Source organism: Gavia stellata, chromosome 2 (assembly GCF_030936135.1).
Source record: "Gavia stellata isolate bGavSte3 chromosome 2, bGavSte3.hap2, whole genome shotgun sequence".
In the NCBI taxonomy this organism is placed as follows: Eukaryota; Metazoa; Chordata; class Aves; order Gaviiformes; family Gaviidae; genus Gavia; species Gavia stellata.
Window position 1 is genome coordinate 109,842,825 of NC_082595.1, and position 71,799 is coordinate 109,914,623.

The 71,799-nt window shown below is 45.5% G+C and overlaps 2 protein-coding genes across 2 annotated transcripts in view; both read right to left on the bottom strand.

The window, feature by feature from the left end:
* LOC104253354 (L-threonine 3-dehydrogenase, mitochondrial) overlaps nt 1-3,651 on the bottom strand; it is a 9,395-nt gene extending 5,744 nt beyond the window's left edge. Inside the window, exons 1-2 of the mRNA XM_059833341.1 lie at nt 3,614-3,651; nt 4-205 (exon numbers count right to left, since the gene is read on the bottom strand). Coding sequence (XP_059689324.1) covers nt 4-187 — 184 coding nt within the window. The 5' untranslated portion in view covers nt 188-205; nt 3,614-3,651. The remainder of the gene's footprint in view (nt 1-3; nt 206-3,613) is intronic.
* Nucleotides 3,652-28,886: 25,235 nt separating this feature from the next.
* Nucleotides 28,887-52,956, bottom strand: MTMR9 (myotubularin related protein 9). The gene is made up of 10 exons (XM_059828949.1): nt 52,756-52,956; nt 49,658-49,766; nt 48,829-48,954; nt 41,576-41,749; nt 39,345-39,562; nt 37,570-37,731; nt 34,866-35,007; nt 34,059-34,279; nt 31,334-31,485; nt 28,887-30,606 (listed from the first exon to the last, which is right to left on the bottom strand). The coding sequence occupies exons 1-10, from the start codon at nt 52,938-52,940 to the stop codon at nt 30,443-30,445; spliced, it is 1,653 nt and encodes a 550-aa protein (XP_059684932.1). The 5' UTR covers nt 52,941-52,956; the 3' UTR covers nt 28,887-30,442.
* Between the last annotated feature and the right edge of the window lie 18,843 nt (nt 52,957-71,799).

Genomic DNA, 71,799 nt, shown 5'->3' on the forward strand with positions numbered 1-71,799 from the left:
GACCTGTAATTAGCACTCGAGGATGATCAGACTCGGAAAAAGAAACGGAGTGAAAGCTAGCATCAGAGGCCACCTGGCGAGGTGAGACTCCAATACATCGAACAGGCACGATGGAAATCCCACATCCACAACCAGAGCTCTGTAGCAGCTGGCTGACAGCTCTGCTCACGTTTTTGACAATTGGCATCTTCCTCCTTCAAATATGCTGTGAGAACAAGAGAAAAGATTAGTCACCAATGACTCAGCCATATTAAACATTTTAAACACTCCCTCAGAAAACTCTGAAGGGTTTCAGAGAATGTTGATGCAATCCAAGCCCTAGCTGACGTGTCAACCGAGAGCCACGTCTACAGAAGCAGCCTGTAAAGTAACATGAATAGAGGTAATGTATTCACCAGAGTGAGCTCAAGAAAATATCCACAGCCCCAGCACAGAGTCCAGTATAATGAACAGTGAGAATATAGTTCAAGCCTTTTTAAAACAGTCACTAGAAACCATGATTTCAAGCACAAAAGACAACAAATACAGAATTCAAGTTCAGCTGCTATGATGACACAGCTTCACTGTAAGTACTTTTGAGTGAAAGCTTTGTAGACTGCCATGAATAAGCAAACCTTCTTAGTATTGCATCAGCAAGATTCAGCTAAGCCAACAGAGGCAGCAGTAAATCTCTTTAAAGTGCACTGCTTTGCTCAAACTTAATTCGCGTGATGGACAGTACCCAGGAAATGAACAAAGGAGAAGCAGTATTTACCCAGGACTCATGAAAACGTCCTAATTACTTCACAAAAAACCCCATGATTTGCTCATACTAACACTCTGCAAGAATACCCCTAAATTACCCTGAGCTTCATGCAAGTATGCTTTTCTTTCTCCCCAAATCTTTCATGCTGGGGAAGGAAATGGAGAAGAATGTACCCCAGATAAATTGCACGTGCATCCATAAATGGCCTTTTCTGAGTTCCAGTTTACTTCTTTCCAATACAATTCCTAAGGTGCAGTCACTGAAACTCTTCCTTATTCCCCTTCAAACAAAGTTTAACTCTTTTTCCCAAAGTGACAGAATGAGTAAATTCCCAGATGAAAACATCTTTAAGACTAGCTTGCTTGAGATTACCCTGTCAATTCCTCTCTCATATGTGTTCCTGTTGCATATACTATAAAAAAGACAGTCGGAGAGAAGGCCACAAACAAGAAATTACGGCAGCTAATTGCTGCAGATGAATTCCAGCGCTACCAATTCTAGTATGCATAGAAAAGCAAACAAGTAAGTAATGTGGGTGTTCCTCTCACTTACAGCAACACACAAGGCTGAGAATTTTCTGATACTTTAGAGAGTCCTGCTATTTAAATACAGAAGACTTGCTAAACTACCTACCATGCTTAATAAGATAGCCCCCCCCCGAAACCCCCAAAGTGCTTTATCAAAAAGCACATTTGCATATTTAAACTGATCAAAGGGACTTATTCTGAGATGCATTTTTTCCCCCCCTTAAACTTGTTTGCTCACTTGTTTATTGCCTTGAGAAGCACGGTCAATTAGTATCCTGATGAATTACCCAAGCCTCTGCTGCACCTCGCAGCCACAAACCCATTAGAGGGCTCAGTCTCCCTGATTATAGGCTTGATCTATTAAAGCTCTATCTCTCCAGTCACAGTGCTGCAGAAGCAATCGCTCGATCTTCTCTAGGCTTTGCACAAGTCTCTTGCAATTCCTTCTTATACACCAACCCTATACATCTACATCTAACTCCACCTACAAAACTAGAGCAAACAAGCTATTCCTTCAGCACTGAAAGTGAAGGAGCCCCATTTCCTGAGGACACAATCTCGGAAGTAACCAGTTGCCATCTAAGAGGTTATGACATCTTTCTCCTATCTTGATTCTCTAGTGTTGATTAGTACAATCCAGCTTATATTCAGCTTAGAGTGCTGATGGGGCACCAAGATGATGAAGGGACTGGAGCATCTCTCCTATGAGGAAAGACTGAGAGAGCTGGGACCATTCAGCCTGGAGAAGAGAAGGCTCCGGGGGGATCTTATTAATGGAAATAAATACCTGAAGGGAAGGTGCAAAGAGGATGGAGCCAGGCTCTTTTCAGTGGTGCCCAGCGCCAGGACCAGAGGCCATGGGCCCACGATGAAACACAAGAGGTTCCTCTGAACATCAGGAAACACTTTTTTACTGTGAGGGTGACTGAGCACTGGCACAAGTTGCCCAGAGAGGTTGTGGAGTCTCCATCCTTGGTGATCTTCAACAGCCATCTGGACACAGTTCTCAGCAACCAGCTCTGGGCGGCCCTGCTTGAGCAGGGGGTTGGCCCAGATGACCTCCAGAGGTCCCCTCCAACCACAACCATTCTCTGATGCCAAGGCACTAATGAGATTTCTCTCCCCTGCAAGCCCACCTGCACAAAACAGACGTGTTCTTGCTATTTTTGAGACTCAGTCCTTGGCAAGCTTACTTGAAATTAGCCAATAGGTGCAAAAATAGTTAGGTGTGCAGGGGAAGAAGGCAGCAGGCAGACATATCCAGACAATTCAATCTCATAAGACATGTTTCTCCCTATGAAACCAAGGTAAGAGGACTAGTGGTGTCAGCCCTTTAAGGAGCCATGATAATCCCTTCTCATTTCAGAATGGGATAATAGAAAACTCTTACAGCACTGAGAGAGACTCACTGGTCTCCGTTACAGAAAAGTTCCCCTTGAAGTACCAGAAAAGGCATTCTGAGCTCTATAAACAAAGTACAAACTAAAGTTAGTTGCTACTAAAAATGCCACTCTAGGATCAAGTTGGTTTCCCACCTACTGGACTGGTTTCTCCAAATGCACCTGGAGTGAAACCACACAGAATTAAGCCGAGAATCTACTTGCAAGTCTCGTCTGACTCAAAAGAACAGTAAACACATTTTATACCAGACACTGAAACACCCCTGGCTCACCAAGCAGCACAGCTGCATGCAAAAATCCCACCTATGATGACATGCATTTATTTCTGTTTCAAATATGAAGGGGGAAAAATAGTGTAACTAGCTATTAAATTCTAGAAGTTGCCAACAAGTGCACAGATATATAAAAAAATTAATAGCACCCCTTAAAAACACTACCCCAAAGCAATCATGAGATAAAGGTAGTCCCAACACAGAGCGATTACCTTGCAAGAGCAACTTGGACAGAAAAGGCCGTTCTGCTAGATCAGTTTCCCATTCTAAATAACTTTAAGAAGTTATTAATAGCTCTGAACATAAAAAGTATTAATTTAACTGATGTAGAAAACTTAATTTTTCGATAGGTTTCTCTTTCTTACTGTCCCAAAGAGGAATACTTCTGTACCATTAGGAACTGGATAGAAAAAAAAATTATACATATATATTTTCAACACCTCCCCCCCCCGCCCCGTATTACCTTCTGACTCAGTCACTGGTTTTACTCATTGACCCAAACAGATATTAGAAACTAGCTCTTTTGTTTCCTAGATGAAGCAAAATGAGGAAGTTTTATCCTGAAACATGAAAGTTAATTTCCCCCACCCCACTAATTTAAATTAATAACTAACGCTAATTGCAAGGATTAAGGAACACACGCTGGAATCTGCCCTCTTCTGTACTCACCTGTCCCTCAGCTGGTGCTAGAGCAGAAGCAGAGTGGAGATGGCAATTTATAGGACACTGCCTCTTTTGAAAGCCAATCAAAACCTGACAGAAAGTAGGAGTTGTCCCACACCTTAAAAAAAAAAAAAAGAAAAGAAAAAAAAAAGTATGCGCGTGAGAGCAGCAGCAGCAGCCAGGGATATCACTTTGTTCACATTTGCTTGATTTTGAAATGTCTGTAACTTGGTGATAGGCAGAGGACTCTGAAGCTGTGCAACCAGCTCCTTTAACTAACAGAACCGTACAACCCAGGGCTGTGTCTGAAGGACAGGTTTTAAAACGAATTGGTTGTAGTGCAAAGGATTAGTATAAAGGAAACACGTGTTCAAATGTAAAGCAATAATCTCCCTTGGATAGCAGGAAATTTCTGAGTTTTGTAAGAAGATTAAAGCACGGGGAGAGGGGAAATAAAGAAACAGGTTCATAAAATGACATTTAGCAAGTTAACTGCCAGCTGCTGTTCCTCTGCAAGACTTCCAAAGTGTTACATAAGCAGCAAGCACCTGTTGCTCATATAAAAGGCAAAAACATGTTTATAGAAGCTAGTAGTTTCTTATGCATTAGTTATTAATAGAACATTATGGTGATAAGAAAGATAAGAAACTCATGGGTTTGGTCTGGAAAATCCCACAACAGTAAGCTTCAAAGAAAATGGGGAAGAGGGAGGTGAGAGAGGTCAGAACCAAACCCAAAAGCTCCCACAGCATTTCTGGGGGCTGCACAGCCGCTGAGATGCCACGGGATGCTCTTCCACAGAGCTACCCAAAGAAGTCCAAAAATTGTTTCTTTCAAAGAAAGTTAAGACACTCTCTAGGGCACGGGATCTCGCAGATTCCCAACCACTAGTACTTTCAAAACGGCCAACATCCTCGGGCACATGGTCCACACCAACGCGCTTGACTCCCAGCTATCGTTCTCGACTCACGCTTGTCTTCAAAACACACAGTTTCTGCTTCAGACCTGAGGAAGGGCTTATGCGTTGGAAAGCTCCTCTACTTTTTCGAACTGTAGCAAGAAGAGCTCGAATGGAAAGATACTGCCCGCCTTGGGCGTCCAGAAGATGAAGCACATACCACCTTGCCTGTCCCACGGGAAAGCCTTACTCCCTGGTGCCCAAGTGCTGCCAACTGGAAAGTCCATTGGATCACCACATTTGGGTGGTGCAAAGCTGCAACAACTAGGGGATACTCTCAGGTCAACCAACACTTAACGCAGCATGGATAGACGGAAAGACGGAAGCCATCACACGTCCCCTGTTGGCATTTCCTCTGGTTCGGAGAGCCCCGAACGGGGGTGAGGGGACCCCGTGTCCCTCCCTGTGTCCCGTGGCATGGCGGATGTGCCAGGGCAGGGCGGAGGGGTGGCTGGGCTGTGCTGTTCTCTCTGGCAGGCAGCTGTTGGCCAACCTCAGTTAAAATAACCTTGACGCACAGGCACAACCTCCGCGGCTCGTTTTTCAGAGGTGACGCACGACCGCGGGATGCCACCGTACCCCTCGCAAAGCTCGCCAAGAAACGACGTCAGCCCGAAACACTGAGGGACCAGCTAGAAACCTGACCTCAGCAAGCAATAAAAAAAAAAAGCATATACTAGCTACTGAAGAGCGTGACGCTCTTGGAGCGGGTAAGGAACGATCAACGTTACAGCGGGCCTCCGCGGATGAAGCACAGGGGCTGGTGCGAGCCTGAAGAACACCTGTAACCCCACGCCAGGTCTCCGGTGAGATGCGAAAGGGCCAAGAAAGGGCCTGAAGACCAAAGCGCCCCTCCCCGGCCCCACACGGGCGGCGGCACCTCCCGCCGCTGCCCCAGGAGGAGCGGGAGGGGTGGCGGAGGGGCCGGCCGGCTCCCTCCCCGGGCAGGGCCCGGTCGCCACCCCCGGAGATGAGGCGATGCGGGGCGGGAAGCAGCGCCCGCAGCAGCGCCCGCCGCCCCTCAGGCGAGCGGCCGTTACGGCCGTTGGGGAGCGGCGCCCGCCCCCCTCCCCCGTCTCCTTCATTCGGCCACGGGCTGGGGAGCGGAGCGGGGAGGCCCCGCAGCCCCACGGCCCCGCGCTCACCCGCGGCCCCCGCCACGCTCCCGCCGCCGCCGCCGCCGCCGCTCCCGCCGCCGGCTCCGGCTGCCGCTCGCCCGGCGCCGCGCCCCGAGAGGCCCAGGAGCGGTGGGGGAGGCGGGGCTGAAGCCAGACGTCACCGCCTGCCGGGGAGGAGATTGGGGGGGGGGGGGGGGGGAAGTGATGTGACGTCAGAGCGGCGCCACGTAGGCGTGATGTCATGCCCTGCGAGGCGCGTCGCTTCCGGTGAGGGGGGCGGCCCTCCTGCAGGCCTGGGCCCAGCGGGGCACGACGGTCGGAGCCTCCTTGGCCTCGGTGGCACCACAGGGACACCGGGGAAGTGCAAACGCACGAGGGTCCCCCAAGACGTGAGGTCAGCAGTCCCCGGCCAAGCTACGGTATGACGTCACGGGGCTGGCCGAGGGCAGGTTTGCGAAGAGGAGTTCAGGTTGTGCACCAGCACGAAGGTCCGAGGCAAGGGGAGCCACAGCGGCCCCTCCACAAACGCCACCGCCGATAATATTTCTGACTGCAAAGCATGGTCCGTGCTGGGCCGCGAGGTAGGAACGCTGCAGAGCCTGCCTGGCTGTGAGAAGGGTAGGACCGAATCAAGATACGGTGAAGAAACTTCTCTTGGGGATTGGGTGACCTGTTGCTCAACTCCTCGGGCAGGACGAGTGCTGCTGTTGATGAACCTTCTGGGTGAGAGGAAGGACCAGCAACCTGCGTATTTTTCCAAAGAAAACCTTTCCATTAAACAAATCTTGAAAAGGGCACGGCAAAATGGTGAGTTCTGCAGGATTTGTATGCTTGGGAATAAGACTGTTCGATGATCGGCATACAGACGGAAAATTCTTCTACCTCCAAGGAGGAATTCATCCAGAGGTTCAAGAGCAGGTTCATGGCCCCAGGCCAGCTGTATGAGGTTCAACAAGGCCAAGTGCCGGGTCCTGCACTTGGGTCACAACAACCCCATGCAACGCTACAGGCTTGGGGACGAGTGGCTGGAAAGCTGCCCCGCAGAAAAGGACCTGGGGGTGTTGGTCGACAGCCGGCTGAAGATGAGCCAGCAGTGTGCCCAGGTGGCCAAGAAGGCCAACGCCATCCTGGCCTGTATCAGAAAGAGTGTGGCCAGGAGTAGGGAGGGGATCGTGCCCCTGTACTCGGCGCTGGTGAGGCCGCACCTCGAATGCTGTGTTCAGTTTTGGGCCCCTCACTACAAGAAGGACATTGAGGTGCTGGAGCGTGTCCAGAGAAGGGCGACGGAGCTGGTGAGGGGTCTGGAGCACAAGTCTGATGAGGAGCGGCTGAGGGAGCTGGGGTTGTTCAGTCTGGAGAAGAGGAGGCTGAGGGGAGACCTTATCGCTCTCTACAACTACCTGAAAGGGGGTTGCAGAGAGGTGGGTGTTGGTCTCTTCTCCCAAGTGACAAGTGACAGGACAAGAGGAAATGGCCTCAAGTTGTGCCAGGGGAAGTTCAGGCTGGGTATTAGGAAAAAGTTCTTTACTGAGAGAGTGGTGAGACACTGGATTATGCTGCCCAGGGAAGTGGTGGAGTCACCATCCCTGGAGGTGTTCAAGGAACGTGTGGACGAGGCACTGTGGGACATGGTTTAGTGGGCATGGTGGTGTTGGGTTGATGGTTGGACTTGATGATCTTACAGGTCTTTTCCAACCCTAATGATGCTGTGATTGATTTATCAGAGATAAAATGCCAGAAAGGCTTTTGAGTATTCAAAACAAAGTAAAAATCAGGAGCTCCATCATGAAGAAGCTAGAAGGGGAAAGTCCCCTAAGACCATGGTAACTATCTACTGTGCTAATTAATGACAGAACACTGATGGCAAGACTTCAGGAATAAATAATGTATTGGGCATTTGCATGGAGGAAGATGAAAAAGCAAAAGCTGGAAGGTGTTTTATCTCCCCTCTTCCCCACTGTGAACAGTTTAAGACCTGTTTATGGGCAGAAATTAGGCAAGATGGAAAGACTGTAATCTGCAAAACACTGTGAAATACAACAGACTTCAGAAAAGATAGGTAACGTTGCAAAAAGATACATTTAAATGTGAAATCCAGGTCAAAGGAGGAGGTTGGTTTGCCTTCAGAAGCACCTTCAAACACAGAAAGTTAAGTACTGCTGAGAGTGAGGGTAAACATGACTCAAGCACTAATCATTTTTAAAACAGAAACTGATAAGGTCAATACCACACAAAAAAGACTCCATTGTATGAATAATAATCAAGTGGGTCCAGCCAACAGAAAGGACCCATATTTAACAAATGTAATTACTGCAATTAGCTTTCTTATGCCTCAATGTTCTGCTTATAATAACTGGCCTTGAAAAGCAGTTTTTTTATAAAGAGGGGCTAGTTTGCAAAGCTCTGTGAGGTTCTCATCTGCTCCTTGCTGTGGTTAGGCAGGTATTGCTCGTCAGTCAGTGAACTGAACTAAACATAAAAGCAACCACGGCAAATCAAGCTAACATCATCCTAGTCCAGTTTTCTTGTCTCTAACAGCAGCTCTTTCCCCACAATACTCTCGCAGACCTCTGTGATCTGAAGGACTTTCTGAACCAGACATGGTATCTTCACATCCAGTCTATTTACAGTCAATCGTCATTAATGTTTTTCTCCTCCACAAACTCACCCATATGCTTTTCAAACTCAGGTAAGCCCGTAGTAGCCACGCTGGATAATATGCCTGCTTCAAAAGTAATTTTGTGCCCCCTAATTATATGTAGCTAAGCTGTTACATAACAATCCCCAACCTGCCTGCCAAGGGGTGAAATTCATAAGCAGGAGGGAAGGGGAAAAAAAGTCTTATAAACATCTCTGTGCCAAGCTAATCTTATCTCAAAGCCTTTATTCTTCAAGATTGCTTGGGGAGTTAATGTTGTTTATGGCTGTGGAAGATAGAAGTGTTTGGAATAAGGGAAAAAAAAAGTAGTAACATTGTTTGCTAGAGGTACAGCTCAGCAGAAGAAAGGAGGAGAAGGGTCTGGAGCTGTGGAAGCTCTCTGTATAGCTGCTGCTATACAGAGGATTGGCTCAGGAAAAGGAGGATTCGATCAACTTCTGTCTGAAAGCGGGCATTGCTGACTGCATCCCCTGTTTAGGACCTGCCATCGTCCATCAAATCAATGATCCATCAAACACAGTGTCCTGTTTGCCAGGAGCTTGTCCTCTTTGTCCTTCAGAGGACATCCTGCTGATCCGCATAGTCACAATATACCCCTGAGAGGGGGAACAACACAAAAGCTTCCCCCGCCAGCAGCTCCTTACGCTGTCGGAAGTCACCTACTCCCTCAGCCAGAAACAACAGGAGAACCTTGATTTAGGAGTGGGATTCCTGTAACAACCCCTGCTTCCTAGGCTGCAAAAACCTAGCACACCAGAATGCTGCTGAGAGTTTTAGAAAGTGTGACACGGGATCAGATTTAAGTGCGAATACTTTGCACAAAACGCTCCAGGCTCTCTAATCCCTCCTGGCTGCTCATTAAAAACTTCTGCTACATCCTGCTTTACCAGTTGTCTAGGAAATCCGGAGTGCCTGGACTGCATTGAACCATGTCATGTTCCTGGGCTTCTGCAGTTTTGGCCAAGAAAGGCCCCTCTCAAGAAGGATGTTCTGCCAGTACTCCCCAAGAAACATGCAACGTGTTACGGTATTATCACGTCGATGTGGGGAGTGTCTGCATATCAGCCCCAACAGATGGGATTGCCCTTCAGTGGGCTGTCTGCAAACAAGGACAGACTGTTCAGGACATTTGCTCTAAGTAAACCAGGCAGAGGCGAGCTGGGGAGGAGAAGTACAACAGATGGGGGCAACAAATAGCCTGTGATGGGCTGAGAAACAGAAGAGAAGGAGACTCGGCACTGAGGCATGCAAAGGAGCGCAGAGAAGCTATGAAGAGTCTGAGTGAGGGAGAGCATTGGATAAAACAGGCAGAACTAGTGTACAGAGGTCCCAGATGACTGTACGAGCTGGCTGCTATGTGCAGTCACTTCTCACTGGAGACTTAGCAGCCTTTCCAGGAGGGTTCACCATGAGCTTCACGGCTTTCCTGTTAGGCTAGCAGTCGGAGAGGCACTAGCAGGGATCCTGGTGTCTCAGGTAACACACCTCCTTTGTGCAATCCCAGGCCAGCGGGCACTCACGGGGGGCCTTCTGGGGCCCTCCCTCCCCAAGGGAGCCCTTTGCTCCAGCTACCTGTGCACCTCGCAGTTACGTGGAAAGAAGAAACACCGGTGCAAAAGTGCAAAGGAGATCAGCATTGCATGATGCAAACTGTAACCTGAGACAAGGAAGACAATCCAGACCCCTTGCACACAGATGGCTATCTATGCAGGACGGACTTGGAAGGCATCTGCCACCCCAGAACCCACTTTACAGTGATGCATTTGGGGGTAAGAAAAGGATTTGTAGAAGTTGCTTTCTCCGTTGTTGATGTGAAAGACCTACACAGGTGCTACACATGAAAATCATTTTCCCAGAAAGGAAAACAAAGAGACAGAATTTGTAAGCAAGAAGCACAGCTCCAAAACCTCAGCACAAGTAGCTTTGGAGGGCATGGGAAGGGAAGACGTAGGACTGCATTTTCTTCAGAAGGCTTGTCAGCTCACAGGACACATTCCTGTGGTTGAGATCCAAAAGCGTTGAACCTAGGTTAATAACCCATGAAGCATTCAGTCTTGTGCTTTTGTCCTGTATAGAAATTTACCAGTCGCGTTCCAAAACAGCATAAAAAAAAATGTCTCCAATGGAAAGCGCCATCCTATCCCAGCTCAATATACCTGATATCAAGTGAATTCCCCTTCTAACACTATTTTAGTTTTCACTTGTAGAATCTAACAGTATCTGAGTGTTAGCCCTACCCCAGAGTCTAACAGTGGGATCCTTGCTGGGGACATGCAGCTCCACTAACTTTATTCTGTACAAGGCCTCCTGCTTGGAAGAGCAAGTATGATGATAGGATGACTGTTCTTCCTGGAATAGCTACACCCATCTCCTGCACAAAATCAGCCAGCAGACTCTCTCTCGTGATATGCTAGAAGCTGCACAGGAGTTTGCTGAATGGCTGTCAGCTGGAGCTGTAAATGCGAGTGTGTGTACTGATAGGGTGTATCTCCAGTTTTGAAGCAAGGTGACATAACTGTCAGGCTGTGCAGATAGCACAAACACAACGATTCCTACAGTCCCTGTTCCAGCAAAGATCCTCTCAACTGAACAAAGTCCCCCCCACTATGGTTTCTCCACCGAAGACCAACCAGGTGACTCATTCTGCTGGGCTGAGTTAGGACTTTGCATATATGTGTGATGCTGGCCTTGATGGGGAAGGAGGAGCCACCTCCTTGTTTTGTTCTTTTAGGAAGCACAACCTTGCTCAGAAACACTGTAGAACCTAATGGTAAGAGTGGAAACACTAGAAACCAGTCTAATGAAGGGAGAGTAACTCTTAGCAGCTGTTCGTGCAGAAGAGCCACTGGTAGGATGCAAAGTCAGGAGAGGTAGCGGAGGAACTTTGAAATGCAAAGGTGATGATTAGCAACTGAAAGATCAGTTAGGTACTACAGCCCTCTCAGACAGCCCTCTCAACAGTCAAGAACCTGCTGATATAGCCTAGGAGAGCCAATCATATCTGTAATGAGCTGCAGTCCTGACCGGCAGTGTGGATGGTGCAGAACAGCTCTTGAGCACATGGACTGAACCAGACAAGGCTCATGGGAAGCAGAGAGAACAAGCTATAGCTTTTCAGCAGGAAACTGGATCCAGGTCACACAATGAAGATGCTAGCAGATTCTTCCACAACCAGATCACTCTCTTGGGTAAGCCTGTAGAGCCATACTGATCTATGCTCACTGAGGACAGAAGGTGTTCCACTATATTGATGAATACTGATTTGGACCCCAGTGCATGCAGCAGTTTAGGACTATAACATGTATCTTTGAGAGAAAAAACAACAGCTCAGATGTCAGGGAAAGGAAGTAACAGAGTCTCCACACAAGGAAAAAGTGGTATGTGGTACAGCTTGATTAATTTTATTTCTCCTAAGAATTTTCATGGAAAACGTGTTGCTGAGGATATCACTGCATGGGGTCAGATTGAACTGAAAGTAGTGCTGGGAGGTCAGCTCAGAGGATGCATATGAACTGGAGAACATAAGAAGACATGATCACCAGAGGACAGAGGCAGGTAGTACTGTAAGATGACTGTATGCCAGGTTGTATTCTTATGTTTTTTCTACAGGCTTTTGCCACTGCCCACTGTCAAGAGACAGGTTAATAAAGAAGTGGACTTTTGCCTTGATTTTATATGGTCTTATGTACCTCAGACCATAGCAGCCAGCCCTAATGAGTAAATTGTCAATTCTAGATACAAGTTCCTGTTGCGTCCAAATGCGTCATGGTAGCCACAAAGAGTGACCAAGGAGGGAGACTGAACTTCGCTTTGGTGACAGGTCAGCCACACAGAACGTGAAAAGAAGAAAACATCTTCTCCCTGTGGCACTGAATGGGTTTAACCCTGATGTTCGTCATCCCCAGCAGATCTGACAGAGGCTGTGCTTGTGTACAAGAAGGTCTCACATTGCGTTAGCAGGCAAGGGGAGAACCTTGTGCTGATCAAAGTCAGTTGTAATCATCACTTTGCGAGTGACTGGCATTGCTTTTGCACCCAAACCTGTGTCACACTGGATTGCCATTTCCTTGGAGGAGAATAGATGGGGAAGATTTTATTTAGAAGTCATTCTTTTTAATTAAAAGAATGAGCTTGATGCTCTTTGGCTCAATTAGAGTTGCCTTGTCTCTTTTTTTCTTTTTTTTTTTTTGTGTGAACCATGGATGCCTTGTTTTTAAGCTCATTCACTCAGCATCATTCCAGTTCTTGTGAGCTCCTGCAAAGTGAAAACACAGGTGTTAGCCCTTCAGGTAGGCTCAGAAGGATGCATGCTTCTGCTGATAGCATCTTTCAGCCTAGCTGTTCAACACTCTCTGTAATATCACAGCCTGAAAGGTAGTATTTGTGGGCAGGCTCTGGGCAGGCTGATCAGAGAAAGCAGGAGTTTCTGCAGTAGGTTTTACTCTAGCACTGGGTGCACACATGTTAGGGACTGCAGTGGCTGTAGTCACATCTCTCTGCGTAAGGGGAGCGTGTGGCATCCTGCACAGTAACGTACGAGGATAAAGCCTTCAGTGCTCCCCGGGTGCTTTTGCGTTGCTGCCTTCTTATAATCAAGATCTTTTTGCGAACACAGGGTAACAATCCTGCAAGGGCAGCTCCCCTTAGAGACAGTAATTTGTCCACCACAATGTGAGACACATGAATACTGCTAATGCACTGACGACAGATGTTTTATTTGGTTTCTTTTATATCCACGATGCTAATTTCCACCATCATGGTGAAAAGTTTTACAAGAGAGATGAGACAGTTAATGACAGCCCATAGTGACAAGAATTATCAAAAAAATGGGAAAGGAGAAGGGAACAGATGGTTCTGTGAAGAGCAGAAGTGGTTGGAGGGGACAAGGGACCAACTTATAGGAGAAAGCACCGCACAACCCCAAAAATACATTGGTTTTGAAGCCACGTACTGAAATAGCAGCAAGATTATTCATTAGGACAAACTTTTAGCTGTAAGGGAAGTCCTGGAAAAGATCACCTGGGGAGGGAGCAGAGTTTCTGTTTCTAAGAGATTTAAGAGCAGATTAGGTAAGCCCCATCAGCAAAGATGTACATTTAGTGGATCCTGTCTCAGGGCAAAGGGAGAGGCTTAACAACCTCCTCTCTTCAGATTTAAGGCCTGAATCTCTCCCCATGCTCGCTGCTTCTGCAGCTCTGAAGCTTTTGCAGTTTAGTTCTGTTTGCATACAGAGCGATCCTCCAGTTCTGGTGTCACCCATAGAATTGTTTGTGATTTATTTAATATCCAAAAAACATAAAATAATGAGGGAACAGTTATTTATGCCGAGAAAGTACCAAAAAAGGCCACTGATTCAAGTTTTGAAGGTTACACAACCCTCAAGAAGCCCTGACCTGCACTGCAACCAGCTAGTAGAGATTCCTAGATCTCAGAAAGAGATGTGTTTGTTATTTTGGGGAAGGAAACAGCTTCATTTGTTGCCTGAAGAATTTCCTACACATGCCCATTTACCCACTGTCTTGTAGCTTCACATCTAAGCAAACAAAATGGATGAAGGCTACATCTCAAATATAAGAACAATGATTTGAGATATATTTGCATGTATAAGTAACAAGCCAGGCAGGGAAAAATCAGGCCCTAAGTCATACCCTTCATGAAGACTTGCCTGTACGGAGGCCATAATGTTGCTAAGAAATCCACAGCAAGTTGACGCTTGCCCTTAAGCAGGGTTTTCACACCTCAGAGTGGATACACAGAGCTCACAAGGGGCAGGCAGGTGCTCTAATTCAAAGTGACTCTTGCTTTCCTTTTGCTGACTTGCCCAGTTTTCCGGCAGAGCTCTTGTAGCACACTGAGAACGTCATATGGGAGGCTCAGAACAGAAACAGCAAGTCCCAACCAATCTCCATGCCCTTCACAGCTTCTGTGAGGGCTGCATACATTCATCCTGTAACAAACATGACTAAGCGCAGACAAAAACAAAGGCAGAAGGGAAACATGATATACTCTCAGCAATTGTTTCTGCAGAGCTAGATCCACTCTAACAGTGCCTGGGGTGCACACAGCGTCCATTTTTCTTCCTTACTGGCCTTGACAGCGCAGGTCTCCACATAAGGATTCATTTAAGTAGGCTATGGAAACAAGATGCATGATTAGTGCAGCTAATGACAAGAACGAGTTTCCAGTCTTAAGCAGGAACAGCGTTTCAGACAGCTCTCAGGCCAGTAGAAGAGAGTTTGTTCACAGTAAGTTTTCCCTGTCCAGTAAATCATGGTCTGCTTTCCTAAAGGTCTGTATCCTTCTAAACAACACACAACCTGGTATGAAAACAAGCTCATACAGGTCTTTGAGGTGAGCAGATGTTGCAATACAGTAAGGGTTAAGGAATGTACCCTGTGAGACGTGAAAGCCAGACTATCTTACAAATCCAGACAAAGCCTCACACCAAGTTTATCACACACCACAAAGAACAATCGTCATTAATGCAATGAATGTAATTGTCCTCCTCTATCAAGGTTCATCTGCATCTGGCCTTCCAGATATTCCACTGACTAGCTGGGCTGTTCAGTGTGTACCTGAGCTAGTGAATACCTGAAAACAGAGCAAGGTTTCAAGCTCAACAGAATCACAAAGGTTGGAAAAGACCTGTAAGATCATCAAGTCCAACCATTACAAAAAAAAAACAACAAAAAACCCCCCAAAAACAAAACAAAGAACCAGAATTCCCCCCCCCCCCCCCCCCCCAAAAAAAACCCAAAACAACCCACCCACACCACACAGCACCATGCCCATCAAGCCACGTCCCACAATGCCACATCCACACGCTCCTTGAATACCTCCAGGGAGGGTGACTCCATGAGAAAGGAAAGACTAATAGAAAGGAAGCCAGGTTTATTCCCTTACTTCGTTACAGTAAGGGAGAAAAGCCTTGAGTCTTCCCTTAGAGAAGATACTCCACAGTCACAGAAATACTTTTTCCTTTCACCCATCCAACAATACTAATTCTCTGATAACTTTCCAATCTCCAAACAGTGCCCATCTGAGGCCAGCAGCATCTGCTGTACCATTCTGAGGCAACCACTGCGGTTGTTGGGATGCTCAGCTAAACAGAAGCAGGCCACTCTAGCAACATTTGTGTTTGGATGGATCCCCTGATGCTGAGGAAGAGAATGTTTGGAAGCCACAAAAGGCAAACCAGAAAGTTTTGGAAAAACATCTTTGTGCCACGGTTTTTATAACTTAGGTTCAGTGTCAATGCAGTGATGCATCTTCCTAAAAAGCTCAGAAACCAAGGAAATGGGAAGTGACCATCTGATCCAAAAGGAGTGGTCTACAATGGTCTACCTGGTGGTTTACTCTCCTTGGAGTGCTGATGGATTACAGAGTTTCTTGATAAATGCTTTTGCCCAGTAAATGCACAGCTATCAGATGAACAGGGCAATGAATACACTCCTTTATAATTACAATCTACATTTATTGAGCAGGAAAGGTTCTGCATCACTCCAGTCCATTCTCCTCACTGTCACAAACAGCCAGACAGGAGTGACAAGGGCATCCACTATCTTACAGCAGCACAGCTAGTGACGTCATTCTAGTGCAAGGATGACATCACAGGCTCCCTGTAGACATAGTCTCTCTGGACTATTTTGCTAGTCGGTGCAAAACAGCCTCTGTAATTAGCAGAAACACGCACTATTGCCCCACGGAGAAGAACCCACCTCCAGCGCTCTTGTGGTAAGAAGCAGTTGGGCTCAGCAGCGTGGCAGAAGCAAGCACTGAACACTGCGGTGGAAGAGTAAGCCATAATCACAGCTCTGACCAAGGCAGGCACTCTGGGACAAGAAGGGTGGAAGACCACCTCCATCTGCCCAAGAGATGGAAACCTGTCAAACACCAAATAGCAGCCTTGAAACACTGCATACTCAGAAAATGGTATACTGCGAAACACTCAGATGTTCACAAGTCCGACATCATTGTTTCTTCCTCCTCTCTTCCCACTGCCACAGCTGGCTAACAAGAGGCCTCAGGTAGGGCTGGCTGAGGCCAGTTACAGCCTGAGAGGACAGCCATTCATCAGGGTCATTTTCTGCAAGGGAACAAAGCAGAGGAGGAAAACCCTGTAATCAAGTTAAAGCCACTTTCCCAACTCTTATTTACTGAGTGCATTTGTTAAATAGACTTTAGAGAATAAATCATGGGTTTATGAAAAGAAGAGGTCTCAGGTTTCATCTGATAATGTAACGTAAATCTTCCCTGTCAGGGGCTCAAACTTTGTAAAATCTATGACTTGCCAGATCTGGGACTAGATGCACAACTGCTCAATATAGCCCATGTAGCTCGTTATGGTCCAGGGAACCACTGGGTTTCATTGGTCTGGAAGAGTGTAACCTCCATGAATTGACCTGAGAAAAGCCTGCTAGAAACATATCAGTGCATTTTATGAAATCTGCAAGGTCTCACAGACTTAGATCCCTCATCTCCAAAGTGCCCCGTTCAATTAACCTCAAAACTTTCACTCTAAAATAAAGCTGACTTTTGGCAAAAGACCCTAGAGGGAAACGTCAGGACAGAAAAGTTAAAATGCATTTAAAATGAAATCTAAAATGGCCATCTCTGCAAAACAGAGCCATTGCCACAGCTGCAAAATCATTTATCAAGTGCTAGGAGCATGCTTGATGCATCCAAGAACAGGCGGACACCTTTCCCACAGACTCAGCAGCCTCTCACAGCTGTTAAGATTGAGCAGAGCAGCCGGCAGCAGCGTGCAGAGTGTCAGTGAAAAATCGGCTTAAGAATTCCTTGCCTTTGCTTGAGGGTAGTAAGGCATCGCGTTACAAGCTAGGGAGGGGCAAAAGCATTTAAGAATGCCATTTCCCATACAGAATTATTAGATAATCTTTATAATCTAGCACAATGAGTCTGAAAACTTCGCTCTTGAAATTTAATAGTCCTCTTATTGAAATAAAGGCAGTTTATTCCTTCCTCTCAGTTGACGTCTCTCAGACAATGGGTGCTGTAGATCAACTTTTCAGCATCTTTCTGCATTTGCAGTGAAGTCCCTTGTAGGACAGGTGACAGGTGCAATTATATTTTATTTTCTTAATTAGTATAAATTTGTGTCATTCCTGCAGACTGAACTGTAATTGACATTTTTCCATCCCCTCCACTGGCAACAGGAGGACTGTTGGAATGGAGAAGGGAACTGCATGCTGCCTTCAGCTCTTTATTTATCCACAGCTTTTTGTTGGAGCAAGATACAAACATACATCAGCATACGCTTTAGCTAAAAACAAGAGCTTGCCAACTCAAGCAGGTTGGGAATTTTCCATCCACAGAAAGAGCAATCTCAGCAAAGAAATAAGAGAATTGTCCTTGGGGCCAAAAAGGGGATTTTGCCTAAATCACTCAATTTTCTTTTCATTCCTCTTAAAATCAAAAGTCAGCATTTTCTTGAACTAAATCCAAAGTGTTTCAAGTCATGTCAGCATTAAGTTGCATGACTTCAGGCCACTGTTTGCCTGCTGCGACTGCAGCTTTGGGTGCCATACCTTTGTAGCCTTTCCAAAATAAACAGGAGAGCCAAGTGCTTGATCACCCAGTCCCAAAGGGAACATGGATTCAAGAGGCAATTTGCAGAGGATAGCTCCACAGTGAGTATTAAACATGACAATCCAGATATAACTTCTGCCTCAAGAAGTCATTGAGCTGCTTATGACCAGAGTCTGGGAAATATCCCATTCCCTATATTCTCTTCTTAAATATCCACTGTTGATGGTTGCTGGAGACCAAGCATGGAGCTGCTTGAATCTTCTCTCTGACCAGCATGGTCAATCTTAAGTGCTTGCATTAAGCCAGCTCAGCCCTGCTTCTCATGGCAGTGTCCTGCTCTCGGGAGACATTGCTTAGGCAGGAGTCCAGAGCATGAAAATATGACATATAAAGTATCCCAGGCTCCTCTGAGCGCACAGCTCAGTGAGCTGGAACCTTTAGCTCAGCAGCCCAAAAAGGAATCCTGAAATATTAAAACACTTTTGTTAAAGGTACATAAAGGAAATACTCTGGCAAGCTTAACTAAATAAAAAAAATGTGTGTCGTACAAAAATGTGCGTATACTCTTTTTTTTTTTTTAATAGGTCTTAATTTTCAACCAGGACAAAGACCAACATTAAAGTATCAGAAACAATTTCCTGAGAGGGAAACTTTTCACAGAGCTCTGCTAGCAAAATAAAACCCTCCACTGCACACACACATCTCCCCAGCCTAGAGATCAGAGGCCGAGTCAACCACATGTGACAGCTATTAATCACATCACTTAATGCCTGGCTGGGCAGTACGTGGGCACAGCTACAGGGCATGAGCAGAAGAACCTGCACAAAACACTGCACCCTGATACGCGCTTATAGCAAAAGGAAAAAGCACTTTGGTTTCACTGTCCAGCCATTTCAAATGGAAGAATGGTTTGTCATCAAGCCTGCCAAAAAAATCCCTGGCATTTGTTGTAGACACAAGAATCAAGTCAGTTCAGGGCTGGGATAGAGCCTGATTTTTTTCTTTATTTTTTTTTTTTTCTTCCTTAAAAGGGAAGTCATAAGTGAAATTGGTTTCAGAGCATTTCAAAGTTAGGAAAGCAAACGAAGCAGGACTGGCCACTATTTCCAAGGCTTTCAGACACTAACAAATGGCCACTTTTAAAAACCTCAGCTCACAAAATGTGGACATCTTGGAAAATCATGGTGTAACAGAAGCTGCAGGGGGCAAAATCCTTTGCTTGCTGTAGAAGCTGAGTGCTTGCAGCTCCTGGCTCCCAAGTGCCTAACTGAGTTTGAAAAAACTGTTAAGTACCATTCACAAAACCAGCTGTCTCTCTTTAAAAGAGGAAAAGCTACAGTAGGAAAATAAACACAAAGAACTCTCTTGTTGGACTGCAGAGCCTCAAAAAATGCATTGAGAGCCCCTGGGGAAGCAAAGCTATGGGAATACCAGCAGTATCACTCCATCTGCTATAGATTGTGCAGTATTTTCAGCAAACTGAGTTAAACTGAAGGGTCACTGAGCTTCTGCTGTCTCAAAGGCCACCAGCAGCCAGCCAGGGCACAGTACACGGAGGAAAATCTAACAGCTATGCTTCCCTGGCATCCTGATACCATATTGCTCAGGGACTACAAGTGACAACTGATGTCTTTGTGTTAAATAACCCTTGGTGGATTTTTCTTTCCCATATTTAGCTGCTTTTTGAACCTGTATCATGTTTGGCATCTATGATGTCCCATGGCCGTGTGCTCCCCAGGTGAACCACGTGCCCTGCCAAACACCACCTCCTTTTGTTTCAAGTGCCGCCTGGTAATTTCATCTGGTGCACCTTAATTCTTGTATGAGGCAGATCAAATAGTTGTTCCTTACCTTCTCCAGGTCAATATTTCATAGACCTCCATCATATCACCACCTCAGCAATCACTTTTCCAGGCTGAGGGGTCTGCCACCAAATGAAAGAAGAGGGAAGAGCAGAGCCTCTCGCATGACTCCATGGCTGCTCTCAGGAAGGGCACCATGGATCCAGTCTTGCAGTGAGGGCAAACAGACCTCACCTAGCATGCTGCAAAGGTAAAAAGAAAAGATCCTGTTGTCTCCAGGGCCCTGATATACACATGTGGTTGAATGAAAGGGCTTTTTCTGCTCAGGAAGGATGATGCATGGAGCACCTGAAATTGGTTTTACTGTATCTACTAGCGTGACTCAATGTAAAGTTCTCTTCTAGACCAGTATCATGCCAGGATGGCAGATCCCCCAGATGGACAAAGAAGCAGGAGTGGTTTAATAATCCAGTTACCTCCTCCAGCACCAAGGCAACCACCTGGAGCATTAAACTGGCACGAACACAAGGTAGATGGAGCTTTCAGCAAGCTGGCCCTGAAACCGCCCTGTCCTCCAGGTTCAGCTGCAATCCAAGGTCTCCCTGATAGAGCCCAGCTGGATAACCCTGCTTCTGACAGCCAAGGAGGTTGCCAAATTGTGAGAAAGAGCACAGAGCCCTGCAAGATAAGAAAGGTAAAACCAAGGACAGACATAGGATTGTCGAGATGTGATTGGTAGCAGCTCAAAGGTGCAAGAGGAAAAACCTCAACATGGGAAGGCAGAAAATCCTAAAGGGGAGAAAACCCAACCCCGCATGGATGACAGCATCTCAGCAGCATGGATGATCCATTCCAGCAAGCAGCCGAGGCCAACCCTCCCACCCGACGAGTGCCCATCTGGGCAGAAAAGAGACTTCGGGTGTCTTTCTTGGCGGTCAGCACAGCCTTGTAGCTCACTAGTCCTTGCTTGGGTGTATCCTGCTCAGAGAGTCTCTGTGCATGACAAAAGGTGCCCCAAAAAGCGCTCCAGGGAGAGAGGGAGGGTTACGAACTACTGAGAAACTTGTATGTTTTATATTTTTTGTGGTATCTGGATTTTAAGGTTTTGTGGGTTTGTTTTTTGTTTTTTTGTTTTTTTTTTTTTTTTTAAATACATGTCTGAGACTGCAAACAAGAAAAGCCAGTCTGAAGTTCAGAAACATGCTAGCAGAGGAATATTGGGAATGCAAATTAGAAGAGCAAAGGGGAAGAGAGTAGGACATGTTCCAACAAGCTGCTCTGCCTCTCAAGGCTGTGACAACAGGGAAGGGAAAGTCAGATCTGGGCTGGGTGTTGAGGCAATGTTCTTGTCAGAAAGAAATCCAGGGAGCTGAAGAAAGGGAGAGGACAGTGAAAGGTTGATTTTAACTCAGTAAAGGGGACAGGTTGATCCTCATAGCACAGCACCTTTTCTTCCTCTCTCATTCAGGAGGTGCCATCCTGTAACAGCAGCAGAGTTGTAGATTTAAGGATGCTCGTAGTTTGGAGAGCAGTATACGCAGCCAAGCCTGTAAGTGGTCTGATTTTTTAGTAGTTAATCCTATTTCTTTTCTTCCCCGCTCAAATGGATCCAAACCAGCAGGAGTTTTAACGTGGTGTCACTCAGGTACAACGCAAGCCCAAGCAATGGCATTGTACAGACCATTCCCTTCTTCTAGGAGGGGCAGATCATTAAAACACAGTCAGCTGGCAAACTCCAGAGCATCTTTTGCATAGCATGTGGAGAGGCACGCCTCCGAGCTGGGACTCATCCATAGCGCTGCTAAAAGGGCCAAAGCGGGGACTAGGGTTGCTGGGAATTACTTCTGCTGTTGGGATTCTCCAGCAGCAGATGAGAACTGTCCATCCTCTTGTAAGCAGCATAGTGCCATGGAGCTGATGGCTCCAAGAGTGCTCTGGTCACTCTCCCCACTCCGCTTCATGAGGCCGCCTTCCTTCCTCCCCTTTTCCATGTAGCATCCAGAAGTGCTCGTCTTGTTCAAAGCCTTCTGCAACAGTCTCTCCTAGAGCCTCAGGCTTAATCTCCCTCCCAGCCCCAGAGTTTTCATGATCTCACCCCTGCTCTCCCTCTGCCCACTTGCTGAATTCGCACATCTTCCTCGCAACTCGCTGTGCTTGGACAGCTGAGCGAAAGGAGCTCTTCCCGGCCTTTCAGGACACTTGGAGACACAACAGAGCGCTTGCCACAGGGACATGCTATCCCTTTGGTTTGCTGCTCTGCGTGGTACCATACTCTGTGGGCACGAGCCTTGTATTTCTGTAGACCAGTTATTTTTAGTCCTGTTGACAATTGTGCAGATGTCCTGTACTGTTAGCCGTGGGCAAGAATCGAAGTATACCCTCTCTTCTCCCCTTTTAGCTCCACCTGGGCTTCACTACATGCTCGATACCTTAGACCCTTGTTAGTGCCTACAGGCTGGTTTTAATCAAAGCTGTACAATAGCCAAGCAGTCTCTGTCCCAAACAGTGAACACCCAAGAGGCACACTAGAACAGGGAATTTTGCCTGGACTCACCCAGAAAGTGCACTTCCTTGGCCAAGGCTGATGCAGACGAAGTAACTCACTTGAGATGACACCAGCGCTGTGGCAGTGGCAGGACCAGGACTTCGGTCTCCCAAACCTCAGTCCAGCGCCTAAAAAAAAATAAGAAAATAAATAAAAAAAATCAATCATCCTTCCAGTCTACATGAGGATCCAGTTACAATGACAGAGCCTTAGATGACAGCTCATTAAGCCACATGAGTTTTCACCTTACAAATCTTCCCTGTGGCTTAATTACTAAAAGCATCATTGCAATGTTTAACATCACAGATGCTGACTCAGGCTGCAGGACGTTTCCCTTTTGGCTGGGTTACTTTTCCTTACTAGTTTTTCCAATCCAATGTGCCACGTGGAATCACAAACAGCTGGACCAGCACAAGTGAGGAGAAAAAAAGAGGTGGAGAACAGCAGCGTTATAATTTAGCATTGCCAAAGCCTTCCCCATTGTGAAATGTCAGCCTTGCCAACTGCTGGCAGCGCAGCCAGGAGTCTTTATGTATTTGATGTTGTGTAAGTGTCCCTTAAGGATCTGTGGAAGAAAACCTTTTTCCCAGCAAGGCACGGCGTGGTTTGTTTTTTTTTTTAATTCCTTCCCAAGCCTAGGGAAGTGCACAAACCAGAGCCCTATACTTACCCCACTGTTGTCCAAATTGGTGTTTCCTCCCTGAAATAACTGATTAACCAAGAAATGGAGAGAATCCTCTTCACTCTAGCAGCAACATCATCAAGTCTTCAGGGAAAAGAAGTTCAGGTCAAGTGTAGGTTTCAGTCTAATGCACCAAACACTGTGTGTACTCAAAGCTCTTCCCACACTACATCTAATCCACTGGTTAACACAGGCTTCAGGACTCCACGACCATGTAAGATATGGCCATGGTAGTAGCTTAGATGCTCCAAGCACCACAAAAAATGGCAGCTGATGAGATGAAGCACTGTACAGAAAAGGCAAGCAGTTCTCTGCTCCAAAAAAAACCCTAACTCTGAAACAACCCTTATTCTTGCCAGCAAATTTTTGACAAGGTTTTTATTTCATACCATCAAGGAATTACAAGCCAAAAGGAAATGGCTAAAACAGAAAATATCCTATAGAAGTGTTACACTGTGATGCTGGGGCATCACAATAAGTTGGGGTTTTTTTTGGTGTCAGGAAAGAGACACAGGAAATTTGCTTCCTGATATCTCTCGTACCTTTGAATTAGCCACTTGCCAAAAGGCCAAGGACTTTTTTTTTCCTCCACAAAGTGATCACAGGCTACACCCTTCAACCCAGAAACCATAACCCTGTTTGGTTCCACTACCCACTGGGATGTGCCTAGCACAGCTGGTACAGTGCAAACCCTGTTCCCAACATGTGTCCCCTGGACATTTGACCATCCACCTCCTCGCAGAAGGCTCTCCTCCTTCCACACATACTCGTCATGTGAAGATTTACATCCTAGACACACATACCAAGCTCAGACTACCAGAATAATTTCAAAAAAAAGGCATCCCAAGTGTATGAAGCGCTGCCTGACAAAGTAGGTGCTAGAAACTCCTGAGGCTGAAGGTGGCTGGGGAGATAGCCTCTGGCAAGCTCTAAGATTAGGGACTGCAATTATGCCTCTTTTTAAATCAGCGTAAATGATTTGCTTTACACTTCGGCAAGTAATGAATCAGCTTTTAGCTACTCAGATTAAGTACTCAAAATTACGCTGTGTTGGGGTGCAGCAATCAACCCCCCGAACAAATACACAACGTGTTCTGTATTTTTCACCCTATAGTTCGAAGGGAATATTGCCGTTGGCACTGTCGTACAGCTATGAATCAAATTGATCCTCTACATACAATAACAGTTCCAGTAAACTGTTACAACCTAACTGTACAAGCTGTGACAAACCGATTTTAATAACTACACCCGGTGTCTTGAAGACTGACATAACATGCGTTTTACCCCAGTGAGTTAAACAGTCCATTTAATAGATGTTTTGTTCTTATGGCATCCCTCATTTGCAGAGCTACAGCCCTCCCGCACACTGCACAGCGACATTAAAGCCTTCAGCATTTACAGCTGAGTGCCTTACCTGCACAGCCGTGACCCACGATGCTTAAGACTGGCTAAAAGGTAAATAGCATTACAAAGAAGAAAGACCTTCAACTCATTTTGTGTAAACAAGCACAGAAGTACATTTTCCCTAAAAAGCAGCAGGAGCAAACGCTGAATTTATGCGACCAACCTGGTGAACTCCCGTAGGAATTCAACAGCAACTTTGTGCCTTTTTTCCCCGATTGTTTTATCCCAAGCAAAAGTTTTGCTCACTAGATTAGCAACCAAAAATTGTCCAAACCCCCCAATATTTATATGAGAAACAGGTTTTCTTCGCTTCTGTGTAGTGGCGGGGTTGTCTGCCAGTACTTGAAGATACTGAGGGAGCAGATTTTGAGCTTTAAGAGCAAACCCTCCATTAGCATGACCTGCAGCATCAGATATAGCTATCTAAAGCCACCAGCAAGACTCTTGCAACAGAACATCAAAGGATCATCATCTCCAGCCCTGAAAGACAAATGCCACAGGCTTGTCTTGACATTTACACAGCAGGAGAAACTGTGAGCAACCCAATGCAGTCCAGCATCTTTGAGTTACATTTAATGCACAATAGTAGTTCCTCCTCATTGTTTTCTTTGACTGCTTGGGGCAGGGAAAAAAGACAGCATGGAAGAGAGCCCTACAATGGCGCTAAACAAAAACACTTGGGTTTTCAAAAGAGAAATGCCAACGGCCTCAATCTGCTGAGTTTTAGCTTCCTCAGGATCTGTTGGTGCCACAGCATGTACAAGACACCGGCATTAGGGTGCTGCACAGTCACCACCAGCCAGAGGAACCCAATATTTAATGAGGTGAGCTTGTGGACATCCCATCCGCAGGGGTTAACTGGTTTCCCTGCCAGGCTCCCGCTTCTCACGCAGACTGTAGGAACATCATCGCCTTCCTATTGCCTACCCTGCAAAGCTTCATCGAAGTTGGTGAACAGGTTAGAAAGGGGCGAGATGGGACAGATCTGATGCCAGATGACTTAAGAAAGGGAGGCTTGGGAAGCCAGGCTAGAATTCAAGTGAGTCACAGACCGGGCACCAAGCAGAGCCTGTCTCTGTCTTCTCCACTCCCTCCCATCAGGCATTTCTGTGCATTGAATCAAAAAGGTGTGTTTTACACGCAGATAATACAGGCTAAAGAAATCCATCATAGCTGTCCCGAACAGCCTGTTCACACAGTACAAGCTCTTTAAAGGCGTCGTGTTTTCATGAGTGGCATCTCGATTGAATCCAACACATGGCTTTATATCCTTTAATATTCCAGAGCCTTTACGTATTCAGTTTTAAACATTCCAGAGCCTTTACGTATTCAGTTTTAAACTGTTGGATTAATGATGCCCTCTTACCCATGCTCAAATAAAACCATAAAGGAAAGTCAAGTAAAAAGAAATTTCCAACACCTGATCAAATAGTTATTTTCTCCCCTCCAAAAAGCAAGTTTACACCCCATCAGACTGCCTAGCCTGACTGATTTTTATAGCCAAAAATATTTTAAAATAGACCCATTCTGTTTCAGCTGGGACTTTTGCAAACATTTTGCACAAATAGGGACTGAATATCAATTTTCTCACATCAAAACCCTCAGCACCTTTCACTGTGTTATCATACGGGACTGCACAAGCTGCAGGGCAGCACGCACACCCGGAGTCTCCATCTGTTGAAATGCCAAAAGCCACACAAATTCTTCACCTCCCAGAGAAGTTGCAGAGACCATGAATTATGCTGCAGGAAAACAGAGAGCCCAGTGGTTCACAGCACACTGACCCACCAACCAGGAGAGATCCAGGAGTTTCCATGGGTCACAGCTTCCATTTCCCAAAAGCGTTTGTCCTCTTTTTTTTTTGTTGCTCCTTTCCCTGGCAAATACACCGAAGTACCCCACCACCCTTAAAAACACTAGGTAACCACGACCCCAGGTCTACTGATGGACTTCTTGCAAGGTTTCGCTTCAGTCCGAACCACTCTCCCTTTGAAGACATCTGCCTGCCTTCCTTTAGAGAGTTTAATGCAAGCATAAAATCTTAGCTAATGGAATTGTTTACCCGTCACCTGCAGAGCTGGTGTCAAAGGACCAAAACCATGGGAGCAGAGCTCTGCAAACCATGCACAGATTCAGGGTCTCAACTTCCTTTCCCTGCAGCACAAACCCCTCCTCTACCACCACAGCCCCTGTTCAGCTGTAAAAGAAAACACGCACGAGCCGAAAAGAACCAAAATTTCAGGCAAGAACTTACATCCAAGTCACACACACATCTCCCTGATGGAAAGTGAAGGCAGTACTAAAAGAAGATTCAGCACTGTAATTAAAGAACTTTTTAGAGTCTTCAAGGTTTTAATTTGAACAGACATTTCTACTATGTTCAACATATCTACAGCAAAAGTTTACAGCCACTTTGTATCTGTTTTTCTCCCCTCAAATGGCTAAGCAGTTGGAGCCATGATAGTTTTTCTTTTTTTTTTTTTGCAAAATATTCAACACCACAGCGGCTGGGTTTCTGTACACATACAGCATACATCTAACAATAGCACACAACTCCCAGCCCTGCTACTTAATTTCATTTTTTAAAAAAAAGACTGATGCAGCAGCCAAGTCCAATTAGCAATTCCAGATGTTTGGACAGAAGTGCACTCATCACTTAAATTTGTACTAGTTAACAGATACATAGCACACATCACACAGTGCTGCTATTCAATGTCACGCAGTTACAAAAAAAAGGGAGTGCTAGTATAGACATTTCCCCCTCATACAGGAACCTGCACACGATAGCACTTTCCAAGGCTTTAGCAAAGCAGACATTAGACACCAATATGCTGTACAGTGCAATTTAAGTTATATCATATGCAACATGGACAATAGTGCACTTAAACCAGTCGCCACATTCAAGAGTTAGATCAATACAATCAAAATAGTGAAGGTACATATTCCCTTATGAAAACTGTGCAAGTTAGTTCCTTTTCCCTTTTTATTTTTTTTTTTTGGTAAATGGCAGAGTGTCCACATTGATTGAGCCCAGAGTTTGGGTGAGGGGGCCCCTCAGTGTCCAGCTTATTACACAAATATCTATGTGCAAAAGAGCAGAAGCAGGGGTGCCAGCAAGAGTGTAAGGCAGGGTCAGACTGAAGAGCCAGAGCTGGGCACTGCCACAGCACTTACAGCTCAAGAAGATGCAGGTAACCTGCAAACAGTGACTTCATGGGGCAGAGTCCAGCAGATATCCCCCTCTAAGAGGAAACAAGCCGATCATCAATATTAAATACGTGAATAAATATGGTGGGCATGCAGGTAAGCAAAGAACTGGTGTGCTCCGCTGTGTATTACACCAGTAGCCCCCAGACCGGAGTCTGGGAAGCAGTGGGAATGAAAAGGGGAATGTGCAAGTAGCCTGACACAAGAGGTCTGTGAACTGTCTTCTCCCAGGAGGACCTGCAAGGGTCCACACATCTTGTCTCAACTCCATCACGAGCAATACCTTGCAGGACTGCTCCAGGTAACGTCTCACAAAGGTGATTACTTGCAGGTTAACTTAAGCCTCCAGCTCCTGCTGTTTGCAGCGACTACAGGGTGATGCGTGGCAGAGGAATGGGGGACGAAACCGCTGCGGCTGCTCAGAACGACACCAGCATTTTCACACGCTGGCTGCGATCCACACGACCACCAAGCCAAGGCAAGCACACAGCACTCAGGCCTGGATTCAGTCCCAATACACAAGTCGAGGATGAAATGCTGGCTCAGAGAATTTTCTGCCTTTTGTTAGCTGTCACAGCTGGTTACCCAATTTCCTCAGATGCCTGCAGTTTGCGTGAGAGACTACAGCAGCCAGGCAATTAAATCAAAAAACCCTCTTTGCTTCTCTATTATTTAGCTCAATATTTAATTACTATGTTAGGAAATTGCATAACCTTTAAGTGTGTTTTATGTATAGTCTATTACGGGGAAAATAGTGCCTTCTGAATCTTTCCCATCTGGCTAGTGCTAATGTATTTCACATGTACAGGAACAGTACAAATTCTGAATCAGACAGGGATACAACATCCAGGCAGGTGCAGATCCCACAGACATAAAACTTTAAAGGGTAAGCAATAATTTTAAGGGCTTACATTTGCAATATACCCAGAAGGTAGCTCCAGAAGCCAGCGTTTGGAGGCAGGAGGAAGGCATGGCCAACTTGTGCCTCCCCTATTACACAGTACAGGCCACCAGCCACTCTGAGAAGCATTCCCTATGTCAGACTTCATTTAGTGAACGAGACTGTCACCCTCCAAACCTAAAAAGAAATTGGTATTACAAGTAGGGGGAATAATTCTTCTGCCTTAAGTGAATAACGGATTAAAAGGGATCTTTTTATTTTTTAAGCCAGATGACTTTAGGACTAAAGTTTAGGTTAGTCAAGAAGAAAATAATTAAGGAAATAAGGACTGAAGCAGAAGGCATTAAGGTAGCACTTAATCACTATTACATAATTCTACATGGTTTCCTTGGTCGCAGAACTTTTTTTTTTAGAATATATTTAGTGGTTACATGATTCTTGCAGATTACTCTCTAGGTACTTCTACAACTAAAGTTCCTCCATTTTCACATATATCTTTATGTGAAGTGGCTTTTAAATAAAAGGCAGCTTCATTCTGAAACAGCATAAATTGTCACAGAAGCTCAACAGTTTCTAAAGAGATCAACGCTGACCTAACGCAGCTCCATTCATTTTAGCAGAAATAGGCTAACAGCAAGCGCCTTTTAAGATAATCCCAGCCACATGCACTGTTGTTAATTCAAGTCTTCTCAGTCATGTACAGCTATGAGTGGAATCAAGCTGAACAAGTGTCTAGGTGAGTTAGTATTTCAGACCCACTCTTACTGGTCTTTTTAAAGGAGACAAAATCTCTAGCAAAAACTGATTTTATAAAAAGAGCAGATTGCAGCCACAGAAACACAAAGATCAGCTACAAAATACAAAGTTACTTGGAAAAAAGCTTATCCCTAAAGTCTGTAAGCAGTTTTAGCAGCTACAAATGATCTAAACTATTAGCATTTTTGTAGTGTGACGGCTTCTTAATCTGCAGCAGCTACCTGATAAGTTAGATCACCTTAACTCCCAACTTCTGCTTTTGATGTTTCACAAAATGTATTGTAAGAGCACAAGAGGAAAAAGCACACCAGGTGGAGCAAGTGTTTTGCTGAGCTGTAGATTAAGTGCTGCTCTTGCACCCTAGCAATGCTGTGAAGCTGTTCAGGTGTACAAAACCAGTCAGCGCAGTTCGAAGTTTCAAGAGGGCAACTTGGCTCTAGTTAAAAGGACAGCTCTGAGCCACTGTTTTGCAAATGAACACCTCCGCCAACTACTTAACATTTTTGTTTTCCAGGTAGAATAAAAAAGTTCGTTATTCCTTATGAGATACTTGTTCATGAGGGACAATTCCATCTGAAGGTCATGGCTTAAACATTAGCAGCAGAATCTCTACTTCAGTTCTGTATTGCACTGAAATTTCTTGCTCTGGTTTGGTATTCGACTTACTGCTCCCAAGCCCACGCTTAACAAAAAAACAAGTGTTAGATGTGAAGGCTATGAGAGTATCATATAGACTGGTAGAACTTGTAGTTAGATATACCATTTTCTAGTTTTTCTAGGAAACTAAAGAACAACGCTGCCTGACTCACTCTTGGAGAGAAAGGTGCTTTCAGACAAGATGCCTTTTCCTATCTATACATAACTTCGTATTTTAATCCTGCCAAATGTTTAGAGTTCAACAAAATCAGAGAAAGTCCAAAATAATTTGAAACATCCTGTCTCTTGGCCCATCCTGGTCGTCCATACAGTTGGGTGGAGGTAAGGGTTCCAGCTTCTGCTGACACTATACATGATTTTGAGACAGAAAAGCTGCCAAGAGAGGACACTATGCCCAGTTGTGTATGTCTTCTGTAAACAAAACAAAAATTCCCCCCAAAAAGCAGGGAGGTACATAGTGTGAAGTGAAGGTTTCAGCAGTGGGAGGACTGAGGATCGACTGTGCCCAGAGGGCTCTGCAATATATGCGCTTTCCATGTTTAGTCTTTCACGTAAAGGGGACTGGAAAGGAAAGACCTGAGGCAAAGCCCTGCCAGCTCACAGGTTCTCCTGCATCCTATCATCTGTTTCCATCTCTGCTAGCTGCCTCCTCAATGCATTAACCTTTGCCTGAAGTTCCTTGTTGTATTTTATAATGTTGATCATTTCTTCATGGGCTTCGTCTAGGAACTTGGAAGGCCTGTTCCACCGAAGAAAGACACCTGAAAGCCCAGAGACAGCACAAGTCAGAAGGGTTTCTGTCAAGGAGGAAACGTTATTCATATTCCATCAGCTCTCAAGTAATACGCATACAGTTTACGCATTTTTTTCCCTTACCTCCCCTCTAAATAGCATTTAGAAATACTGACCCTCCTCTCCAAGTTCACTGTTCTAATTAAACAAGGTTAATACAGAAAAAATGAAGGGTTTTCATTCCTTGTTTCTCATATACTGATCAGACCAATCCATATTCAGTCTCCACCCTGCCATGACAGCCTGCTTGCATAACTGTAATTAACTCTTCTGCGTATATGGGATGGAGAAAGTTTCCACAGCAGGCAACCTGCTGTACACAGATTATCCTGGCCAGCATGGTCAGTAATGGAGAACGGGAAGACTAGGTTGACACAGAACAAAAGCCTGAGGCCTGCAGAACATGTATAGATTAGGCTGTATCACTGCAGAAATACTGTGCTAAGAAGTTAAATGGTACTAGGAAGGCTCCCGGGCAAAGAATAGCATGTCACCAAACCTTAGAAGGAGAAAGCACTATGCCTCTGGGGATGGCACATGCCAAAAATATTTTGGAACAGATTTCAAAGGGAGTGAGATTACCATCAGCTGAGACAGACTAAGGACGGAGCAGAGACAATAGCAACGAACACTTAAGCTTTACAAGTAGCCACAAAATATGTATTGCCTGTAACAGAAAAAGCAAGCCTGGCTTACCTTCCCAGAGCTGCAGGCTCTGTGGGGCAACGGAGGGCCAGATGACAAGGCTGTTGGCCTCAAAAAGAGGATTCTGGAATTTGCTCAGCTCTTCAGACCTGTTCACCCAGGACCACAGGGACATAGTCTTTTGCGGCAGCTTCAGTTTAGACCTAACAAACCCAGAGGAACAAGTTAGCTTTCACTTTTATATTGTAAAGATTCATTTTGTTTTGTCAGAACCCTGCAGACTAGAATGCCACAAGCTTTCCCATGTGCTACTAGCCCAGACAATTCAGGCTAATCTCTTTAATACCTCTCACCAACATGAGAGAGGGTGTAAACCTAAAGCAATTTACTCAACCTCAACTTGCTCAACCTGGCCGATTACAATTAGTTTTGAAGAAAAGATGGGGCATTAACATTTATAAGCTGGGTGGAAGCTAGCTGCCTTCTGTCCAGATGAATCACAGAATCATTAAGGTTGGAAAAGACCTGTAAGATCATCAAGTCCAAACATCAACTAACACTTCCATGCCCATTAAACCATGTCCCACAATGCCTCATCCACACATTCCTTGAACACCTCCAGGGATGGTGACTCCACCACCTCCCTGGGCAGCTTATTCCAATGCTTCCTCACTCTCTTAGTAAAGAAATTTTTCCTAACATCCAGTCTGAACCTCCCCTGGCACAACCTGAGGCCATTTCCTCTTGTCCTGTCACTCGTCACTTGGGAGAAGAGACCAACACCCACCTCACCACAACCCCCCTTCAGGTAGTTGTAGAGAGCGATGAGGTCTCCCCTCAGCCTCCTCTTCTCCAGACTGAACAACCCCAGTTCCCTCAGCCGCTCCTCATCAGACCTGTGCTCCAGACCCCTCACCAGCTCCGTCGCCCTTCTCTGGACACGCTCCAGCACCTCAACGTCCTTCTTGGAGTGAGGGGCCCAAAACTGAACACAGGATTTGAGGTGCGAATACTGAAGAATCAGTCACCTCCCCAAAATGGTTCGACTGCCAGGTTTTGAAAGGGATTGATCTCCTTTGTTAAGATAGAGCTGGGAGGTGTGGTAGGTCTGCATCAAGGAAGGATCGTAGCACAATTGTCAGAGTACATTAAAGTAGTGTTGTTGCTGGGCTTGTGCAATGGGCACGTCTGATTAGGTCCCTCTGGTGGTAGGAAGCATCAGAGCACAGAGAGAAAGCAGTGCTTTTCCCAGGTCAAACCCACCCCCAGGAGTTACACAGGGGTTTCTATTCCTTAGATTCTGGCAAACCTCATTCTGTTTGCACCAGCAAATTGAACCGCCACCCAGGCAGGAGATTCACCATCCCTGTGAGTGCTTCAGACAGCACAAGCTTGACATCAGACTTCAAACATTTTCTGTGCTCACAGGCTGACATGTTCAGATGCGACAGGCAGGTTATCACATGTAGCATTCAATACTCTTTCAAATTTCATCCTATTGGTTTCAAGTCTAACTTGGTTTTGCAGACGACCAGTTTACCAGCCCTGCAGAAGACAGAAGAGTCTCTTCTAAGCAAAGATTAGTTTAAGGGCAGAGAGGTTTATAGGAAGCTTTAAATTGCCTTCCTTATCTGTAACATCAGTTCTATTTTTCCCTTCTACTCATTCAGTGGCCTTCAGTTAAGCAGGAGGCCATCAGACATGGTCTTACTGGAGTCAGGAGCCCTGAGAACAGAACTGCCAAGTTCAAAACAGGAATCCAAACCTCTCTGGCAGCTGCCATCTGCCATGGGAGGCTCTAGTCCTCCAGGGCTCCACCCTGTTCACTACTCCCAGCAGCCCTACTCAGGGCATGCCTAGAGCTGCCCCACCGGTACAGCACAGCATCTAACCCAGGCTAGAATTCAGAAGCTAGGTGCTGGTCTGCTGAAGTACCTTAAACACCACAAGCTTGTAAGCAAGCTCAGCACAAGCCTATCATTACCTGACAAGGCAGACTCCAGCAGAATGCAGTCCTGGCTGCTTCCTTTCAAAGTTGCACGAGCATCCAAGAGCTCATAGCATTTGCTCAAAACCTCAGCCAGTGCAGATTGCCGATTCACATTTCTCCAAGTCACAGGTTACGGCTGGAGGGATTTTTGGTCCTTCTGTTGAAGTTGTACTGCTGCATGGCCCAAAAGACCTCAAACTGATCATGACTGTCGTAACCAAACAAGCTAAACTTTTGCCAAGGTGTAACTGTGAGGCAGATCCTTCTGAAAGAACCTCTTCCCTGTTTTCCAATTCCAGCAGTTAGGGGATGATGCAAAAACCAAAGCCTTCCTTTCCTGGGGGCGTCAGGACGACCAGGCTAGAGCCATGTTCCTCCCTGGCAGCTTTGGCCTCTGACTGCTTTGACCTTCTCCTCCAGGCCTGTTTGTTCTGTTTGTTCTTTTATGGAAAGAATTTTGAGTAAGAGACTATATCAACTGGTGATGGGTGGAGATTTTTCAAGGCCACACAGGGAAACAGAGAAGACAGTCTAAGGTATTAGCTTGGACTTGGAGAAGACTAATTCAACTTCCTGAACAAGCTGCAAATCGCTTTAGTCAATGTCCCACTTGTAAGAGGAACAAGCTCCCTAACATTGCAGCAGACTACATAACTGCAACAAGAGCAGCTCACCTGTGCTAGGGGAGACCACACAAGCACCCTCACCCTTTTTCAAACGAAGAGACTTTTTTTGGTCAGATACAGCCCGATATTTAAAGGGTTCAAAGCAAGCATCCTCACCAACCTTTCATTTTCGTTGTTTCCCAGGAAAGTCCCAAACTGTGAAGCATAAGCATGTTCAAAGAGCATAATGAGGAACTGTTCGTTGAATTCAAAAGAGCAAGGGAACTGACGAAGGATTTGCCACACACAGTCCAAAAAGAGGAGAAACACTGGGGCCTCCCATTTCTGCTTGCTATTTGAATAGGCTGATTGGGCACAGCGCTGCTGAAAAGGGTGACCAGCCTATACATAAGAATCAGAGACAGCATCACACACAAAGTAACAGGATGTGAGTACATGTAGCAAAAATACTTCAGAGCTAGTTCTGTCCATGCAGCTGTGCTATTACTACTCTCTTCTACAACCGTAATTTTGTCAAGCATCTAGTAACAAATTGCTAGTAGCCATGACCAACTTTGCTGCCTTTTTCAGGCAATGTAAAGAGCCCTGTATTTGATCAGGGATTTTTACCAAGAACAAACTGGTGTAGGCGCACCGAAGGACCAGGCTGAGGATATTAGCTACAAGAGTACAAAGACTGGAACTAAGATTTTGTCTTTTAGTCTGAACAGTGTTCTCTAAAATGATGTTCACCCTGAGCACACAAAACAGGCAGTTCCCCAAAACCAAAAAACAATCATGAGAGGCAGAGGCCCCATGGAGCGCCAGAGGTACAAATGACTCAGTTAATGATGTTGCTCTTAGGACAAAAGCCATTCACACTAAGCAGGGCTGCAACAAGGCCCAACCTGTTTGCTGCCTCTCAGGCTATTTCTCAATACAACTGTCACTGGAATAGATTGCCGTTTTGTCGATAGGCATTTCTTACCTGCAGCCACTCCCTCGCAACAAGAGATTCAAAGCCACGTATGGTCCTGCACCTTGGATCCAAGATAATCTGTGCCAGAGAAGTTACCTGGAGTGTTGAATCAGTTCCTTCAGTCCCATGGACTAACACTGATGCACCTTCCCTGTGAAAGAAAAGGGTAGAGAGGAGTAAGAGTGTGAACGAGCAGAACACATTCCAAGGTTGTATGCATCCCAATGGATGCCAATGCATTCCATGGACGCTAGTCTTGCTTCCCTGACAACGCTGAGGTTTTGCTGGCTCTTTACCCCTTCTTCCCTCCCATAAGTTTACTCCCCACCCCTCATGGAAGCATACCACCTTCTCCACCTGGATCCTCACAAACACTAACTAGAGCTCTGCATCACTTAAAGCTTAGTTTCTTGCTAAGTATTCTGGAAATCCAGAGCCTTTGCCATGTGGACCAAAGACGTGCAGCGAAATCTCTTTTACGGTTCTCACTATTTTGAATTGGTGTCCCTTTGAGTTATACCATGGAAATGCATCTCAAAATTTGCCTGTGTCATTTATTATTTTGCTAAGTACTCTGAAATCTTCCCATAAGCACCGCAATGAAGATATCATCCCCCCAGATGCTCTGCAAAACAATACTATGAGATTGTTGCTTAAACCTGGGCTTAATTGTATTTGGGTCTCAATTGGGATTTACCATGAGAAAAGTGAGCCAATAAGCCAATTCAGGAGAAAGAAAGAAACAACAGAGCCTGGCCTCCATAAAGGCAGAAGAGTTAGTGTGCTGAGCAAGGAAGCTTGTCAAACAGCCAAGCACAAAGGCTTCTCACTCACCAGCCAGCACAAGTGAATCAGCAGAACAATGTGAGGAGCTGAGGGAACTTGGGAGTCTGGGGCAAGAAGGTTTTGCACATTGCTAGGGGCCCATGTGCTGTCACTCCCCACACTCCAGTGGGGACTGTCCAGGACAGCGGATTCCCTCCCCTCTTCCTCCATCCTAGGCTGTGTTTGGATACAAGATTGGAATCTCATCCACGTGCTCTTGAGGGAAGGACTCCATGGTATTAAGTGGCATTTATTCCCCTTACTCTTCCCAAACCTTGACCCAATGTTTCACTTCTGCCACCACCCTTACACCCAGAAATGAAATTAACTGCAGGTTGTATTTCTTTCTGTGCTGAGACCCAACCTAAGCAGCAAAGCATGGGTAAGAAAGATCAATCTACCAAGCAAGTAACCTTGCGCACATTACTTGCTTTTTGAAGTGGAAAGTATAAAAGTCTATACCTTGAACATTGCAACATCTTTGTCTATAGTCCCGTGTCTAAACAAACCCAGTGCCTCTACAATATAGATAATCTTCAGATACTTTCACTCCTCCTCCCCCAGGCAGCAGCAGGTAAAGAGGCTGCTTAACAGCCAAGCACCATTACAAACGCTAACTGCAAGCCTATGCGCTCCTCAAAAGTGGGGCACACCAGGATAACGCTATTTTCCCCTTTCACTTTCCAGGCCACAGACCTTTAAGATGCTACAAGATCTGTCCCAGCCATTCCCTCCCCGCAGCCAATATAACTGAGCCATCCATGTCAGCTCAGCTATGATCTCCAGGCTCTGAATGAGGCAGGCTGGCCACTGATGCTGAGCTGGCCTGCCGTAGCTCCAGGTAAACAGAAAAAGCAAAGCTGAGGTTAAAAATGATGAAATTGTCCACTGTCCCAACAAGCCAGAAGAGTTTCGTCATCGATCTTTCTCATTATACACATACGGGAAAGAATTACAGATAAAACTATTGATCAAGAGCAATCCTTTTCTGGCACAGTCACTAACTAAACAGGCACCGACGGTGCCTTTAAAAAGCACAGCAGCTCGTATTTTAATGCAGTAATGCTGTTTTACCAATGAGACTGCATTTCAGCCTACTTCTGTATCTGTATAACACGTTCCCAAGCTGGTATGAAAAGTTAAGTTTTCCCTGAGTTTTGAGAATGGCTTTCCCCTCTCAGAGCCACAAAGAAATCACATTTAGACCCCTGCATTAGGTCTTACAAACCCTGGCACCTGACAGCTAGCTTTTGCTCTCCAGCCTGAGGTCTAAAGACATTTTGAGGACAAGTTAGCCAAGTCAGCAGTATTTATTAAAGAAATGTCAGGTTAAAAGAGGTGACAAGCACTTATAAGGGATGAACAGGATTGCATAGATAGGACTATGGAGATAAAAATTTCAAGAGCAAAAAGCACTGGACCAATTCCTGGGAAGAACAAGGAAATGTTGTTCTTTTAATTTCTAGAAGTGAGGTGGGGTATTGGAAACTTTCAGGTAAAAAAAAATATATTTTTTTTTTTTAAAGACTGTGTTCTCACTTTACTAGGCTACTAAACAACATTTCAGATGGGCACATTCTAACCTAGTTTAGTTAGCTTTAGTGAAGGTTTAGATTAGTTGCATGGAGCATAGGAATATAACTTAAACTAGATGATCTAATACCTATTCTTAGTCAAGATTTCCTCCCTCAGGCTTGTACTTCTAAAAATGCAAGCATGATTTACTGGAGAAACATTCCTTAACCATGATGAAACAGTATCTTGCATGGGTACAAGCAAGTCAGTTCACAGTGGCCAGTTGCTAATACTTAAAGTAGAAATAGAGGTATTTAACAAGCAATCTGTAGCCAGTAAATAAGAAACTCAAGGCTTTCAGAAAAAGATTTACCTATCAATACACTGAGCAGCTAGACAAGCTGCAGTTAGTATCTCCTTGATGTGTGTCAGCCAGTTGGAAGCTTCCAGTTTACTGAGCCAGCGGTCCATATTGTGTGACTGGTCATTACAAGCTTCCACAAGTTTGATGAGGCTTTCCTGCAGAATATTAAACCTTTGGGAAAAGCAAAACATTATTGAAAACATAAGCAGTAACATAACAACCAGGACAAGATGCTTACAGAAATATACTGATCTCAAAATAAAGCACTATGATTTATATGCAGTTACTTCAAAAAGCGTGACCCTATCGAAGTCATTTTTGCTGAATGAGGAGACCTGTTTTCACTGGGAATCCCGAGGCATTGCTAATTGCCGGTAGGATACCACTCTTTGGACTTAAGTAGTCTCTCCCCTTTCAAAACAAATTGCTTTGTAAGGCATTACAACAGTACGGCCTTTTCCTTATCCTACCTGAACTCTGTGTGTGTTCAGCTGTATCTTACATTTTCCATGTAAAACATGTTTCAGTAGTCTCACTCCCATTACAGAGTACAAGTGTGGCTGCAACCTGGCATGGACATTAGCAAGTGTCAGCCAAGCTCCAAGTGCTGCACCTTTGTTCTCTGTACCACACCAGAAGTTTTGGGGGAGTTTTAACCTGTAGAGCTATAACAGTAACCTGAAAGCCATCCACCACAAGGACACAAGCCCACTGTAACAGAATATTTTAAATTAGACTCAACTTCTTGGTGTAGAGCCACACTAAGATTAGTTTGGCTAATTTCTTAAGAACGTAAGAAAAAGTGGGGGGGAAGGGAACACACTTTGTATCGCTTCTGCAGTTGTTGCAGTATGTCCTCAAGTCCTGCAAAGCTGGTATTCAGCATGCAGCTGGTATAATCAGATACTTCTCTGGTCTTGTTTCACACTATGCCTTCCAGGGGCACTAAACTACTGATGGATCAAACACCACTTAACACCGATTCCAGCGTACGCTCAGGTCTAATAGAGGATGCAGCTAGCAGACTAGATCTCAGAAAAGCAGACAAAGCCAAATAATAATAGCATGAGATATTTAGTCTTTATGTGTTGTGGTTTATTCATTCATACACCTGCAAAATAATCAACATCGTATTTAAGTCCACAAAATTTTTACAAGCAAAACCAAATAGTTCAAAGCAGCGGACAAGAAATTCCTGACATGAGCTCAAGAGCTGGCCTGTACAGTGATGAGGGGAGCAACTGCTTTCCAACAGTAACATTGCTGCATGCCCATGTAGAAGGGTTCCACAAAACTAAGGCTTAAGAGGCAATATTGGACCAAAAAAATCTAACTTAGTAACTTGTCTCCAAATGACCAAACAATATTAGATGTCCAAAGTACCAGGTAAGAGGAATGTGACTGCCACAGAACAAATCCTCACCTGCAGAGATTTTTTGGCAAGGGACTTGCTCACTCCTGTGCACTACTATAAAGAGGAATGCAGGAAGGCTGGAGTGCAGCTATAGATGGTCAGAGAAAGAGATGGCACAGGGAGATTGCCTGATGTCTGAAACCTGCAGCAGGTTGTTCAGAACAAGGAACCAAACACAGCTTTCCAAAGCCAAATAACTTTGCCATCCACATAACCTCATTTTGCTAAAAAGGAGCGTGACCCTGTTGACAGGAAGCAGGAGACACAGCCATTTCTTACAGAAGCAAATTCCTTTATGGAGCTAGCGTGGCTCTGCCAGTACAACCCTACAAAGCCGAGCACAGAGGAAGGACCACGTGATTTCACCCACCTCTCAATACATTTATGAATCCTTCTCCATTGGGGATAGTGCGCTTCTTGTTCAAAGCCCCCTCCTTTGGCCCTGGCCTGCTGGGCAATGTTCAAGGACCTCGTATCAATGATGTAGCCACGCTTGCCAGGCCGTAGCGTGGCGTTAATAAGCTTCTCATCTTCTTTACACCGTCTCCCATTCGTACCTGTAAGAGGCTGGCTACTTCGCATCATGACCTGCGGGGAAAAATAAAAATGAATTAGGCACTGGAAATGGAGAAACTTAAGATTGAAAGCCACCGATCACTTGAGCTCCAAGACAAAAATTGGAAGTTTAAACTCACCATGCAAAGGACAACCTCCACTAGAGGATTTCTTAGGGGTCTGTAAATACAGACTGCAAACTGATGCATGAGGTCACTGGGTCTCAACACCAGGCATTGAGAACGGCTCTCTAGAGAAGTGTGCTGCTGAAATTCGCACAGGATACTCTTTATTTTCCATAAAAACCTCAGGTCATTGTAAAAATGCTTACAGGAGTAAGATAATTGCATCTTAAAAAGCTTCCTCTATCAGCTCAGGGGTAAAATTCAAGTGGGGCCCTCCTGGATCTCCAGCTCTTCTCTGTGGAGTTGCACCAGCAAATGCAGCTCTCACCCCACCGCACCTCCTACTTCCATCTGCTTCAAGTTTGATCCACCACATCTGCTCAGAGACAGACAAACATCCTCATCTGCATAGCCTGATGCACAGAAATGTCTCTAGTTCTTCCCACAGCTGCTGTTCTCCCTCACCCCGCGCCCTTCACAGTTTTTTTAAATGCAATCCCTTGCAGGGACTGAATTTATTTAAAAAACAAACTAGAAATCCTTGAATTGAGCAATCATTTGGCAGGCCATTTTCTAAATTACAGACGTCTTCTTAGAGGCTTTATCCCTTTAATTATTCCTGCAGTACCATCTTTGCAAGCCATTGAACTGGCTTCCTGCTGATGGCTTCTTTATAAACCAGTATTTTCAGGATTGTCATCTTTAAGCTCTTTCCAACTCCGTTTTTAAAACACTCAAGTCATTCATGTGTTAAAGACACCTATTAGGTACAGTTTTACCCAGTGGCTAGACTAATAAACCCTAGGTCCACAGATTTATTAGCTTTCTCTTTAGTAAATGCTTTTCAATTCAGAAAGCATCCCAGCACATCAAATGATAACCAAAATGTGAGGGCAGCCAGACAACAAGCCAACGACACTTGAGACCTCAGAGCCAGGAGAGCAATGTGACAGACAGCATTACTGTCACAAGTTCAAGCACTCCTAGCCAAATGCTATTATATTCCTCACACTTGAAACACGCACAATTCGGAGAGATAATTGAACAAATCTTCCTTCAAGGGTTTTCAGTCAAGCTGAGAAAAAGCAGAAAGCACGACTGTTACAAAGTTGGTGGCTGGCTGATTTAAAGCAAAGCAAAAAAACCCTAAAGGTACTAAGTCAGACTATACGTCCTCTAATTCAGGATTTACAAATCTTGGCAACAGGAGGTGAGAACACATTAGAGCATTTGACTCAGAAGCCTGGATCAAGTTTACAAGTTGCAGGTTGGACATCCCAACATCCTCAGAACTGGTTACATCAGCAAGAGATACAAAGAATTACTCAACAATTTCGTAAGTGCATTTCTTAATTATAGCATATCAGTCACTCAATTAGATTTTGGCTTGTTGAGAGGTGGTAAAGTCTGCACAACAGCAAGAATTTGCTACTCCTGAAACATGTTATACTGACAGGCTCGGAGAACAGATTGTTCTGATCGCTCGTTCGACAGTTACACAGCAGAAGTGGTGCTGGCTCTGGGCACACTTGCTGTCATCATGACTATTAGGAAGGAGACAGCCCACCACCCAGAGACAGGACAATGTGGTTTCTGCCATCCTTTCAGCATGAAGCCTCTTGGCAGACAAAGCAAGTAAGGGTGCCAGCGGTGGCTCTACAAGTCTCATCTTGCTCTTACTGCTGTGAGCAAGCTCATGCCACATACGTTCCCAAACAAGCAGATTAATAGCTATTTCTAGGACTGAGATTACTCATTCCATCAGCCAGAACCAGTTTCACTGCATACACTTAATAAGTTGAAAAACAAAAGGAGCAAAAGTCTCATGAACTTTAAGACTAAAGCACAAGTTGTTTTTTCCATTAAATGAACAGATTCACACACTTCCTTCAAGTAGGACCATTACTCAAATGCAGCTTACCATCCCATTCTTCTTATGATAATAGCTGAGGACTGGGAAGCGACTGCCATGACGAAACATGGCAACTTTCCGAAGCGCTTCATCATCAATGGATTTGGGGACAATGACAACCGGAGGGTAGGAGGGACAAACAGAGAATTCCTTATTGATGCAGCTCAGGCGCCATTCATCTGTCTGAAAAAGATCAGAACATACAGGCTTTGGCTCAGAAAACAGATTACTACCATTACAGCGTAACATACTAGGGAAGAGGGACTTCCATATTCAGGACAAAGCACGCACAGAGTAATATTGGTGATCTCTTCCATTTGCACCACAGATCAAAGCTCAGTTGTTGCTATTGGCATAATCACTTTTGTTCATGCAGTAATCTGGACCCCCTGTAATAGCATAACTACGCTCATCGGTCAGGTCAAATCCAGCACCGTATCTCATCTCCAACAAAAATGTGGCAAAAGAGATGCTATTCAAGAACAAACAAGCCTGACCACTCTCTGCAGTGCACATGCACACCTCATCCCCTAACTCTCAGATGGTTTATTACAGATTTTAGAAGGTATATCCCTGCCTAGTCCTTTTAGTATCCATTTACAGGTCTGTTGATTGATTATTTTTTTTTCCCCGCACCTCTTGGTGCTGCCTGCAATCATAACATTTTGTTGCAGCAGCTCCCAGAAGCTCATTACCCAGCACGCAGATAAAGCTTATAAGCAACGGAAGAAATTATCAGGTGACTCTGGTTCTTGAGGTGCAGGACTTGTTGAACAACAGTTCCCCAACTGGTTAATCCACATCATCAACAAACAGCACAAAATAAGCCCATGTGGTCAGAAATGGGTGACTGTGGCTTCTAATTATTTCACAGACACAGCAGACATGCTGTCTGCAGTACGCACTACAACATAAACTTACTGCATCTGCAGATACCTTCAATCTCATAGGAAGTAAGAGCATGGTATGTCTCTCTCGGGGAGACCCCAGAACAGAAATGTATTCCTACATCAGCAAATTTAGAGGAAAAAAGGTTGATTTAGATGCAGGTAACACAGACTCAAACTTCTGTCTGTGCTGAGAGCAGAGTTAGTAACACCGTCCACAAGACAAAGGGGAACAAGAAAGGCAAGAATGTCCACCAACTCCAGACAATGACGCTGCTTTGAGGTTAAAATTGCAATTTAACATTTCCAGCTTGGTTCTTTTCTATGGGCTCTGCTTTATGTAAAGCACTACAGCTCTTCCTCCAAAAGCACATCCTGGAACCAGTAGAGCATCTAAGCGCAAAGGTCTCATCGTGAGCTCCCGTTACATAATTTTTCAGCTTCCAAGAGCCAAACACTTGTGAAAGAAGTGCTAAATATTGGCACCCTGCACCCTCGCAGGCACTTGGCATGAGAATGCAGGCTACTTGATACACAGTCAGACACAGGACTTGACTCCATCTCAGGCAAAACCAAAGGTCAACGAGTGGCTTCACTGACGAGGAGTCCTCACTTACTGAAATCCAGGCTGGAAGAGCTGACACCGCCCTAACTGCAGCCTCGGATAAGCCCAGCCTTCATGCGGGGCTTGCTGCTCCTGGGCTGGTACCACACCACTGCCTGCTGCATTAAGGACACCATCCGGGTACATCAAGTGGCCATGAGGCATATATTTTCCCCAGGGGCACATAGCACACAGCAGAACCTCGCCTAAAATTTGGCAGGGAACTGAACTCATGGTCCTCAAAAGGACAGTGGCTTGGCTGCACTGCATCCTCACCCATTGCATCCTTATCCTGTATTCCTTATGGTCTTCAAAACCTGCTGGCAGAAACCTTGGTGGGGAAAATTACCTAGAAGCCTCTACAACATGTTTTGATTTTAACAGCAGCATTAAATTCTTAAAAGTAGCAGCAGAATAGCAGTCAAATTTGCCTGTAAAAGCTCCAGCCACAAAGAAACTAAAATGTAACATAAAAACCTTTTGAAGAGGAACAGGCAGCTGCTATCAAGATATCTTTTTTTTTAGTTCCCATGCACTGACATGATACAGGTGTGAGAAAGCAAACAAGACCTTGAGTAACTCCTCAGCTGAGGTGATTTTGGTACAGACTGGGAAGCATTCGCATGCCACTGCAGCAGGCAGAGACCTCATACAGATGCCACAAAACACTCTGCTCATTTGTGCTCAAAGAAAGCTTCAGCTAGACAAAAAGGTAGGGGGATAAAGCAGGTATCATAGGAAGTAAGAGAAGAGCATGACAGTTAAATTATGCAGTAATAGAATACACAAAAAACCCACGTCAATTTAGGAAGGTTGATTTAGCATGCATTAATTACACAGCTCTGATCAGACGTAGGTCTCTCTTTCCTTTCTTCCAGAGTCTTATTACCTCTTGCCTTACACCTCCTGACTGGTACCTGGTTATATAAATGGCTCACAGATCCAATTGAAAACTAGGATAGATTTAGAAAGGTTTTCTGGCAGTGAAGTCTTTCCCTCAGACAAACAAGCTCAACTGATTCACAACACATCATCAGTAGATCCAAGGCACAGGATGTGTGCCGTAGGAGACAGCAAAATTGTCCCTTTTGGCAGCAGCCTAAGAAAAAGATGCTGGGAAAGGTACACGCTGTGTGTATCACCATCGTCAAGAAGAGCAATTACTACCTGTGTTCAGCAGCCTATCCGGACAGTCTCGCACCAGCCCTGTTGTAGCTTCTTTCATTATTCATTAGCCTCAAAACAGCTTCTCGGAACATCTACGTTTTTATAAAAAGCAGAGGTTCTCCCAGATGCAAAGTTTAATTGCCTGCGGCAATCACGTCATAGGCAGAGATGAAAGAAGGTCTGGATCACATAAGGGAGGCTGGCTGGTCACAGCTCGTGCTTTTAATGCACCAACAATGATATTTTTTATAGTTTTTTTGGGTGTCTATGTTAAATTACAGCAGATTTCATATGATGGTGTGCCATTTCTTTACAATGAGAAAATATGCATGGATATAGAACAGAACGGATAAAAACCTTACTGCCACATAGGATGTAGAAAAGGCGAAATCAGAATTCTGTGGTATGCTTTTTTGAGAGACTGGCTGTCACTGATATCACCAGTATGAAAAGGAATAGAAGAGTATCGACCTGATTTATCTCCCACTTTTGTAATTTAACTCTGCCCATAACCTCCTCTCCTCACCATTTATAACACAAGACAGATGATACTGTTATGTCATCCAGTTATAATTTACTGTTACACGGGAAGGAGGAGGAGCGCGGCAGCAATTAACACCATTTGTCTTCTGCAGCGTAGCTACTTCTGCAGAGATCCAGTTAACCTCTGCAATGCCAACTTCAGACTGCTAAAATATACTCCAACATGAATCAGATTATAGCAAAAACCCAACAGTGCAAGCCTCTTCTTAGCTTTTGCTTGGGGTATATCTGCAATTTGGAAGAAAAAACTGCCATTACTAACTGGAAGAGTGAGGTAACAGCAATTCAACTACGTGCAGCAGCTGATGCAGATACAAGAAGCAGTAAGGACTGCAGTGAAAGAGAAGAGGTGGACCTCATCTTCAGACATCACCAGGTAAGTATGCTGCGTAAAACTCAGAGAAAGTACAAAGTTAACATTTACTTCTCCCAGCAAGAGATCTGTACTTTAAGGAATCAGAAGAAGTTAATTCCAGTTAAGGCTAGAAGCAGCAAAAGATGAGGGGCTGAGCAGAAAGGGGAGAGGACTCCAAGGAAAAAAAAGAAAGAAGAATTTTCTTAAGCACAGTGCAGTATTAACTCCTACATTTTTACTTTTCTTGTCCTAGTACTTGTTTGGAGATATTGATTTTCAAATGTTTTAGCCTTTCAGTAACAATAGTTATCCTTCCTCCTAAAACTTATAATTGCTAGGAGAGGTCATTTTCTACAAAACAGTATGGAACAATTCAAACTCTACTAATAAGCCTTAAAAGTCAAGAAACCAGCAAGGACCTTGAAGGATCCTGCAAAGCAGCAATGACAGAAGCCATTCCCAAGAAACAGGCAGAAGGCAACAAGCCCTGTTAGCAACAGATTGTGCGTGGACAAGAAGCATAACCACAGATGCAGGCAAAGATTGATGCTTGTCTGATAAGAGCAAAATACGGGCCATCCACACCATTGCAAACTGAGCCCAAAAGCAGAACATTCAGCTTTTTTTTTTTTAAGAAGCTCCAGTACAGAAGATAAAGCACAGCTGAACTGTCCAGAACCCTGAGCTCTTCCCTGCAACAAAATGGAAGAAAAGAGAGAATGAAGAAAATAAGTTTTGTGGCAATGAAATACCTTCACATTAATTATGCTGTTAGTGTACAAACTTCTCAGGGCCTCTATACTTAACTTCAAGAAGAAACCGAATTTCCAGAATTAGTTTACAGTATCCTGCAGTTGTAGAATTGGCAGAAGAGAAAGTTATTAGCTCTTTGCTGACTCCTCAAAAAAAATGAAACCTCTGGCATATACTCTAATTCCCTTCAGCCACTCACTGATTATGCAGTAGCGCAGTGAGGAATATGAATTTTTTCACGTTTCACCTGACATATCTATAACCAATCCAGATATCAGGTACTACCCAGTGCTTCAAGCGAAAACAACACGCATGACCAAAAGCTGGATGAGCAAACATTACCTATCCTGTGCATCTTTTACTCCATTCATATATTTGTCTATAGTATCTTTAAAGTCTCATCTCGCAGGACAATAATTTGGAGCCTGCAGGTACTGTGGAGTTTTTGCTGTGACGTTTAGTGAAATATTGAGCCGATTTCTTCATATGACTTAATTTTCAGCTGAACTACTCCTGTTGATATGTTGGATTTATCAGAACAGCAGTTCATGGAAAGACACTTGACAAAAGCCCTGCTGACCTGTGCTGTAGGTTACTCCAAAAAATAAACAGGTAGCACACGCCATCAGCACAGGACAGCACACTGAAACTTAATTTCTCCAATTTCTTTGGATCAGATGAAGTCATTTGCCTTAACAGTTCTTCCCTTAACACGTTCATGGACTAAATACAAGAATGTCGTGATAGTAGAGCAGCCTCCCTAATCCTGGAGCTGAGCTGCAGGGGTAGAGTGTTTGCTATCAAATTCTAGGGGCAATGCTAGATGATACTTTGTAAGATCATTGCGATGGAGTGAAATCACGCAGGGGGTATGTGTGTTGAGAGATAAACACATTTGGCACAACATAAGCCAAGATAAACAGATAAACTGTTATTATACAGTACAATACCATAATACATTATCTAAGTTTTTAATGTATTACCTGATTTTTTTTTTTAATTTTAACTTTTATAGTTTTACTTCGCCATTATAGAATGCCTTGGAATTAAACCAACTCTGCTGTAGCAGACAAATGTGGACTTAATACATTACTAGAGCTGCAGTGTGGGTGAAATGCAGTTTTTGACAAGTTGTTACCATATTGGGGAAGGTAAGGCATAACAGATCCAGATGGATGATTTAATAGAGAGGGAGGTAACCTTTTGAATTCCGCTCATTTGACTTATGGGAGAAAAAAAATAAGTCAGCTATTTACTTGTTCTAACCTGTCATATAAGAAAGTTTAATTACAGAACAAGAAATATTTGGTCAACAATATATTATCTGTTGTTCAGGAAACGTAAATCATTTGAACATGGCTTTTGCCACCATTTCATTAAAGAGGAGTTACATCGGAAGTTTTGGGTTAAAAGCCAAGAATTAATCAGCAGCTGTTAGACACGCATATTTTAAAGAAATGAATTATTGCCCTTGAAATGTAGCACTATAAAGTAATAAGGTTTTTAAATGTAAGCCTTCCAAGGAGCGTATGTTCAGAAAGCAGAGAGATCCACAAATAAGCTATCAGTGCACTTTTAAACCTCTGAAAGAAAAAACCGCAGCATATCAATGGATCCATGTTAGCACCTGCAATCCGCGTGCTAGTAAATACACCATCAGAAGTGATTCAATTCCTGAAATCCAAAAGGATTTCAGCTACACGTAGAAATCAAAAATGTGAACAGAAGCGGAACCATCTCCCGCAATCTTTCATTGAGCTCTGAGGGTTTCCTGCTGCTGCCTTCAATCCTGCTCTCACACTCCTCCCTTCTCACCAGACAGCACTTCAGCATCTGGTCTTTTGATTCTCACCAAAATGCCTGCAAGCTTCCTCTGCTGAGCTAGGAAAGCATCTGCTGCTTTGCCTCCAAACAGGAGAACGCTCTGGTCTCAGGTTTGACTTCCCCAGCTGAAATGAAAACCAAAACTGTGGGGCTAGTTATTACAAGAGGTCAGTTTGTATGTCTTCTGACAGCAGATGAGGACGGGACATGCAAGAGTACTCCAATTATGAGACAAAAAACAGAAAGATCCCTGAATTCCTTCAATTTTCTAGTGATTTCATCATACGAATCTGGTCAAGTTAATCATATTATTCAGTTATTAGTCATGAGCAGGAAGTGATAAATTCTGCAGACAATCTGGGTTGCAGATAAAAAAAAAAAATCAATGTTCTTTGATGCTGTACTAATGGATGTGGTCTCAGAAACCTAAGATGATGCAGCAAGTACACGTATTTAATGTGAAACAAAGACCTGGAACACAGAGATGCTAACCCAAGGCCCTATTAAAACAGGTAGGCTCCTGCAACCGAACCAGTTCCCACTATATCAAATTCAGCATTCTAAAATAAAGTTTGAATAACAGATACAACAGGCAATGCCAGAAGAACAATTCCTACCCTACAAGTAACAAAATACTATCATCATGTGCTCACAGCACCTGGAAGAATGACTGCAAATTTCCTGCTGTCTGAACACTCCCAATATTTCCCCAGCATGGACTAGAGTGAAAAGTGTTTCAAACTGGGCATCTTTTATCTACTGTCGTCTTCCTAGAGAGCTAAGAAATCCTTAGCGATTTTAAATTTGTTCTTACAATAAGGAGGGCCATCCCAAAGGACAAAAATATTTCCTACCCTCATGTCCTCCCAGGTAACTTTTAAACAGGCCTCAAAACTCCATTTGTAGATGGTAAAACACAACTGCTAAATAGGAATATTTAGCACCCAAATGGAAATGCCTGATGTTTACAGAGTGAATATTTGAACAACACTCACTTTCCACCCAGGCACGGAACAGCTTTTTTTACCACCTAGGATTTCCACTCCAGACACTACTGGGTGAAATACTTCACAAACTACTTGCACAAGTAAATCCGAGCACCTGCGCAAATCCTCAAGATCCAACTTACCACCGAACTGAGGAGCTCAAATTCTTGGTCAGGCAGAAAAGAGCGCCAGCCATCTTCAATGATTTCAAACATGGGCCGGTAGAAGAAGGGATACATGAGAGTGACAGAATCCAAAGTGGAAAGTGCCTGTGTGGGTTAGAGAAATAAACAGCTACTTAATTAATTCAAACCAAAAAACATATCGTAAGTAGTGTTTTCCTCTAATACTGGTGATGCAAACTTAAGCCACCCAAAAGTACACAGCCATTAAGCTTGAAATACTAAGTTACCTGCAGCGTAGTTTAACATGCGTAAAAAAACAGTAGCACAAACAAAAGCAGATGGTAACAAACAATCTAACTGCAGCCGGGGACTTGTACACAGAGTATCATTTCTACAGGCTACGCTATGTAACACCACACCAAAGGATGAGAAAGATACATGCTGAACAGGTATAACTAACAGGACACATCCTACGTGGCATTTACCTGATTACTAACAGAGTGTAAAACTCAAAAAGTCACTTAATGTTGTTAGAGAAATGTGAAACCCATCCAGTCATGCTCCAGCATAATGAAGCTGAGCTTCATTTTCCCCAAATGCTATTGCAAGATATTTGATCAAGAAAAGAAGTGGGGTTTTGTTTGTTTTCTTAGCAAAACACCTACAAGCAACAAACAATATTTTAACAATTGAAAGGAAATATCCCACAATTCTCATTTGCCTTCCAGAACAGCAATGAAAACCTTCATTACGGAATGAAAACCTTCATTACGGAGGGAAAAAAGCTGTGAAGGTTGGGGTCTGATCAGGATCTGAGGATGTAGGTGTTATCATTACGAATTCTTACCTCTATAGAGCTAGCGATGTTCAAACACTCCTCCATTCCAGGTATATCCAGCTGGATAATCCGCAGATCTTTGCATTTTATAATGATGGTACCCAGTGAGCCCACAAACCTACAGCAAGACATAAAGAAAGAGTCTTTTAAGAACAGGACCTTCTAAGGTATCATGAGGTATTATAGGTCTTCCCACAACATATGCCTACAAGACAAAACTCCTTTAGCAGTAATTTGCAATATCATCTTTCAAAAAATAAACAAACAAACCAACCCCTATTTGGTATTTGCAAGTTCTGCTCTGCTTTTTTTTTTAAATTCCATCCTTGTGAGACAGCAGTGAGCGGAAGGGTAACTATTACAAGATAGATAAGAGAGGTTTTCCTCCCAGCTTTGCTTTAAAACATGAAGCAAAGTATGCTCAGGTGTTTTCTGATACTATTGGAAGCTTCAGCTGCAAGTTTGACTTTCATTACAGTAATGCATTGAAACTTTGAGGACTGCTAAAAACATTTGAGTTGAATTTAATTTTTAAAACAACATTTCATTCTAGTTGCATTACACTCCTTTGTTTTTAACAAGGAAGTTTGGTTTCTGATATCTGCAGTCCCACAGAGACATTTGCTCTGCAGACCTCAAAGAAACTATAAGGTCTTATCACTGCTCGTTACAGTACGAGTCAACTCAGAAAAAACCCTCTACATTACAAAACAAACACAGCACACAGACGCCCTCTCCAGTCTTCCTTACCTACCTGAAAGAAGGATGATGCCTGAACAGAAACTTAATGTTTTCTTTACGTTAACTAGCCACTGGCATTCACAGAAATGCCGTAAATTTTTAGTTCACAAAGCAGCAAAGTAAGGAAAAGCAGCTGAGTCTCCTCATATGCCACAGCAGTGCTTGCAGCAGCCAAGGGTGATGCAAGAAGCAGGCAAGCCCTGAAGGACCCAGTTTCAGCCCCTCATGGCCTAACCCTCAGTTAGACCACGCACGCACAAGGGCAGAGCTGTACACGCTCCAAGAGGAGACCTGTTGCTAACCTTTGGGTTGCTTCACCTGTGCTACAAAAGGTGCCTGCCATTTATTTTAGAATTATTGTTACAGCTGAAAGGTCATTATCTCTTTCTTCGGTTTGTTATTCATCCATCTGGTTCATTCTTCTGGTCATTATCTTCTGCAGACAAAGGTTAACACGCAGAAGCAATTATCATTTGGGTAGTGCTGAAGGAAGAATTACAGGCACTTTAACAGAACAGTTCTGCAACTCCAGCAGAGCCAGCCTGTCCAGCGCTTGCCCTTGTTGCAGTGCTATTTCACAGGTCCCCAGCACAGTAACATGGTGCAGCTACAACCCATCACCAGGGCTGTGTTTCCTTTCCATGTTTCTTTTAGCAAAAAGACCATAGGAGATCATAAGAGACTGTTCCACTTCTCAAAGCCTACAGGTCATATTTAAGTTGCTTTAAAAAGCTACAAAAATTTAAGAAGCAGTTTGATGACCATCTGATAACTAGGGAAAACACTCTTTTATTCAAAAGACATTCATGTCATGAAAGGGGAGAAGAGTTTTTATGAACGTGGCACAGTTGCTGTGCACTGATAACCTGAAATAGTGCCAAACTGGACCTTTCTACAATCTTTATTGGTTTAAGAGTCCTGTTATTCCATTCTCTCCAGCACTGAGAATATACTCTTATCCTTTTATATTGCAGAGTTTCATTGCAGTTACACTCACTCAAAGCTACTCTCAGGGAGGGAGAGGTGTACTCCAGAGACCTCCTAGAAACTAGGGCTGGCAATAAGGGCTGCGAGTATTTGCAGATGTAGCTAACTCTGTTATAAATCACGTACTGAGCTAGCAACGCACTACTCCCTCGCCATAACTTAAAACGCTCCTTGCTTATCTGGTATTAACTTACACTGTAACTGCAACTAAGCTCATTTAAAATAAAAAGAGGAGCTTGTCCGTAATAATTTTCAGAACGGAGCTATGGCTGGTTTAGTACGAGCGGCAAGGAGGATGAGGCCAAACCGCCCTGATGACTGAGCAGTACCAGATGGGAACAGATTTCCTGAGGTTTCCACCACTAGGTTCCTCTCCACCCTCAGGCCAAGATGCAGCATTTCTGAGAAACGCTCAGAGAAATCAGGAACACAGGAACAAACTTAATAGGCGTCCAGTACTTCACCCATTCTCAGATTCTGAGGCAACCTGATATTTTTAATTGCTGCTGCTTGATTTTTCCAGTCTTGCTGGCAGAAAGGAAATCTATTCTTCCAGGTTGCTTTAAAAGGCGAGGAAAATAGGGGGTTGACTTTGTAATTAATAAAAAATAAAATATTATGAGCAAACTGAAAAAAAGGCCAAGATGAGGAAGCAGAATACAATGACCAGGTGAGATGGGACTGCTGCTGAACGAGGGAAGTGTGATGGGGCAACAGTACACGTAAAGCAAACAGAAGTGATGGTTACAAGATTAATCTCTGAAGTTCCTGCAACAAAAGGGGATGGACAGGAATAAAAAGGAGTGCTGCAGCTACAACTCAGCTTTACTACGTTGTTCCCACAAGGAGTATGCTGTTAAAGTGTTACTGATTTCCATCAGCAGTTGGAGGAGTATGCTGTTCAGTAGGACACTGATCTGGGGATGAGAAAGTCCAGAGTCCACTTCTGCCATCAGTTTTGCTGGGTGACCCAAGGCAAATCACTTCATCAGTGCCTCAGCTTCCATTTCCATTGAATGGTGGTATTGACGCATCCTTTATAAAGTGTTTCAAGAGCTACTGATGAAATCCACCGAACAATTAACACAGAGTACTGTTGACAAAGGTCTTTAAACATAAAAATTCCAACTCTATATATACACGTGACAAAAAAACCCACAATCTTAAGATGCAACAGTCAAACATCAATACCCAAACAGAATGAGAATCAACCTGCCCGTACCAATACTCTGCCCTGTGCTCTAACTAACTGCCCTTTCTCCTCTCCGGACCTGGATTTGAGACAGCTGAGATGTGAGCCACTCTTGACAACCACTTTTCAACCCATAACGAGACACAAAGAATTAGGTATGGGCAGGCAGGGAAATGAGGAGGCATACCTTTTTTCAATAGAATCAATGTTGGAGTGCAGCAGCCACAGCTCCTCAGCATTATCTTGACGCCGTGAAGAAAAAATGAGGTGATGGCCAGTCAAACACAGAGTCCCCTCCACGGCCAGGTAGAAAGGACGGTGCAGGACGACGTTATCCGCTCGAGGGGTCTTGATCAGCTCCGCAAACTCCATGCTCACTAGCAGAGGGATGGGGCCTGGGAAGGCCTTTGCCACAAAAACTTGCTGGGGAAACAGCGGTAACCTCAGCAACACGAAGAGGGACGGGATGGGGAACCTGGGGACCGTCTACAGCCGGCGGGCAGCCCTGGACGGTGCCGCGGGAGGCAGGCGGTGGGGGGATAACCCGGGGGTGATGCTGTCTCCTGGCAGGCTGGAGAAGGCCTGCCCGATCCCGGGGGGGCGAGGTGGAAGGATGATGCGGGGCGAAGGAAGGGGGGAACGGGGGGATACCACAACCCCCGCCCTGAGAAGGCCGATGCCCTCCCAGGGCCCCCGCTCCCAGCGGGACGCCCGGTGCCTGACCGAGGGGGTCCCGAGGGCGGCTCGGCGGCTGACCGGGGGGTGGGGGGGCGCGGAGAGACCCTCGGTGCTTGACAAAGGGAGGGCCAGGGCAGCGCGGGGGCCCGGCGGAGTGTGGGGCGGGAGGGCACCGGATGAGCCGGGGAGGGGAGCCCCGGGCGGCGGAGGGGGGCAGCGGCCGAGCCGAGCCGAGCCGCCCCAGGACCCCCGGGCCCCGCCGCTCCCAGGAGGCGCCCGGCGGAGGGGTACCGGCCGGAAGTCTCAAGGGCCCTTCCCCGGATGTTGGCTTCTCACGTGATCCACCTGGCCCAATCCCCGCCCTCCGGGGGCGGAACGCCTGCCCTTACCGGAAACGGTGCTTCCGCAAGGGGCCCGGCGCGCCCCGCGGCCCCACGACAACGGTTCCGCCGCCTCCCGGTGGAATATAAGGGCGGTGGGCGGGGTCGGAGGAGGGGGGCCGGGCTGAAAGGGGCGGGGCCTGGCCGAAGGGGAGCCAACGGGGAAGGGAAACGGCGCGGGGGCGGGGACGGAGGGCAGAGCTCGGGGAAGGGGCGGGGCTATGGGGGCGTGTCCCAGGGCGGGCGGGGCGGGGGGGGGGGGGCAGAGCTGAGGTGTGTCCTTTCCTGAAGCGCTGTGGGAGCAGTTGCTGCCCACGAGGGCCGTCAGCGGCCGCAGTTTGGGTGCGGAACCTGCCCGGAATAAAAGCACGGCCCTCCCGGCTGGCCTGGGGCCAGCGCGGCTCCGCTCTTCCGCATAGAAAGAGTGTGGGCAGCGGGAGCAGGGAGGGGATCGTGCCCCTGTACTCGGCGCTGGTGAGGCCGCACCTCGAATACTGTGTTCAGTTTTGGGCCCCTCACTACAAGAAGGACCTTGAGGTGCTGGAGCGTGTCCAGAGAAGGGCGATGAAGCTGGTGAGGGGTCTGGAGCACAAGTCTGATGAGGAGCGGCTGAGGGAACTGGGGTTGTTCAGTCTGGAGAAGAGGAGGCTGAGGGGAGACCTCATCGCTCTCTACAACTACCTGAAAGGGGGTTGTGGTGAGGTGGGTGTTGGTCTCTTCTCCCAAGTGACTAGTGACAGGACTAGAGGAAATGGCCTCAAGTTGTGCCAGGGGAGGTTCAGGCTGGATATCAGGAAAAATGTCTTTCCTGAGAGAGTGAGGAAGCACTGGAATAAGCTGCCCAGGGAGGTGGTGGAGTCACCATCACTGGGGGTGTTCAAGGAATGTGTGGATGTGGCATTGTGGGACATGGTTTAGTGGGCATGGTGGTGGTGGTTGGTGGTTGGACTTGATGATCTTACAGGTCTTTTCCAACCGTAGTGATTCTGTGATTCTGTGATAGAAAAGGCCAAAAAATTCAGACCTGCCGCCCCCCGCTTGCGTTTTCTGAAGTACCCCTCAGGTCCTCGCGCGGCTCTTCTTGACAACCACCCGGCCGCAGCAGAGGTGCCACCAGCAGACCTGCTCCCCCTCCAGCTGCACATTCCCCGCTCCGCAGGCAGCTCCCCCAGCAGAGCCCCCCTCCACGCCGGGTCACCACCCAGTATTTTTGGGTTTGGGGAGAGCAGTGGGTGAAAGGGGGTGGCTCTGCTCCTCGGAGGAGGCTCAGCAGCACACCACAGGTCCAAGTTATGCCTTCTCTTTCTCTCTGCTGGAGCAGCAACCTGTACGTTGCAACTGGTCCAGTCTCGAGGCCAGCATCTCGAGGCCACACACCTCTCAGGAACACCTCAATCCCTTCTCCCCCCACGCCCAAAGCCCCATCTCTATCAGCATCAGCGCTCGGGTACGTTATACATCATCATGTTCTGGGTTTGGACATTTCCCTGCCCGCATGTCGCTGTTACCGAGCCCAGGACGGATGTTTCGCAGCCCTCTCTGGCCCTTCCACAGCCCCCGCACGGCTGACTCGTTGTCTTTTATCTGCTGCTTCGTTATTCCTGCTCTCAGGTTCCCCAGTGCTTTGGCTGCACCTCTGTGATAATTAGGGCTCCTGATTTCCAGGCTCTGCTGCCTGCATGGAGGACAGGGCAGAAGCAAACATGCCAATGCAACCCCCTGTTTTGGGCTCTATCCATTTTTTCTTCCAAGCGTGAGTTACAACCTGTGCTGCCATCTGAGCTTTCCTTAAAATCACAGAATCACAGAACGGTTTGGGTTGGAAGGGACCTTTAAAGGTCATCTAGTCCAACCCCCTGCAATGAGCAGAGGCATCTTCAACCAGATCAGGTTGCTCAAAGCCCCGTCCAACCTGGCCTTGAATGTTTCCAAGGATGGGGCATCCACCACCTCTTTGGGCAAACTCTGCCAGTGTCACCTCATTGTAAAACATTTTGTCCTTATCTGTAGTCTGAATCTCCCCTCTTTTAGCTTCAAACCATTACCCCTTGTCCTATCGCTACAGGCCCTACTGAAAAGTTTGTCCCCATCTTTCTTATAACCCCCTTTAAGTACTGAAAGGCCACCAGAAGGTCTCCCCGGAGCCTTCTCTTCTCCAGGCTGAACAACCCCATCTCTCCCAGCCTGTCTTCACAGCAGAGCTGTTCCATCCCTCTGATCATCTTCGTGGCCTCCTCTGGACCCGCTCCAACAGGTCCATGTCCTTCTCATGGTGGGGACCCCAGAGCTGCATGCAGTACTTCGGGGGGGTCTCACCGGAGCAGAGTAGAGGGGGGGAATCCCCTCCCTCAACCTGCTGGCCACACTGCTTCTGATGTAGCCCAGGATCCAGTTGGCTTTCTGGGCTGTGAGTGCACTTTGCTGGGTCACGTCCTTGTGCCTACACTCTTCGGACAGGGCAGACCCCTCCAGTAATATCATAGTGTGCATCATGCCGAAACTTTTCCCTTGTCAAAGGGGACAGCTGTGGACTGTAGGTGCTCCTTTATAGCGTGGTGCATCCCATGACACTGCCGACACCCTACAGCTGATGGTGAGGATGCAGAGTTGGGTGTGCATCAGCTTGAGTGCTTTTCCCTGGTTTATTCCTGGCAAGCACATCCCTGTTAGGAATGTCAGAGAGCTTGGGCACAGCTGAAACTCAAATGTCTACACTGAATTTGTTGGCAGAAGTGCAGGCAGGGGTGTGGTCTGCACCAGCCAGCGCTGACCCAGGCAATGCCAGGGAGCAGCTCAGGGGTCAAACATGCCAGGACTGTTCCCACTCCATTTTGGCGGCCAAAAAGTCTTAATATTGATATGGCCAGACTAAACCTGAGGTCCAGAGGTGAGGTCCTGGCATGGGGTGGTTCACTAGCAGGGGGGATTTCACCAAAACCAGTAAGTTAGCAAGATTAAAAACCAAATTTGAGGTTGGTAATGCTGAAATCCAGCATTTACCCTGAGCGTATTTGTGAGACTGAGAAGGGCTGTTTACAAACCCCTGTGCTTCCAATCAAAAGCGACCTTCTAAGCAGTGGTAAGAAGATGAAGGACTCTTCACGCTGACAGCAAATACCAGACATCTCCTGAAGAGGGGCTCTGCGTGCTGCGTTGGCCGTAGCCGCTCCCCAAAAGGAGATGCTGGACCACGCGGGTGGGTGCGGGCTCTGATGCAGAACCACAGGTCTCGCTCACCTGGAGAAACTCCAGTTCCTTAGCTTCCATCTGCTTTATCTCTGAAGGAGAACAAAGCATGAAAATCAGGTCATCGGACATTTCTAGGGCTCTCTTTGGAGGAGATGAATAGCTGTTTGGTACCATCCTGCCCATGATTACTTCAGTTGTGCAGGTTCAAGGTTGTTCAGTCCCTGCATGATGGAAACAGCCTGGAACTATCTGTGCAGCTGCAAACAGGCAGATTTTGATGACAGCCTGTTCTAGGCAATTGCACATGAGAAGGATTGCATAGGTGTTTAGATACGGTGACCTGAATTTTTATACTCACCTCTGATGGTGAGTTCATTCTAAGTTTGTCCAGGCTGTTACTCGTATGTCTTATTAATGCTGGCAGTTTAGGTGATTTCAATACCTGAGAATGATTTGAAAGTCTAATTAATGACATTTTCTTCTCATAGATATATGCAAAGGTATTAAGGAAGATCAGTTCTCCCCTTACAGTGGTTTGCACTGATCCACATCATCAACCCCTCCCAAAGAGAAGAGGGGTCTCTCCTAGGTCTGGAGGTACCGGGGCATGGGACTTAAAATAAGAACGTAACTTAAAATAAAAACATGTCTACGCTGCTGCTTCCAGTCCAGTGCTGAGATGACCTGGGAGCAGGACAGGACTAATTCTCTGCATTTTACTGGGCAGGCCTGAAAGCCTTTGGTATGAATCCAGAGCTAAACACAAGCTTCCACCTTTGAGGCATGAGCAGGACTGTTAAAATGCTGCTCACCTGTGCAGTTTATCCCGCCTGAAGGTGAAAAGCTGCTTCACTGTCCCTCACCATGCACAGTGGTGCTGCAGATCCCTGTGCGATGGCATAGGGAGGGCTGGTGCTTTGGGGATATCCTTAGCTTCAGGAGAGGTGCCTGGGGTCTCCATACAGCTCCCATGCAATCAGCATAGGGTATTAACCATCCCAGACCTCCTAGGAGACACTGCCTGGGCCCTCACGTGTTCACCATCTCCGTCCCCATGGCCCCCACGGCCCCCATCCTCACCTAGCACCACCAGACCCCGCAGACCGAGGGACAGCTGCTTTCTCAGTCGGGTGACCTTCTCGCTGAAGGTGCTGAGGGGAGTTACATTTATTAAGATTCAATAGAATCATAGAAACACAGAATGGTTTAGGGTTGGAAGGGACCTTTCAAGGTCATCTAGTCCAACCCCCTGCAATGAGCAGGGACATCTCCAACTAGAGCAGGTTGCTCAGAGCCCTGTCCAACCTGACCTGGAATGTTTCCAGGGATGGGGCATTCTCAACTGAAGAGTGGTCGCAAAGGAGAGCAAAGGCTTCAGCCCCATGGGCAGCAGGGAAACAGCACTGTCACCCCAGCGAAGGAGGGAAAAGGAAAATTTGAGCAGTGGCTGCACATCCTGGCACTAGTTATAAACCCAGTGCGTCCCCCACGTTAGTCCTGACGACTCTGCAATCCCCAGGCGATGTGTGGAAGTAGATCATCTCTCTCCCAGCTCAGAGAAAAAAAAAAGCATTAAATATAGTCCCCAAATCGAGGGCGTATCGGATATTACACTGACAAAAAGGAGCAAGAGGTGCTTTAGAAATGCGCCTAAGAAGAGGAGTGACTGGCACTCAGATGGGTTTCACTGCCTGCCTTTTTCCGTCTTTTTGCCATGTGCTTTAGGGAAAATGAACTGCCGTGTGGCAAAGCTGAAAGACTTGTACTCAAAAAAATTTGGCTCAAATCTCATCTCTTCCAGAGGAACCTCTGAATATGGCAGTGAGAGTCGTCCTGCTCTTTTGGACTCATTTTTCCTCCTGTAAAATAAGGATCAGTAACATCTGGAGCAGGCTCCTTCCCTTCCTGTATTTCAACACTGCCTGGTGCAATACAGCCCTGATACCGGTCAGTAAACGTTGCTACAGTCTTCTGAAGAATGGAAGAGGTACAGGACATCATGAAGAGTACAAGACGTCTCTTGTGCAATAAAACCTCACCGGCCTGACAACTTCTTCTGTTGGTACTGCGCAAATTATCCTGTCCTGCGTTCCCAAACCCACAACTGCCGCTCCCCACTCGAGGAGAAATAACCCAACCCGCAGGCTGGGCTGTGCACACCAACGTTTTTAATAGATCCTCATGGCAAGGGAGCACAGGCTACCCTGCACGAGGGAGAGAACTTGTACAGGTATTTGTGAGGATGCATTTGTTTCATAATAACAGATAATGAGTTGTTCAGGGCTCTGCTGCTGCCATGCACCATAAGCTCTTACTTGCTCTGATAAAGTCTCCTAAGAAACAGCATCCTTATCAAACAGGATTAGTATGCACATCTAAAAAGTGTCCAAGCAGAAGGAAATGCAGCTAAATCAGGACTCTTTGCCAAATGCCCAGAGATTCCTCCTGCCAGACCCCTAAACGCCGAACCATCTGCTTCCCTCTGCCCCATAACATGTCTTGAAGAGCTTTGCCAAGAGGCTTGTCTGGCCTGGGCAGGAGAAGGGGCTCTTCCCACGTCTTCCTTTCCCGGCTGGACACCAGGATCAGGAACCGTCTGGGTCTCTGGCCACTCTTCCCGCATCTCCCCGAAGGATGCCAGGGCATGGGGCGGACCCCGGGGAGCAGAGGTTCCTCTCCCTGGTTGCACGTAGTTGGTCTGGATTCACCAGTGAGACCACATCTCCCAGATCAGAAGCAATTATCACGATTTTAGGCTTTTCAGCGAGCGAGCTCTCCTCCACGACGTGTGCTCGCACCAGCAGGGTTTCGCCTGTGAAATCCAAGAAGTAATTGGCTGCAGAACAGCGGAGAATCACCCTCCATATGCTGCAGTCCCATGACCATTGGCCTCTTGGATGAGCACTAGTATTTTTTAGGGCTGTCTATTTGCTTGTTTTCATTCCTGAAATAGATTGTGATCTTACTATCCAAACACCCAGCCGCTTTACCTTCTGATATTTTCCTAGGAAGGGGAGTGAAAGAGCAGCAAGCACAAGGTAAAGGATTTTTGTGGCTGAAAATCATCTGTGATTGCAATGACCACATCCGTAGTGGTAAATCCAAGGCAGCCCTGAGGCCAGCTGGCATGGCCAAGCCATATACAGGATATTAAGGTCTCCTGGCTTCCCAAAAAGGGATCCACGGTGGGCGGCTTGCTGGTTATTAGTCCCTGTGCTAACTCTTGAGCTCTGCCTAGGAGGTGATTTGCCCAGACCAAAAGTGTGCCAGGGGCTGTGCTAAATTTAATGTCTTAGCCTGATCCTGGCACTGCTTCATTTATTGGTGTGGATGTAGCCAGGGGGTCTGGAAAAGAAAGAGGTGGAGAGTAAAACCCTCCTATAAAGAAGCAGATAAATTATTCTATTTAGACAAAATTTGCTACAACAGCGGGACAGTTGGTTGAAGCTGATTTATGTGTTGTTTTCCACTTAATATCCGTCAGTATGTCTGAGCACACAGCACTTCCTAAGAGCTGCCATCCACACTTCTTCGCTAAACCCTACCTGAAATTATATCTGAAATCCCACAAACCGGGTTCTTCCTCTTGACAGCTGGGAGGAGGGAGCCTGCAGGTGTGGGAGAGCTTCCCAGTTACCTCTCCTGGAACCACAGCGATGTCAAACTGGGAATTTGGCAACCGGAGAGTGAGTGGGCAAATCTGAAGTCAGACCGCAGGAGGAAGGAGGCTGGCAGGATGCGATAGAGCAGATGTATGTACCCGACACCGCAGACACAAGTGTTCCTCCGGTCTAAGTTTCCATAATAAATTATTTTTAGCAGAATATATCTTTTTTATTTTTTTTTTGCAGGGAGTAGCTAGTTTCTGGCAAAGCTTTTCCATTTTGTCATAAAGAATCATGGGACACTGCATCACATCCAGAAATGGAACATTTTTTGCAAAACTTTTCATCTTTTCCATCTCAAGTGGGTTTTTTTAGTTTTCATTTGTCAACCTGGGAAATGTCTGGGCAATGAAAAGGGAACTCTGGGTGTGTTTTCTCTTCATTTTGGGAAAATCCTTTCTTTCTGCGGAATTATCCAGGCACTCACAAAGGACAAACCTACAGGTCTCTGCGCTCTAGGAGTATCTTTAGGGCTGGCCATCCAAAACACATGGTCAGCTTGATGCCAAAGTTGTATGCAATTATTTTGAGTGAGTGAGAACAATTGCTCGGGTACAAATTGTCCCCAGAACTTTCCCCAGCACTCATTACTACCCGTGTGGGAAGGGTAGGATATCTGATATCATCTGTGTTTGGCTTTTTCAGAAATTGTTAGAGGGAAAAACCCAACCTTTTCCATAGACTCAAAAAATATTGAATTCTGAAGAAAACATGAACTTAGGCCACTGCATAGGCGTCTGATAAATATTTCATGCGTCGATGTGCCATGACCTGATTTATTAGGTGGAAGCATGGATGTTCTTGTGAGTTTAGCTCTGGACACACTTTAACATTTAGGGTGCCCTGAGATCTCTCAGTGTGGAGGGAGAAAAATAGAGAGAAAGAGAATTTGGTGGCAGAGAAGAGAAACCCCTGCGGTTATAAAGGTTTTTCATTAGACAGCAGCGTGAAAAAAGGGGCATTAATGAAATGATCTTGACCTGCACATGGTTTTAAGTGGAAAGATAATTAAACAGGCATTTATACACTGACTGCAGTTTGTAATAGAGACAGCTATGGTTTCTCTGGACCCCACAAGAAAGCATTATGTCATTCAAATGAACAGGGCCCTTCTTCTGAGCAACCTGATCTAGTTGAAGATGTCCTGCTCATTGCAGGAGGGTTGGACTAAATGACCTTTAAAAGTCCCTTCCAACCCAACCCAACCCAACCCAACCCAACCCAACCCAACCCATCCCAACCCAACCCAACCCAACCCAACCCATTCTATTCTATTCTATTCTATTCTATTCTATTCTATTCTATTCTATTCTATTCTATTCTATTCTATTCTATTCTATTCTTTTCTATTCTTTTCTATTTTCTATTTTCTATTCTATTCCATCCTATTCCACCTGTTACTGAAAGGGCAAATGAGGATATCGTAAGCTGATAAATTCTTTATGAACTGATTTTTTTTATTATTTAAAAGCTGTGGTGCTTTGAAAGCATTGTTCTGGGTGCTTTTCCAGAGAATATGGGTCAGGTTCTTTGTGTCCCAGGAGGTTCATATGCTGAGGTAATTCTTCATGACTTCAAAGCTGGGTTCTTGGGGTCTGACCAAATTTAGGAAATTACCAGATCATTCCTGAGAAAGCTGCATCGTGAATTGCCTCTTGAAGAGTATGAAATAATATATCTTCAAAACAAACCCTCCTGGACTTGATGGAGGCTTGATGAGGGCTTCTATTTAAAAAAAAAAATACCAAAGGGTTTTATGCAAGAATATCAGAACTGGTGAAACCTGGCAAGTTGCCCCATAAGAAATTGCAGCCTGTTTAACTATTACTTCATCCCTACAAAGTGAACAGGCTTGTCACGGTTGTGTTAAGGGACTTAATAATTCATTTTTTCCCCCTGTATATTCTCTGTGTATCCAAACACTGTGTTTATGACACAATTACATCTGATATAGCTGTGGTCCTTCACCACAGCCCTGATTGACAGGGAGGAACTGAAGTATTTTCTGAAGACCACATTTCACGGTGGGTTAAACAGGCAACACCAATAGGACCTGAAGAACCATTTAATCAACTCCAAGATGCCCTTTTGATGCTCAAACCCACCAGCATGGAAATCTGACACAACGGCTTAGAAAGTTTTGCTTGATTGAGTAGTCAGGGGGACTTGAGGAGCTACAGGTTTCATAGACCCAGTATGAGACTCTCCAAAGAGAGGGGGACAGAGACAGCAAAGCTAGCTCATGTCTAATTCAGAAAGAGCAGTGAACAACCTGTTTTGGAAAACAGGAGAGGAGCAGCAGCAGCAGCCAACCACCTTCTTCCTCTATGGACCCTTCTTGGCCACCAAGTCAGCCTGAGGCAACATCTCTATGCATCAGTCATGCTTCCCACAGCTGAGTTTTCCTACAAATATCCATAGATTTGTGCACATTGGGCTACAGTAGGCACTTCTGCACGTTGCGCTGTGTGTCTACAGGTCCCATGAACTTCACAACCAGGGAAAATGGTTTTAAATGTTAGGAGCTGGAATTGCATGCCGGTGTTGTCAGTTCAGCAGTGACTGCTTAGGTTATGCTGAGTATTTAAGATCAAATATGAACAGGCTGAATTAGGGTTTGCTAGACTGAGTGTCTAGAGTAGCTTGAGGCTATGTCTGAAGCATTGCTTGTCAGGGAAAAAAGGGTTCTCAACATGGGAGTAAATGTTCTCTCTGTTGGATGTTCAGAAGTTAAAATCTTTTCCTTCAGAATCCAATTAATGGCTCCAGTTAATAAAGAACAAAAAGCCAGAGTACCCATGCTTATATGTGACAAAGAGATTAGAGATAGGGTAGCCCAGTAGGGTCAGACATGCTCCTACAAGCTGAAATGCCTTTTGTTCCACTCCCTGTTGTAGGGAGTGGGATAAATTTAGAGCAATGACTTGTCATTTCAGAAATCAAAAAGGACACAGAGAAAGTGAGCACTGGAAAAAAGTCAAGCTGTGTTATAACTCGCCAACAGTGCTGAAGCAGAGTAAAAGTCTCTTCAGCCGTAAGATCAGAGACAAAGCAGAGCTGCTCTTGTAGTACGATGGCTTTGCGGAGAGCATCGGCACAGCCGACAGATGAATATTTTGCTGTGGTGTTCGGGAAGAAGTAGGGTCAGAAAATCAAAAATAACTGGGAATGGCCTCAGTGGAAGCCAGCCCCACAGAAGGGGAGAGCCTTACTCAATACCATCCTTCCCCAAATTCGGAAAAGTGGCACATAAAACCGTGATGAAATAACAAGAACTTCTCAGGAGCCTTTTCAGTCTGTGACTCGACTGTAAAATTTGAGAACAGCAAACACAGTATTACAATTCAGAGCGAGAAGAAAAAAAAATCATCCAGGTGAGTATGATCTGATCTCAGTATTGTGCGAGGCTTTGAGAACAAACAGGCTAGCAAGAATACAAAAGAAAATGCATCATGAGTTCTCTGCTGAATAGATTTCAACAGACCAACCTGATGAAATAGGATTTCTTAGTAAAGAGAAGGCATCAGATCTCATCAAATGCACTTTAGTGAAGAGCATTAGTAAAATGTTCATGAAAAACTACTTTAGACAAAGTGGAGGGAATTAATAAAGGCACTGTAAATCGGCTGAAGTATAACCTTGAAAGAGAAGGTGTCAGGCAGGAGGGAGGTTACTGAGAAATTTTCTCAAGGGTCGTTCTTAGGACAAAAATTCAGGTGTGAAAAAGTAACGTACTGGACCCAAAGCTAACATGTGCCATTGAAACAGGAAAAGATTAAGGTAACACGCAGAAAGAACTGGGTCATCATAAGGACTGAAGTTACAGAAATGAGATTTACAGTGTAAAAAATCATGAGATTCATACTGTAAAGTTGTTCACAGTGTGAAATTATTGCGCATGTGCCAGAAGACTAAAACCAAGACTCTGCTCTTGCAAATACCTTGTCAGAAGTAAAAAAGAGCTGTATTAGTCTGATCACAGCATAGCTCTGGGCCAATAATTTGATTGATGTAGCTGTGGAGAAGGCAAAGGCAACAGAGGCATCAAACTCTGGATAGAAACGGAGCAGAACTTATGTCTTTGCTGATATCTTTCTTGTACTGAGGAGCCCAAAACTGGACAGAGGACTCCAGATGCAGTCCCGTAAGTGCCAAGTAGAGGGAAATAATAACTTCCCTTGACCTGCTGTCCATGCTTTTGCTGATGCAGTCCAGGACACGGATGGCCTTCACTGCTGCAAGGATACCCTGCTGACTCACATTGAACTGAATATTTGTGGTTGGTGATGCTGCTGGAAAGAACAAGTTTTGGAAAAAGGATGTGGATTTATATAGTGAAATGGAGGAAATTTCACCTTGAGGGAAGATAAGAAGATGAAGCCGGTGAGGCTTATCAAAGCTTTGTGCTGGGGACTGGTTTAGTTCAGGGTACAAGTATCTTCACAGGGAGATATACCAAAAAATAAATACAGCTGTTTAACTGAACAGAGGAAGGCATAAACTCCTGATGCTGCTTCTTATTTAAACAGACTAAACTTAGAAAGAAATCTTAGTTCTTAAGAGTGAGAGCAATTAATAATAGAAGTGGTGATGTCTTCATCTCCTGGAGATCTTCAACTCATGACTGGATACTCTTTGCCAGGGAAAATTTTCACCAAGAGTGCAATTATATTTACTCCTCCTTTCTTTAATACTTAGACATGTTGTGATCTTGAGCTACCTTAGGGCGCGCCCATACTCTAATTTAAACAGTGCTGTACTCCTAAATGGTTGGCACAGTCCCAGGAGCTGATGTGTCCCAGGCCAGCTAGCCCCAGTTTCACCAAATCCCAAGTGCAAGTTCAGGAGTTACCATGGACCAAGGACCATACCCAACGGGTATTTTGGCTAGAGCCACACTGTTTTGGAAGCTGATAGAGTTTAATATCATGGTGATGATCCAACCAGGCTTGCTGGTCTACAGACCAGGAGATGGGCCCCGATGCTATTTAGTTTGTAGCAAATGAAAATGTTTGAGCAGCTCAGCAGAAAAGCAGATGGCAAGATGAACCAAGGCTGCAAACATCCTTGCCTCCAGAGCTGAGCTAAGTTATCCTTTTGATATCTCCTTGCTGAACAGCATAAGGTTCAGCTGACTTAGATATGCCAAGGACTTGGCTTCAAATTTTCAACTGAAAAGAGCCAGAGGAGAGGAGGCAAGAGATCCCAGTTCTCTTTGCCATCTCACTATCTGAGCCATTCACCCCCTTGTCTTTCCCTCTTCTGGATTAAATGAACCAAGAGCAGTGGAAAAGGGAGGTCCCCTGGGCACCACGAGCCACAGAAACAAATCACATCTTGTTGGAAGAACTAGTTGAGGACTTTTATCTGCTTGTATGAAAATTTACAACAGAAGGGTTTCACAGATAGCTCATAGGTATCTGATACCCATGAAAGGCGATAAGATACGATGGGATGGGATAGGATGAGATGGGACAGGACAGTTGTCTTACTGCCCTCCTTCCCCCTTGAAAATGTGCCCAACAAAATTTAATACATGTGAAAAACAAGGGGTCTAGCTTAAAACCAGCAAAGAACATAATTATTTAATTTGCTGGATAATTTATCTCTATTTTTAAAGAGCTGCCAAGGTACCCACTTTCTACAACTGCATACATTGCATCTGCCCATCTGCCTTTTCTGGAGCACCTCATTAGCAGTATCATATGAGTCTAATTAATCTGGCAGTTACCATTGCTGCACAGTAGAAATCCTCCATACCTAATACTCTGAAATAGGCTAGACCAAGTCTATGTTCACAGCTAAGCATTTTGGGAAAGATTTGCAAAAACTGGTAATTGCAAGGTAATGAACAAGGGAAAACAAGCCCAAATTTATATCATGATGCTGGACTATACATTTCTTATTACCACTCTTGAAAATATTTAATTTACCAGTACAGAGGCAGCCTGTGTAAATAATACAAGGATCGCAGAGGACACTACTCTTACCAGCAAAAAGCTGGGAAGAAATAAGCCCCATGAAAAAATCTGTGCGAGGTAACAGATCTGCTTGGGGACAAACGGCTCTAGAACTTACGGGGAAAAAAAATAAATTACATCAAGGGTAGATCATATCCAATTCAAAAATACAGTTAAAAATACGTTTTGTGAAGAAACATAAAAGATCCTTCCCCTCCTCTGCTGGCTTTTCTCCAGCTCTACTGTTTCTCCTGTGGTGCAGTGTGCTTCAGCGTCTCCCAGCAGTGGGTTCTTTCGTGTACCTGTAGACTCATCCAGACTCATCCTTTCTAGTCCTTGTGCCTTAACTCAAAGGAGGAAATGATAGCTGTTGGTTTTGCATCCAGAAAAGATGAATCCACACAAACACTGCAGTTCTGCATGCTGAGCCAACATTAGCAATGAGCAGCGGTGTTTGTTTGACATCAAATGTGAATAGCTTGAATGAGGCATTCCCTGTTGAACATTTATAGGAACATACACATTCAATAGCTGTAAAATAAACTCTGCTTGTGAAAAAAACCCAGTTGCTTCTCAAGAAAAAAAGAAGCTGCTTAGTATAAGAGTAATGATTTATTTTCCTTCAAAATTTCAGTAAATGGAATTATTCATTTTAAAAGGTTACTAACGGTCACATGCAGAAATGAGCAGAGTTATTTCCCTGTAGTGGTCATGGGGAAAAAAGAAAAAGATAGAGTGAAGAGCAAAGGGAAAAAACAAAGGATGAAGGAAGGGGCCAGGAGGGTATGAACATGTAATGGCAAATAGTTGGGGGGAGGCATAAAAAAGAGAGAAGGAGTGGAGAAATCTGGAAAGGTGGTAAACAAGTGACAGATGAGAGACTGGAAAGAGCCTTTCTCCAGTTTATTCTTCAGCAGTCTGAACATACAAAATTTATGGCCATTGGAGACTGTATTCAAAATTGTCCCACTGCAGGTTGCCCATACAAGAAGACTCTGAAGGTGGTAATTCCTAATTTTGACCTTCCAGCTCTCGCTGTCCTCTCTAGCTTCCTAGCTGCTGTGTTACCTGGGTGGGCATGGAGCAGAACAAGAGAAAAGCAAAACAGTGTAGAAAATATTCATGCCTGGAGGGCAGGGGAGATCTTGGTGCGCGGGGAGCAAAGAACAATACTCATCAAAAACAAAGGTAGAGACATTGGTGCTTAGAGATGGACTCCTGCCATGAGCAGCGCGGCAGGAGGAGAAACTTGAGCAAACCCATCTCCAAAGAGGCGTTGTTTGCTTGCCGGCATGTGCAATGTCGCCCCGACCCGCTGGTCCCACTGACAAAGGCACTTGGCAGCCAGGTCCATGCTCCAGTGGGCTTCTCCTCGCCGGTCGCCGGCCACTCTCACCAACCCGGACACGCCAGAGCAATTCTCCCTCCTCCAAATCCGGCTGCCAGGACTCCACTGCCAGCACGCACGGAGCCGCCGGGCACAGCTCTGCTCGACTGGGCGCCAGCCAGGGCTGCCGACAGCAGAGCTGCTCCCCAGAGGTGCAAGAATTAAGTCTGGGCACCTTTGTGATAAGCTCTGGACACTGTCTGCAAGGCACAGACACAATGCACAATACCAGGGCATCAGATCCATCATGAGGAATAGTTTTCAGGGTGCATTCATCCCTGACTGGTGCACTGGCAGTGAGGTTCCTCAAGGGTCTCTCCCAAACATGGTGCTCTACATTTTCAGCACATTTATTTGGCTGGGTATTTTGTCTTAGTTTTGGGTTTTTTTTTCAATATTGATCATGGACTAAAGGAAATGAAGGAAAAACGGTTTATGAACAGGAGTTAATAAATTTCCAGTTACCATGGTGTTGGTAGAAGGACCTCTCAAAAGGCTGTTCTGAGTCCTGAACTATCCAGAGTCTTCATTAACAAATTGCATAACTGAATAAAGATTGTGCTTCCTGAATGTGCAAATAGCAGGCTGAAAGGGACTGCAGCATGCTGGAGGACACTGGAGATTGATGTTTTTTGCAAAAGACAGGAACAATTGGTGGAGAAGGTGGAATGAGCAATACCTGGCAATGCAGTGGTTCTGCAGGAGAGGTGTGGGGCTGCAGTGGGCAGCAAGGTGCACGTAATGGTACAATGTCATCCTGTTATGGAAAAGGCAGAAATCATTCTTTCTAAAGAAAACCAACAGGGTTATCACTTCTCAGGCACTTAAATTAATCCATTTATTACTCCAAACTGCTAGACTTCCAGGTAGTGTGCTGTTTACTGCTTAGGTCACCAATACTTCAAGATGAGGTGGAATAGCTGGAGAGAGCCTAGAGCTGAGATGCTTAAGGGACCAAGAAAATGCGATCTATAACAAAAATCTGGAAGAATTGAGATCATGATGATGGGACAATAAAAAAGCAGGAGCCATGATGCCCCACACATCTGGAAGAAAGAGTACATAGGAAGGGGATAATATGTTCCCCATGACTAGGGTGGTCCAGATGAGAAACAGTGGGCTGAAGGTGCAGCAATTATGGTTCAGTGTTGTACATAGGATAGCATTTCTAGTGGGATGGAGAACGGTGTCCTGAAGGACGGGAAATGATGTGGGGGAGGCCAGTTATTTGTGATATTCCCAAAAAAGCTTAACACCTTTCTGAGAGGGATGATTTAAAGTTCTAAGGAGCTCTGCCTAGGGTATGTGGAGCAGTGACTCTGAGGACATCTATGGTTCCATGCATTTTTGGTAACAACACACAATAAATTGTCATGGTTGTGCTTTTGTTGGTAAACAGAACAGTACCAGGGCCCACTCTGTGGTCCTGAGGCCAGAGGGTGTACCCTGGCCACATCCATATTGTTAAACTCTCTTCCATTCAAAGCAGGATGACATCCCAGTCATGCTGGAAATCATACCTGCCCATGGAGACACATGAAGTGCAGTGGGAAATGTGTTTGCAAAAGTGTCAAGTGGCCTCAGAAGAAGCATGGCCAGGGCTGTGCTAAAAATTTACCAATGGGGACAGACAGCTTACTGCGTCAGGCTCCAGCACAGTTTATTTATTAGCATAAGTCAGCCACAGAAGAGTAAACCATGCTATAGAATCATAGAATAATTTAGGCTGGAAAAGACCTTTAAGATCATTGAGTCCAACTGTAAACCTAGCACTGCCAAGTCCACCACTAAACCATGTCCCTAAGCGCCACGTCTACATATCTTTTAAATACCTCCAGGGATGGTGACTCAACCACCTCCCTGGGCAGCCTGTTCCAATGTCTGACAACACTTTCAGTGAAGAAATTTTTCCTAATATTCGATCTAAACTTCCTCCAGTGCAACCTGAGGCTGTTTCCTCTCGTCTTATCACTTGCTACTTGGGAAAAGAGACCAACACCCACCTCTCTACAACCCCCTTTCAGGTAGTTGTAGATAGCAATAAGGTCTCCCCTCAGCCTCCTTTTCTCCAGACTGAACAACCCCAGTTCCCTCAGCCGCTCCTCACAGGACTTGTTCTCTAGACCCTTCACCAGCTTCATTGCTCCCTGCATAGCAGGGACCCATCTTAGCCAAGTGTCTTCAGTCTGACAGTGGCGAATAGCTGATGCTTGGAAGAGTGGAAGAACATGGCAAACATACGGTAGCATGTGTTTGGAAACCCATCCAATTCCAGCAGTCTGAGTTCTGGGGGTTGTTGAGTTGGATAGGGATCCATATCATTGAGCTGAATATCCCTAAATGGATTTTATGGATTTCATGGAAGTAACAACAAGGCAGGGTGGAAGGGAGCTCTGGAGGTCATCTGGTCCAGCCAGCTGCTCAGAGCGGAGCAAACATCAAAGTTTGACTGCACTACTTGCTTTCTGAACACATTTACAATTTCTTCCTCCACAATATCCATGGCAATGAGTCGCGCCATCCTGTTGTGTGCAGTGTGAAAGAAGAATTTCTTTGTTCAGTGCATCATACTTTTGTATGTCACCTTCTACTTCTCTGTTTATGAGAAATGGAAAAGCATAGTTCTGTTTGTCAGGACACTTGCACTTACAGGGCACTTATCAGTCACTTACAGTGACACTGCTGTCACATATCCCCACGTACTCATCTCCTCCTATAGTGGAAAAGTCCCAGTAGGATTACTATCTCACTGTCTGAACATAAGTCCCCAACTTTTACCATCCTTGCTACCACCCTTTGTACCTCTTCTTGTCCTACTCTACGTGTGCAGAGACAGGGAGTCCAGCAGCGTGCACAGTATGCAGCGTGAAATACCCTCAAAACTGTTACAGGGACACACTGATTTTTGTCAGTGACCATTCTAGCAAATCCTAACACTCAGTTTTCCTTTCTGACTGCCTCCAGACACTCACGTGACTTTTTTTCTGAAGTGCTCTTTGGGACCACCTCTTTCCTGGAAGGTGTAAGTAAGTTTGCCATCACTGAGTCTCGTTTGCCATCTGCTTACGCTGCCACTCAGTGCTGAGATCCTTCTGTCTTGCAGACCCCTTGCAGTCAGCTTTCGTTTCACTCCTCTGAATAACCTTCTATCGGCATCAGAGCTCTCTTGGCAGCAGGGATCAGGCTATCTCCACCCCAGAAATTAAGCACAGTTGAGACCCCAGAGCTGTCTGGAGGGTTGGTGAGGAAGAGGTGATGACCGAAGTGTCTGCAAGCGCTCGGCTCATCCAGGCTCCTGGGAAAAGTTTCTCAGTTCCAGTGCTCCTGCCCATCAGTGGGGTGAGAGGGGACAACAGAACAGGGTACACTGAACATGGTGTTTGCTAAATTCATCAGACGGATTTTACAGTCATGGTTCCCAAGGGGGTGCTACATGGACATAAGGTCCTCCCCAAGCCAAGGCTGCTCACACCAGGGTCCCTCTCAGCTTGTCCAGCCCCTCATGGTGACAGGTCTGGACAACGGAGGGAGAGTTACCGGTGCATCGTGGCCATGGCTTAGCCTTATTGCATGCAGTTGCATCCCTGCCAAAGGTTGAGAAAGGCCTGAAGCCTCTGATATTGATCTTGTTTCCTATGAGGTCCCTCTGCCCCGGCAGATCTGTTCTATCTACTCACCGTTCGCTCCTGTCACACTCAATGGTTTTCATTTGAATTGGGTATTGATACCAGATCTGGGGAGAGCAGAGTTTTGCCAACATACCCAGGTGCAGGGTGGAGGGGCCGGCGGTTGTGCTGTGCGGTGAACCATGAGAAGTCCCGTGAGCAACAGGACCTCCCCCAGAACCCTCCTCTCTGCTCAGAAACGCGCTATAAATATGAGGATCCCCAGCCTTGCCACTCAGCAGCGTCCAGCTCAGGCTCTCTCCCACCCTCCTCTCTCCAGCCTTGCTGAGATCCCAGCTCAACTCCA

Excerpts from the sequence above, each read along its gene's own strand:
- MTMR9 (XM_059828949.1), bottom strand. The coding sequence starts at position 52,940 with ATGGAGTTTGCGGAGCTGATCAAGACCCCTCGAGCGGATAACGTCGTC. Across the intron at positions 49,767-52,755 it reads ATTGATTCTATTGAAAAAAG|GTTTGTGGGCTCACTGGGTA; the intron begins GTATGCCTCCTC and ends GTCTTGCTGTAG. Across the intron at positions 41,750-48,828 it reads TTGAGCTCCTCAGTTCGGTG|ACAGATGAATGGCGCCTGAG; the intron begins GTAAGTTGGATC and ends GATCTTTTTCAG.